General features: G+C 36.5%; 2 protein-coding genes and 1 long non-coding RNA gene across 4 annotated transcripts; 2 read left to right on the top strand and 1 right to left on the bottom strand.

The window, feature by feature from the left end:
* The first annotated feature begins 11,816 nt into the window (after positions 1-11,816).
* LOC306872972 (DENN domain-containing protein 1B-like) lies at positions 11,817-26,865 on the top strand. Of its 2 annotated transcripts, XM_079421946.1 has the most exons (23): positions 11,835-11,979; positions 12,949-13,013; positions 13,395-13,438; positions 14,460-14,509; positions 14,601-14,720; positions 14,941-15,010; positions 15,096-15,176; positions 15,259-15,333; positions 15,626-15,679; positions 16,451-16,561; positions 17,342-17,442; positions 18,297-18,342; positions 18,427-18,528; positions 18,603-18,728; positions 18,811-18,912; positions 20,069-20,162; positions 20,247-20,287; positions 20,842-20,892; positions 21,240-21,287; positions 21,398-21,517; positions 22,175-22,266; positions 22,353-22,560; positions 23,492-26,865. In XM_079421946.1, exons 1-23 carry the CDS (start codon positions 11,963-11,965, stop codon positions 24,227-24,229), a joined length of 2,556 nt encoding a protein of 851 aa, XP_079278072.1. In that variant the 5' UTR covers positions 11,835-11,962; the 3' UTR covers positions 24,230-26,865. The 2 variants fall into 2 exon arrangements, with proteins under 2 accessions (XP_079278073.1, XP_079278072.1); XM_079421947.1 differs by lacking the exon at positions 15,259-15,333 and having other exon boundaries at positions 11,817-11,979; positions 23,492-26,109.
* Positions 26,836-28,898, bottom strand: LOC306873005. Its single transcript, XR_013784445.1, has 4 exons — positions 28,437-28,898; positions 27,874-27,964; positions 27,341-27,398; positions 26,836-27,214 (listed from the first exon to the last, which is right to left on the bottom strand). It is a non-coding gene; the product is annotated as an uncharacterized lncRNA (long non-coding RNA).
* A 1,933-nt stretch (positions 28,899-30,831) lies between these two features.
* Positions 30,832-49,232, top strand: LOC306872964 (complement C3-like). Its single transcript, XM_079421936.1, has 41 exons — positions 30,832-30,986; positions 31,064-31,259; positions 31,402-31,570; positions 32,173-32,246; positions 32,375-32,463; positions 32,660-32,742; positions 32,837-32,924; positions 33,103-33,205; positions 33,342-33,462; positions 33,555-33,670; positions 33,779-33,931; positions 34,014-34,217; positions 34,360-34,551; positions 34,634-34,786; positions 34,873-35,002; positions 35,390-35,461; positions 36,158-36,355; positions 36,637-36,739; positions 37,185-37,273; positions 37,378-37,517; positions 37,773-37,985; positions 38,113-38,173; positions 38,402-38,485; positions 39,854-40,057; positions 40,149-40,224; positions 40,373-40,532; positions 41,618-41,713; positions 41,821-41,977; positions 42,165-42,328; positions 42,416-42,574; positions 42,761-42,820; positions 42,892-42,982; positions 43,109-43,157; positions 43,805-43,895; positions 44,595-44,684; positions 46,063-46,168; positions 46,979-47,068; positions 47,368-47,448; positions 47,803-47,886; positions 48,039-48,174; positions 48,891-49,232. Exons 1-41 carry the CDS (start codon positions 30,883-30,885, stop codon positions 49,030-49,032), a joined length of 4,971 nt encoding a protein of 1,656 aa, XP_079278062.1. The 5' UTR covers positions 30,832-30,882; the 3' UTR covers positions 49,033-49,232.
* Positions 49,233-56,583: the final 7,351 nt, after the last annotated feature.

Consider the following 56,583-nt stretch of genomic DNA (forward strand, 5'->3'; position numbering starts at 1 on the left):
ACTGACAAGCATCGATTCAGCATTGTGTTTTAGAGAGATGGTTGAAGTCATCATGCTAACAGTTGCCAGAGACTTGCGAAGGCTAGCTGACACTGTTGAAATTAGTAGTACGCTATCTGCTGATTATATTCTCTTCAGAGTAGATTCATCTATACACTCTTTAGGTCAGTTAGCAAGCTGGAACAGGTTACTCTCATTTTAAGACATACAGCTGTCAACAGAAATGTAATTGGACGTCCTTTACTCCCTATTGCAGCAAGTGCAATTGAGTCTTATTTATTATCAGGCTTAAGAGCACGTGAAATTGCAGAGCTATTTGGAGTTTGCAAGAGGACAATTCGTTATAGAATGGCACAAAATGGTTTAAGGTAGGTTGAGGCTCTTTACGGTACTTGATATTACAAATTTAGTTTCTGTGTTTACATATAAGTTTATCAATGAGTCAAAAGGGATTTATCTCATTTTGCAAGTACATTTTGTGCAGTTGTTATTTTCTTGCCACAGCAAAGGTGCTTTCTGAACACACAGTTACAGCAAACAGAAAATATATCATGATAAGAGTCAAGGTTCAAGGACACAACTGAAGCAAACACTGGCCTCCATAACGGCAACTACAAAATTTATTATTTCCATTAAAAATCTATCTATCTATCTATCTATCTATCTATCTATCTATCTATCTATCTATCTATCTATCTATCTATCTATCTATCTATCTATCTATCTATCTATCTATCTATCTATCTATCTATCTATCTCACAAGTATATCACTCCAGTTTGGCATATTTGAACTGAAGATGTGGTTTCCTAATGCCTAGGAATTATGATAATGAGAGAGAGACACGAGGATAAACAATTAAATGGAGTTGATTACGTAATGATATAGTGTTTATCAGGCTGGAGATGTGTTACTGAGCTACTGTTTTTCGACTTCCATGATTCCACAAAACGAGCTTTGTCGATCCGAATATCAGCTCTTGAATGACCACACACTTGGAAGACATAGGCCTACCATGACCTCAACAGGCTACATTAATATTAAGTGTGTTTTCCAGGGATTTGAAGTGGACACATCAAACAGATCACTGACTAATATAAATTGTCTGCAAGTATCACAATTTACATCTTCAACACAGGAAGTCAACGGCAAAGACATGTTGAGATATTAGTTTGTATGAACGAGCTTCAAGGTTGGTGCTGATTTCCGATGAAAGAGCTGTAGAGGACTGAGCATGAGAAAAGTCTTCTAGTGACGAAAAGATCCTTCACGTTGTGATTGTTCGAGTACAAAGCGAAGCCTTCTATGTAAGTGTGTTCAATTGTTTAGTTTCCGTCATGCTGGTTTAGTTTGATTGAAAGATTGTATGTCATTAATGCTGCTGCTTGAACTTTTAAAAGGGAGGGCAAAACACTTCCTATATATTCTGTTGTTGATCCCAAGTCTGTGCAAATTCACCTGTCACTTTCTTCAAGAAATTCAAATTAGATCATGCATGTGACAGCCTGCTTAAAATGGACAAATGCATTTGTGTCAATCACAGGTTTTTTTGCCTTTATTTTTGGCAACAGATTACTGGCTGCTGAGATCATGAAAGCATTAAACTTTAAGAAATTGCTCTCAAATTTTAAGAATGGGTCTGTACTCTTTGCCTAAAGGATCTGCATGGCGCTACTGCCTCCTTTTGGCTTCATCGAGCTGCATTTAGACAGTATTAATTATTTAGCAGGTCAATAGCAGACAAATGACATTTGTTTATCCAGAAAATGTCTAAAAAAAATCTCAGAAGTCATAGGCTGTTTTGGAGAAGAGTCCTCAGTAGTTGATGACACAGGAGAGGCTTCTGAAAGTGTGTGTGGCGCAGTCATGTATTATTTGCATACACTTTGGGCGGACATATATTTTATGCAAATTTTCGCAAGTGAGAGCAGTGGATTGGCTGGACCGCGCTGCCTCGCATGCTAATGCTCCTTCATGCAAATCTGATTTTTAAAAAAAAAATTTTTACATTGGAGGACATTTCCACATAAACTCACTGGTTCCAACTGATTTAATTTTGCTGGACAAGTTATGGGTTGTGAGAACAGCAAAGAATCGTGTGAGAACTGCAAGGACAACTGCAACACTGAATGCACGTGTCACTGTCATCAGCGTCACCAAGGCAGAGTGCTGGATGTGGGCGAGATGTGTGAAATATGTACAGAGAGTTTTCCTGGATGTTGTGATATTGTGGAAGTGTGTATAGAGTGCTGTTCAAACAGGTGAGTGTTATTTCTTCTAATTACTGCTTTGTACAGTCTGGTCCAAAATTTATCTCTAAATAGATTGTGTAATGTATGTTTATTAGTAAAACAATAGCAAAATGTGTCCAAACATGCTTGTAAATTGTCAATAATTGATTCTGTTTTTGTCCCAAGTGTTTAATCTGTCTGAAGTAAAATGATTTCTGGAGATGATGCAGCAGTGGAGAACATCACCCAACATAAAGCCAACAACACAGCAATCTAACATTTAAAAATTATATATATATATTTTTTTTCTTTTTTATGTGTGTGTGTGTGTGTGTGTGTGTGTGTGTAAATTATGTAATGATTGTTAAAAACCACAAAGACTTTTTTTAATATATATATATATATATATATATGTATGTATATATATATATTGTGCTATATGCGTCTGGTTGAATGTATTATTTGTTATTCGCAACTTCTTGTGTTCACTGAACTGATTGGAATCTGGAGATAATGAATTTTTATGAGTTGTTCAGCCAGCACTGTATCAGGTTAAAGTATTTACATGCACTTTAAAAGCCTGATTTCAGAGGGTGCTAGGAACTAGAAGTGCTGAGGATGCAGCAACACTCCACTGCTGACGACAGTTTAACTGCACTGCAACTTAAGCTGACACAATTTGAAATTAAGTTGTTATTGTTGTTTTTTTTATCTGTAATTATTATTCAAATAATAAAAACACTATTCGAATTTTACATGTTGCTTTGCTGGCCATAAATGCATGGAATCCATGATAAATCCTAAGCACGCAAACTAAAAGTCAGTTATAACTAAATGCACTGGATGGCACCGTAGAGCATGCTAACAAGTCGATAGCAGGGGCGGACAATCCAGGGGTCAGAAAGTAAAAGTCCTGCCATATTTTTGTTCGAACACACCTATTCCTTTCAAGTCACAAGCAAGTCTCAAGTCCAATCCCAAGTCCTCAAAGAGTTAAAGTTAATGAGATAATTAAGCGACTAATTAAATGATGATTGTGTGTTAGTGATGAACACCTGCTGTTATTGAGAATCACAGAGGATCAGATGTTGATGTTTTATTGATTAAAATGATGTCATCATAATGGAGATCAGTGTTTGCTTTAGTTGGGCTCTTGACTCTTTTACAAAATTAAAGTAATTTGCTTCTAAGTACCACAAGAGCAATTAGAAAGCATAAGGATCCGTCTCGCTCTGGTCATTATATCTAATGTGGTCAGACCCACTCGCCGATCGCATTTATTTACCTCAGAAAACACGCTGAGAAGAAAAAGCATGTATTTATATCAGAAGAAGCTTAGAGCTTGAGCCAGTGGATGAGATATTTTATACAGAGTAAGCAATGTTTCTTATTGGCACTAGATCATTTGTTGTTGTGACATAAACTTGAATGCATTTACTTGCTGGACTTTACCCAAACTATAATTCCAGACTAAAATGTATGAAATCGAGTGCAACATTTTGAAATATTATAGGCAACCTTTCATTGCATCTAAATGTTCCACGGCGTAAGGATGGTTTTATGTTCTATAAACAATACCATATAAAAGTAATGTCTAAGAATGTTTAGACCAGTCTTTACTGTGAAATACTGTTTGCAAATACCTGCTCAAACATGTTTATAATGCGCTTAACAATAATAATTTAGTTTCTCGGATATGAAATGTTTTGTATTGTGATAATACATACAAAGCATGTGTGCATCTATGATATAAAATCACATGGGCAATATTAGTGATTGCTAATGTAATAATATAGTTAGGCCTGATAAGACTGTCAACATGCTCACTGATTTATAGATTTAGTCATTTTAGTGGGAGGTGGGGTGCTTTGTTTAGCAAGGATGCTTTAAATTGATCAAAAGTGATGATAAAGACATTTAATGTTATATTTCAGATAAATGCTGTTCTTCTGAATGTTCTATTCAAAGAAACCTGCAAAAAATCTACTCGGCTGTTTTCAACATAATAATAATAATAATAAAATGTTTTTGAGCAATAAATCAGAATATAATTATTTCTGAAGGATCATGTGACACTGAAGACTGGAGTAATGATGCTAAAAATTCAGCTTTGATCACAGAAATAAATTACATTTAATATTATATTCAAACAGAAAACCTTTGTTTTGAATAGTTAAAATATTTCAAAATGTTACTGTTTTTGCTTTGGATCAAATAAATGCATGCTTGGTGAGCTGAAGACACTGCTGTCTCCCGTTTTCCTCTGTTCAAGTTTCCTGCCACTGTTTTGTAAATTTTGGATATTGCACCCATGACGTCTTGACTCTTGTGTTGTTTGTTTGCTTGTTCCTAATAAACAGTTTAACTGCACTCGCAGGTGAATCTCAAGTTATTTTGCGTGATAGTTAAATATAATTCTAAATAAACTACAAAAAAATTAAAAATAATTGGGATTATTATGTAAAGTCCTCAGAGAAGAAGGCATCTAAGAAGAAAGTCCCAGAGAAGAAAAATGTGAAAATGGAGGATTTTATATATAAATCTGCTAAGGGAATTTCCAGACTTCATGAAGTTTCAAGACATTGGCATCCACCTGCTGTCTATAAAGGACTGAAGTATGAAGAATACAATCAGTTGCTGGTTCTGTGTGACAGCTTTTCCGGCGACGGCGGCCTTGCCAGTGATGCCTCTAGACAACCGAGCCTGCAAATGTATGCAAATTGTAATGTATTTAACCTATAAACAATAAAGCTATATTTAATTATAACTAAGAAGCTCGCCTGCCTGAAGACTCTGATTTGTAGACTTGAGCAGAACAGACCACTTCTGAGACCTGTTTTGTGAGTATGAAAATGTACATGCTTATAGGATAGGACAGACTTGACTTTCTTTACCTAACCTGAGAATAAATAAAATAAGGTAGAAGGTGTAGGGAATTTAGCACCGCAAAACAATTTATAAGTCTATTAAAACTCAAAATTCCAGGCATTAACTTTAATATAGTGAACTTAATCTATATCACACAAAGAGTATGTTTTTCTGCAGATATCAGCATGACAACACATTTAATAATCATTTTATACAAGTTCACTAAAGCAATAAGTGACTTACATTTTAGACATAATATTGCTTGTTTTTGCTAAATTTTGCCAACAAAAATGAATTGATTGATAAAAATGATTCACTCATTAAAGGATTAGTTCACTTTCAAATGACAATTTCCTGATAATTTACTCACACCCATGTTATCCAAGATGTTTATGTATTTCTTTCTTCAGTCGAAAAGAAATTAAGGTTTTTGATGAAAACATTCCAGGACTCTTCTCCATATAGTGAAGTTCAATGGACTCCAAACGGTTGAAGGTCAAAATTACTGTTTCAGTGCAGCTTCAATGGGCTATAAACTATAACTATACCAGACTAGCAAATATACTTTTTGGCCAATTTTTATACATTTTTTAAAATATATTTTAAATGTAGAAATATATTTTCAAAAATATACAAAAACACATCAGTAGAAAATATATTTATGTAAATATATTTCGAAACATATTTTAGCAAATGTATTGCTTGGCAAATTTTTGGTATACATGTTATTTTTACAATATATTTTGAAAGTATAAATGTAGTTTTAAAAAAATATGTATTTTAAATATATTAATATATTTTCAAAATAAAAATATTTTCAAAAATTCTCACTATTTAAAAAAAAACTGTAAAATGTAAGTAAAATATCCTAACTTAAAGTGCAAAAACTTTATTTAAACTTTAACAATAAATAAATAAACAAACTCAAATGACTTGCGGCAGCAAGCATCTCATTTATTACAAACCAGTCTGACTTTATTTCATACAAAAGTTCATGTTAAGAATTAACAGAGTTTCAGATGTTGATGTTTTATTGAAAATAGTCAAGTTTGATGTCACCATGATAGAGATCAGTGTTTGCTTCAGTTGTGCTCTTGCTCTTGAAAAAAAAATGAAGTAGAACATTTAAACTGTTTAACTGAAGATTATTTGGCTCGTATGACAAATTGCGAATGGCTTTGGATGAAAATGTCAGGTGAATGAGTATAATTGCAATACCTTCTGCACACTGGCACAAATCTCCTTTACACAGTTTGTACAGAGCACCATCTCCCCTTTCAGGGCAGAAGAACTTTGTACAACGTGCATCTAAAGAAACACTTGCAATTAATTAAAGATGACTACAGCACTCTTCTTGCACTGTGAAACCTTTCCAGAAAATCCAGAAAGCAGCAGCATGTCATACACACTTTCAGCCTTAAACCAGAGCATTTGACTGACTAATATTTTGCACTTTTAAAACAATGTGCTCTTGATGAATTTATTCCTTCTCCTCTTTACTTCAGTGTGTTATTTTCATTTGTTAATCACTTTGTTTTTTTATATTTTAAGTGTACAGAAGAAGATGGCCAGGTGTATGTGCTGCTCACCTGGTGAGTAATATTCATATATTGTGACTGCAGCAGGTTGTAGCAGACCCACCTTATACAGATTGTGCATTCTGAAAGAAATTATTTGTGGATATTTAAGAGAAACCTAATAATGCACAAACCTATGTAAAATTATGATTACATATCATATTTTACAATGGAAATAGCACAAGCCACTACTATATGCTGTCTGTAATATATCTGCTTGTTTTACACTCTTTGGCCATCAGGTGGTATTGTGAGCAAATAAAGCCTCCAGAAATTAACCCTTTTGTGAACCACTTGAAATCTTCAAAGCTTCATCTCGCCATCACTACTTTCTGCTTGTAAACATCTCCTAATTAATGTCATTATCATATAAAATATCACCAATCATCATAATTTAGAACAGTATGCAATACCTACATTTCACTGCTGGTTATACCCTGTATAATTGTGTATGTGACAAATAAAAATCTTGATTCTTGAATACTCCGACAATAAAAAGTGTGTACATCTGCTCAGACCGTGACGTGATGCTAAGCACTTTTCCACATCAAAGACAGTATTTTAGGATTTAGGCGTACGCACACTCAAAGATCAAATCAGAGCGTGCGCACACTTTATAAATGAGGCCCCGGATGTTGGTTTTATTGGGTAAAATGATGCCACCATCATGGAGATGAGCGTGTTCTTTAGTTGGGCTCTTGAGCCTTGGCTTCCTGTGCTAGATCTCTCTCTGTAACAATGCATGTGGTGTTATAAAGCAGAGAGATCACTTCTGTAAATTAAGCGCATATTAGCTATTACCATATGATAAGACAGTCATCATGACAACTCATGTTTTATTTACATTTTAAGGTTTTGTATAACCAACCCTGTGAAACTTCAGTGCGCAAATAAATTGCTAATCTAATAGTTAGAGTGAATAATTTTTAAATCTATGTAATGCATATACAATTTTAAACGCCTGCACTATTTAGACACACACAGACATCAAGAACCAGCATATGCATTTCAACAATGGTGACAATCAACAAAATGTCACATGCTGCAAAGCATGCTGAGCAACACCACAGTAAACACTCCCATCATGCACTGCAGTAGTGATGGCAAGATGACCGGTGCGTTCCAAAAAGGATATATTGCCCTCCAAAGGGCACTTCGTGGTGAAAACATATTGAAGTGTCTTTCCAAACCAAAGTACTCAAAATTAGCCACTTCAAAGGGTATAACTGATGGACACTTCGGGCTCCCATAAACCTTTGCGCTGATTCTTTGCATGATGACGGCGCCTCTGTGTGATGACGCAGAAGGGCACTTCAAGAAATATTTTTTTGGACCCCTACACCCTTCAACCCTTCGAAGTTCTCACTCCGGAGGGTAAACCCTTTGAAGGGAGTAGGGCATAGGGATGAGCTCTTCCAAACGGAACGCAGGGTTATTTGGCGCACATCATTCTCTTTCTATGAAACCTGTAAACTGCATTCACCAGTTCAAACTCTATAGCGGTTTACCTGAGCATTGCAGTTATTTCATTTTAAGTGTCTCTCTTTAATTTATTGCCTGGAGTTCAGTTATTACAGATCTGTGAAAATTGTCTAATTAAACAAATGCCACTGTAATGCTTAAAACTTGGGGGGAAAAAAGAAGAACTGTATCAATCAGGCTTTTAGACACTGATCTCCATTATGGTGACATAATTTTAATAAATAAAACATCAACATCTGATCCGCTGTAATTCTCAACAGCAGGTGTTTATCACTAACGCACAATCATCATTTAAGTAGTCACTTAATTATCTCATTAACTTTAACTCTTTGAGGACTTGAGATTTGAATTGAGACTTCCTTGTGACTTGAAAGGAATGTCTTGGTTGCTCCTCTGGTGAAATCAGCTGCTGAGTTCATGGGTGGAATAAACATATGGCAGGACTTTGGCAAATATATCAAACATGAGTGCGGTAAGAGAGTCATTCTATATTTAGGGGTACATTTCAGGTCAGCCAAGAAGTCAGAAAATGAGTATTCCTTTTGGATAAATAAACTAGGTGGTTGAATAATATATCCCCTTAATGTGCTAAATTAATTATTTGGTAAGCTTATGCTCTAATGATTTTAATGAAAATTAACGTTTAATTCATTATTTTGTAAACTGTGTTACGGACAAATGCTGTCAAATGAAACATGAGTGAAGTACCACATGTTTGATAGCATATTTGTTTGAAGGTTTTTGAGTCTATTCACCAGAGTTTTTGATGTTATCTGTCTAACTGATTTGAAAATATGAATTTGGGGCATCATCATGGGCGTTCTGTGAGATGCTATCATGAAGGATGAAACTTTCTTCAACATAAATCCACAGTATGCTGAATTTAGCATTATTCGCCATCCTTACCAAAGACATCCATCTCCAGAGATATCCCCATCTTTTTGTCTGATGGTTTAGTTCACATTTAAAAGATTTATAACATAAAAACCACACATAACACAGTTGACAAAGTAACACAGTTGACAGGTATGAACTTAGTATCCATAAAGCATTTTAAACACACAAACATTATAATAATATACATTATAAAGTTAATGACTATATTGTATTATTATAAAGTTAAATTAAGTTTTATAATGCATCATGACACTTCAAGTTGTAAGGACTTGTTCAATAACATCATAACACTTTATCAGTCATGGCTAACTGGAAATTAGGGTGACCATACATGCCATTCTTCCCGGACATGTCCTGGCCAGGATTTCTATATTGCTTTGATTCAAAGTACCTCGAGAGCGTTTCGAAAACATAAGGAACGGAAGTCATACACGTCACGCAAACAAAGCCAAAACCTAGATATTTTAGGCAATGCAGAAATCCTGGCCAGGACGCGTCCGGGAAAACCGGCACGTATGGTCACCCTACAGAAACAGATATGTGCCAAATCTATAATATTATTTAGGTTTAAGTCAATCATGAGGAATTCTGAATGCTTTATAACCCTTGACAAATGTGAATATAATGTGTATAGAATATTATGGATAGGCCTACTCCTACTCTTTCTATAGTTCATAGAAAGTGTGGCCGTGATTAGATCAGTTAAGTTTATCCATTGTAATGCAAATCATGGTATTTAGGCAATTCCTATGTAATTTCTGTGCAATGACAATAGTTTGTGATTTTAATTTTTTTTTTAAATCAACAGCACTCGGAGCATAAATTGACTCACAAAAGTTGTTTGCACCGTGCTCTATCTTCGCTTGATCTTTCATTTAGGTGCGTTAATCCATTAAATCACTATACAAAACCATGATCCGCACTCACACGAAATAGTCTTTTCTTTTCATTTTATTCTACATTTTATCACCAATAGGACAAGGACACATACGTTTCAGCTCAAAGGCTTTCCTTAGTGTGTATAAATTGCATAAATTGACCCTGAATTGCCAACAATGTCAGCCGTGTTAATCCTTGTCAGCTGTGTTACAGCTGATGGGTAACACAGTTGACACATAACACAGTTGACATTTTGGCCATTTTAGGGCCTTGTGCAAACTGCTGACTACTTGGACTAGTTAGTACATGACCTTGATTAACTTATGTTTTTATATTCTTTCTCTACATATTTATAAATATAACATGTGACCCAAGTTCACCAGAACATATTGATAACACAGTTGACGGTCAATTAATCTACTCTACATGCACACAATAATATAGATAAAATATTGAAGAGGAGAAGTTATGACTTTCCACACTGTCTTCAAATTTCTCTCCAAAAAAGGAAAATGCATCAAGTGATGTTGGACATGTGACTTTGTAACAAACCATTGCTGATTTATAGGGGGTTTCATAGTGAGTAACACAGTTGACATTGATTTCTCAGACGTACACAAAATTAATGATTTAATGTATATGCATGAGCAAATTATTTTTTAAAACACCTTTCTCATAATTTAATGATTATTTTGGACAAATAATTATAAGAAATATACACAGAAACATGTATTTTAGAGCTAATCTGAAGAGAAAAACCTTACATTTACCAAATCGGACAGCACAAAAACAGCAAATTCCAGTATAGAATAAGATAAAAGATGGATACGTGTTGGAATTTTGTATTAAATTAATTAGAAATGTCCCCTGATATAAAAGTGATCATAGTTTGAAGTGGAAAGTTAATGAAAAATAGATGAAAAAAGAGTCCATGGACATGACATGTACCCCTAATTATAGAATGACTCAAGAGCGTCTACAGTAATCCACGTTGACCAAAACCCACAAGGAAACACCGGCAATCACAGACATCGCATTTGGACGGGATTAGTTTTCTCAGAGGATCACTGAGTTTACTGAAAAACAGTAGGTCATTTGCTCTGGAATTATTACAGAGGTTGTGTGAGAAAAACACAGACGTGGCAGATTCGGACGGGATTAAAATCAACAAGTACGTCTGATAAACACAAATTTCTCTAACGACCCCCTGTAAAACTAGTCCCATCCGAATAGGGCTTAAGAGAGAGAGCGCAAATACATTTTACATTTATTAATTTAGCTGACGCTTTTATCCAAAGCGACTTACAATTGCTATATATGTCAGAGGTTGCACGCCTCTGGAGCAACTAGGGGTTAAGTGTCTTGCTCAGGGACACATTGGTGTCTCACAGTGGATTCGAACCCGGGTCTCTCACACCAAAGGCATCTTATCCACTGCGCCACCCCACCACACCACAAATACATGAGCAATGATGATGAGAGCATACAAGCAGAGTGATAAGAAAACCTCTAACATGTGTTTATGTGTTTTCAACCATCACTAGGTGAAAGTGTGAGTTTAGTCTATACAGTATGAATGAACATACATTAGTGACAGGCCAGTTAAAAAATAATATAAAAGTGTAAGAACAACATAGAATAAATCTATATGAAACATAATAAAAGTCTATGTTACATATAAAAATAAGTGAGCATAATTCAAATGAAAACATTTCTGAAACGATTCAACCAAAAATTAGACTTGATCTACCAAAGGGCAAAATATTGTACTTCTTATTGAGAAAATGAGATTAAAAAGTAAATATTATAGTGTCAATAGGCCGGCAAACGTCATGTAGGTCACACACCACACAAAAAGATCAGGAAGTGCTGTCTTAAGTTCTGTGCTAGTTGGCGGAACTGCCTGTTTGATGTGAGGATGTGTGTGTGCAGAAGTGTGTGTGTCGATGCACGTTAATAAAGGATCTAATGACTTTGGTCTGCTAACGTCTTGAACACCCCCGAATGGGCCCCAACATTCAAGTGCATCATGGGCTCCAGGATAAAGTAAGAATCTCTCAGTTTGTCTGCCGATTTCTCTCTATTTGCTCACTTTGCGGTCTGCTGCTTACTTCCTCTTCCTCGCTCTGTCGTTCTCAGATGCAAGTCTTTCTATCATGTCACAATTCAATGAATAAACTCAAAAACCAACATTTGGAGAGTTTTAAGTTGACATCTGCAGGAGAACAGATGGAGAGTTTGCACACAGAAGCACCATCTCTCCATGCTTCATTTCAGCTGGCTTGCGAAAATGCATAGCATCCTCAAAATTTCTTTAAGTCTGAATGTCACTGAATTAGAAAAACATTAGATCAAGTACCTCAATGCACTTTTCTTCATCAGTACTTAAGTCTTGATGTGTTTGAATCAGCTGCTGTTCTGGTCATTTTAGTAGATGTTTTAGAAGTGACTTCTCAAGTTCACGCAGGTGTGGACAATCACATTAACTATCGACATGTAGCCATCTTCAACACTACGTCTATTGGTTTCTCATAAAGAATGCGATTTATTACAACTCAATTGCAAATGGAGTCCGATTTTCTCCTGAGAAACAACAGATCTGCCAAAACCGGCAATTAAAGATCTCAATTTGAACATTTCTAAACACATTCTTGATATTTTGTCATTTAAAAATCTCCTTTGATTGGTTTTAGCAGACAAACATTCTGTTGGGATCATTATATTTGCATAATTCTATTTTAGACAGACATCTAAACTCATAACTGGAAATATTTTCTGTTGATACGCTTCTTCTAATTTAGTAGTCAACCACATCCTGCTCCACCAATGAAGCGCCTTATTAAGATCTTGTGAGAAGACCAGCAGAAAATGATTCAGAGCCGATCATGTTCAGTCGCTGGTCATTCTTAAAGGGTTAATGCTTCACACATCAGATGAGCGTAATGCTTTTCTGGTGGAATTTTAGTGGCAGTTCTGTTATGATGACTGTTTTGATCATGGTTTTGTTGTTCTCAGAGAAAACCCTGAAAAAACGTTCTACTGGTTCTTTCAAGCCTCGTGTCCAATTGCCAGAGATAAAGGTGAGTACCACACCCACACACGCACTGACTAACTGATGTAATAAACACAGTCTCTTCTGAGAATGGCTCTTCCTGTCACATGACTGAACTAGAAAAACCACACAGCAGGGCAGATACACGCTCATCAGAATGAGAAATGTGAGAGGAACTAGTTAGAAGGCTGTGATCTGCTAATGGGTGAACACACTGAGAGTCTGAGGAGAGATGGGGCTGACTGGGTTGAGCTGGTTCTAGATGAGGTCTGGCTGTATAGAACCAGGCTGAGCCGGACTGGTTACCCTGCGTGGCTAACTTTGACCTGACTTTTAACCACATCCTCTACTTGAAAAATGAACTGATGTGATGGACTTGCGTGTATGTGTGTGTTTTCTATTTGAGTAGATCCTGATGTGCTGTTTCAGTTCCCTGAAGACTTTAATGATGAGGTTAGTACTCAAGGACCACTGTGGCTCTTTCCTTCTGTTTTCATTTATCGATTTGCATTATTTGTATTTAAATTTATTTAAAACTTCTTTAAAAAAGAGAAACACTGCATAAATAAATAGTTGCATGAACAAATAGATGCACAAATAAATGCAGCCTCTGCTTAACACGATGTAATAGCTACATTTTAATAATATATATATATAAAATCACAAATAAATAATTGCATAATTAAATGCATGATTAAAACAAACAAATGCATCACTAAATAAATTAAATAGCCTACATATACATACACATATACCAGTCTCTAGTGTGTACTATATACACAGGTATACAGTAGTCAACATTTGAAGTGGATCAAAAAAGTTGACCAATGTTGTCCTAAGATGAGAATGCATCTTTCATCAAAATATAATAACCATTTACACTTCTGCAGCAAATTTGCTTTTCTAACAATGGCATTGCAGGGCACCTGGCATGAATGTCAATCAAGTGTCAAATAATATTATTACAGGGAACAGTATACAGACATTGTCTTAGCCTTTCTAAATTGCTGTCAACAGTGATAACAGTAATTTAACACATATTAATATAAATATAATTGAGTTTAGGACAATAAATAAGGACAGATTTGAAATAGAGAAACACTGGAGGGTGAATCTGACCTTCAGTCTCCACATTCGTCTGTAGTGTCCACAATCAAAAACTCACATTCTGGTTTCTTTCTGTTTACTTCAGAAATAGCTCACATTATGCAAGTAAAATGGCTTGGGAATATAAAGCAATATTGGCACAGATATTGATTTTGAGGTGGCTTATCAGCAGGTGCACTCTGCAAACGGTTCTTTATAGTGAAAAAAAAAAGGTTCTTTAGATTTTTTTTTTTAATGTCCTTGTAAATGTAAAAACAGTTCCTTTAGGAACTGTTCACTGAAAGGTTCTTTGGTTCTTCAATAGCACTGCCGTGAAAGCCTTGTTTTGGAACCTGTATTTGATGGTGTTTCTTCTATTCTCACACAGGAGTCTCTGCAGTCCTTGCCTTGCTTCTGCTTCCCTTATGACATAGAGAGGTGAAAATCATTCATTCGTTATTAAAGATGGATGCTCAAGCATTTTTACCTGTTATGACTGATTAACTGTGGCTGATCGGTTGGTGGACAGGGTGAAGGACACTGTTGCCGTGCAGCACTTCACATTCGTCCTGACCGATCTGGAAGGATGTCAGCGCTTCGGTTTCTGCAGACTCACGTCCAGCTCTCAGACCTGCTTGTGCATCCTCAGGTCTCAAACATGCAAAATACACCCAAAAACAAATGACTGATGATTGATAAAGGCCCTTTTATTCGTTCACAGTCTGCTTCATGAGCACAATCACTTTCACTTTCTCATTATAAGGAGTATGTTATGCTTATAACCTGTTTTTAAGTTTGAATAGTTAGCTGTAACTACACAAAACACAGCTATTTGACCTGACTAAAGTGTGATTTCTCTCTCAACACAGTTATTTGCCCTGGTTTGAGGTCTTCTACAAACTTCTGAATAATCTAGCCGACTACTCAACGAAAGGACAGGTATGATTTTAACAGTCTCCTGATGATCTACATTTAAAAAAGGCATTTATCTAACACCATTGCATTCATTCGAATGCCCTGCCAGACCAATGAGATGAAAGAGCTGCTCTCGGTCCTCTACAAGCACCCCGTGCCTCCGGCCAATGGCTCCATCACGCTGCAGATGGTAAGTGCTTATTGGCTGGTGGAAGTTCCGTTTATGACATCACGTGTGACATCACAATCAGGTTGGTGTGTTCTTCACTGAGGGAGGGAAGCTAATGATTGGACGCACGATGCCTGGCATCTGTGGACACGCCCCTAAAGGGGAGGAGTCAGACAGGGTGAGTCCCTGATCCGCATTAAAACCAGCCGACCGGACTAAACCTTCACTCCAGCATCTAATAAATCCTAATACAGTCCATAATGTGAGACTGAACTAATCCAGCATCCAGAACTAACCCTGGATCTCTAACAACGCTTAACTAAAACACTAATGGATCCTTTTGAAAACATGAATAACAAAGCATTCATCCTAAGAAGAACCTTGAGATCAGACTAACTCCCAGGCATTACTTTCCCATTTTCATGGTATTGACTGTTTATTTTTGTGGAATAATGTTTCTTTTCCATTAGATCCCATACTTCATCGCGCCAGATCCCAAAGCCCTGCCCTCTATTCCAGAGAGTGTGAGTTTTTCCATTGTTTCCATTCAGGTTTTCTTTGTAGGTTTGTGTAGGTTTTATTTGTTTCTTTTTTATTCCTCGGTTCTTACTCACTACTGGTCCAAAAAAAAAAAAAAAAAAGACTTTTAAACGTGCTGCATTTATCTGATCAGAAAATACAGTAATATTATGAAACATTATTACAGTATAAAATTACTTTTTTATTTAAATATTTATTTTAAGGCATCATTTACACATGAATTTTCTGCATCTTTACTCCAGACTTTAGTGTCACGTGATCCTTTAGAATAAAAAAAAAAAACTTGCCCCTTTTAAACTTGCACACTATTCATTTACTAACTGAAAAAAATTGCTTCCATTGTCCTCATCTGTAAGTCACTTTGGATAAAAGCGCCTGCTAAATGACTGAATGTAAATGTAAATTAGTCTCTCACGATTTTCACAAAAATATTAAGCAGCACAACATTTTTTTTTTTTTTTACATTGATAATAGTCAGGAATGTTTCTTGAGCAGCAAATCAGGATATTAGAATGATTTCTGAAGGCTCACGTGACACTAAAGACTGGAGTAATGATGCTGAAAATTCAGCTTTGATCACAGGAATAAATTATATTTATTAAATACAATCATGTTTCACAATGTAACTCTTTATACTGTATTTTTGATGAAATAAATGCAGCCATGGTGAGCAGAAGAGGCTTCTTTTAAAAAAACATGAAAAATCCAAATTTTTCCAAATGTTTGACCGGTATGTATGTCTGTTTGTGTATCAGAGGAACCTGACGGAGCTGGTGGTGGCGGTGGATGTGGGAAACCTGCTGCAGCTCTACGCCAGCATGTTGTTTGAGAGACGGATCCTCATTTACTGCAGCAAACTCAGCACTGTGAGTTCAAGCTTGCCTTTGTGAATCAGAACTGATAACGCTTGGTTCACAAGCGGAAAACTTAAACTCTTGCAACAGTAGGGCATGGCGTTAGCAACACCAAGGTCATGGGTTCGATTCCCAAGGGAATACATGCACTGAAATGCATAACCTTGAATACATTGTAATTCACTTTGGATAAAAACACAATTCCAGTCACTGAAAAGTGTCTATTTAAAAACAACTATTTAATGTGCTTAAAGTGCGCGAGAAAAAAAACTTTGGACCAAGACGCTGCCGACGTCGGCCGACCCCGCAGTCTACTTTCGTCGCCACTAGTTCGTCGGCGTCGGCTTGGTGTGTACCGAACTTTACGCTACAACAAGCACATTGCCTGAATGACCATTTGGTACTGTGAGCAAACACACTGCGGTGTGGTTTTTCACACCAACAAAACAAACTGAAAAATATGGTCAAATGGATTTGTTATCTCGTCTCAACCCCCAGTGTGAAAATGCCTTAACACCTAACCAGGAGTGACACAATGAAACTACACGTGACAAATCACAGTTTTTGTCCCAACCAGCTGCACCACATTGTTTGGTTTATATTCCAAAAACCAATGAAATGTCCACTGATTGGCTGAGAATTTGTCATTTGATGTAGCATGCTCCTCTTTTACTGAGGGCAGATAATTCACTTGACACTAAAAATGTCTTGAGTTGGATCTAGTCAGGAGAGAGCTTCATTAAACATGCAGCAAACGGCAATTAATTGTTTTGTGTGTGTGTGTGTGTTCAGCTGACGGCCTGCATACATGCGTGTAACGGGATGCTGTACCCCATGTACTGGCAGCACATATTCATCCCAGTGCTGCCTCCTCATCTGCTAGACTACTGCTGGTGAGACATGTTATTACATTAAAATAATCTAACAATAAAAGTGCTAGAAACACATAAAATCAAGAAGGCAACTGTACTTATGTTTCTTTTTATCCTTTCTTTATTTATTCTTTTTTTAACAAATTATCATTTATAGTGCTTAACAATGGGGGCCTTTGAATTAAAGGGGTTAAAAACCACCAAGGCTAGAACAATGTCTTCAATAAATAAGAAAAGCTTACAAAAATGACAATTTACTAACAGAAATAAGAATGAAAACTATTAAAGAAAAGACAAGCAGCAGTCTGTGCGAATCAGAATTGATAACATTTAGTTTGATTTGGCTACTAAAACTTTTTGGTTTATCTACAATTAATATTAATTGCATTATTAATGCATTAAAACAATCTACATTAAAGTGCTTAAAAATAAAATAGTTTTTTTAAATTATTTTTATATAATAATTATTTATTGTGCTGAAATGTGTGTGTCACAACACTGAGCTAAAACAATGTTTTAGATCAATAAAAACACCATTAAATATTTAATAACAATCCATATATATATATATATATATATATATACACATAATAAAAACAATACTGAATATCATTTAAAAAAAAATCTTTTTTTGGTTTGGCTACTAATAACAAATTAAAATTAAAGAGTTCAAATAAAAAGAGAGAATGTAAAGAGTTCTCTCATTGTAGGATGAAGTTATGAATAAAACAATTAAAAGAGTGTTTACTAGTGTCAGCCTCAACGAGTGAAATGCTATAAAATATTAGGTCATCAGGTCAATGACTAAAACAGTGCAGATACAACCTGTCCTGTGTGAACGCAGCTTAATTTCATCTCACATTTACCGTTTTTAGCGCACCGATGCCGTACCTCATTGGAATTCACTCCAGCCTGGCAGAGGTACGACACTTCCCTCATCCCATGGTTTTCTTTCACACCGGCACTTAGTCACAAAAACTGTCTCTGTGTGTTTGTGTGTGGCAGAGAGTGAGGAGTGGAGGTCTGGAGGACGTGGTCATACTGAATGTGGACACCAACACCTTGGAGTCGCCCCACGAGGACCTGAAGAAGATCCCGGCCGACGTGGTGAGACTCTTTGACTCCTCGCAGATCTCGGACTCAAGAAGGATGAAGGTTTACGGTGAACTCTGTTGTTGCAGGTGGCGGGACTGAAGGTCAGGCTGAAGAGACAGGCAGCCTCTGCTGGGTCAGGGGTCGCGCACGCTTTCCTCCGAGCGCAGGCTCTGCTGTTCGGAGGATACAGGGACGCCTTACAGTCGTCTGCCGTGAGTGATGCACATTCATGTGAAAACTTCTCCTTGAGTTTTATAAACGCTTACTTCAATGCTCCTCTCTCGTATGTTGAAGGAAGGACCAGTGGTGTTCTGCAACGAGCTGTTTCTCAGTCATAAGTCTCAAAGCATGCGGGAGTTTCTGGAGAGCGCGGTTCACCTGCAGTGTTTCAAAGAGGTAACTGCAAACACATAAACACAACATCAGCAGTTATCATGAGGCATGACACTATAGGCAACAGCTTTTTTATTTCATGCAATGTCAATTCAATTGCATGCAACTAACCCTAACTTTATAGTAAGTACCAGTAGCTGATTAATATTATATTGTATTGTAACAAGAACACTAATATAAGCTGAGTGTAAGCTGAACAAATTAGAACTTCATATATGTTTGCGTGTATAAATTAATAAAAATTACAGAAACACAAAATTTCTAAAACTAAGTAAAATTAACATGAAAATTTTGAATTTTTTTTTTTAAATAAAACCTAGTTTAATAATTGTATTTAAAATGAATTCCAAATTATTAAGACTATGCTTCATAAAAAAATAGTATTTCATAATAATAAAATAAAATACAAATCTCCACTTGAGTAGCCCTTATACACAAACTGTCCAGTTTTATTTCTATCTATATTCAGAAGGTTTTTACAGAGGAATGTGTTCATATATCATTCACCTGATTTATATAACTTTTTTTTTATAGTATTTAAAAAGTGGTTAAAAAAGATATTGAAAATCCCTTTATTGAATGCTCATATTTCTGTTCTAGAGATGTATGTAAATTAGCACATTAAATTAGACAATGCATCATTTGCATATTTAAACATTTCAGAAATCTTGTAATACTAAACAATCGTCTTAATGTATGAAGATTAATTAACTGGAGAGGTGTGGTGAAATATATTAGTTAATTCCACCTGTTTTGGAACAGTACAACCAAAAATCACCTACTCAGCCTCATGTCATTCCAAACCCATATGACTTACTATTTCCTGTAGAGGTTTTATTTTTTCATGGAGATGCTCTGAAGAATGTTCATGCTGCTCTTTTTGCACTGAATGAGGTCTGAGGATGTTAAGCTGCAAAAATAGCACCAAAAAAGGTACCCAAATGTGCTTCAAGTCTTCTGAAGTCAAATGATTGCTTGTGTGAAGAAATCATTGACAACTTGAGCATGCACATATTCCAACTTCACATGACTGGTTATAAATATGCAGTGAACCAATGGCATTTAGTGCCTTCCCAGTCTTAAATATGCAGAAAAGCAAATGGCATTTAAGTTGCACGGCTGTACTGTTTCTCCAATTATAATGTCATTTTCTTCTCAGTTTATTGACGGCCGGCTGAAAATGCTGGACCAGGAGGACAAAGAGCCGGATGACGTGTTTGAGGAAGAGGTGCTTCAGTGTGGTGCTTCATCTGGTGCGTGTTTACGTTTGTCACAGAATTAGAGTTGCTTGTTTGGTTGCTCATTTTAACACCCCTTCTGTTGGTGATTCCTCTCAGGTAGCTCTAAACTGCGACGGCAATGGGTGGGAAATTTAAAGGTAGGATATAGTCGCACAGGAACTTTAAACAAGACGCAACTCTGGAAGATAACCATACTACTCTTATGATATCTGCAGTATGCATACAGCCCACACTATTTTCAGTATACACTCATAAAAAATAAAGGTTCTTCACAGCGATGCCATAGAAGAACCATTTTGGTTCCACAAAGAACCATTCATTAAATAACCATTTCTTTCTTACCTTTTTATAATCTGAAGAACCTTCTTTCGCCACAAAGAACCTTTCGTGAAACAGAAAGGTTCTTCAGATGTTAAAGGTTCTTTATGGAACCATTTAGACAAAAAAGGTTGTTCTATGGCATCGTGAAGCACCTTTATTTTTAAACGGATTATGTACAAGTTCTAGTAAAGTAATAGTCAGTTTACAGCAGAGCATGCTTGACCCTCCATTTCCAGTCAGACAAATAAACTAGAATGGACATCGAACATGTTTTTTTTCTTCACATCTCATAATTAAATTAGACTTACAAAAGTTGTTTTTACACAAAATTGGATTAAAAAAAAACAACAACTACTTTGTCTCTCGACAGAAAGGGGGTGGAGCTCTGATTGTGACATGGAAGACTACAGCGAACAAAGCAGTGAGTATTTATACAGTACTGTTCAAAAGTTTGGGGTTCCTAAGATTTTCAAAATACTTTTGAAAGAAGATTCCTCTGCTCACCAAGGCTGCATTTACAGTATTTGATCAAAAATACAGTAAAAAGTACAGTACTATTGTAAAATATAATTACAGTTTCAAATACTGTATGCTGTTATATACAGTAAAATAATGTGAAATATTAGTTTAAAATTTACGTTTTCATACATAACATAAATCGTATGTGTAATATAATTTGTAATGTGCTGTTGTGCATTATTAAATATTACATGAATACGGTTTCAATTTGGATTGTTCTTGCATGACATAATTCTCTTTATATCTCAGACAAAGTATCACAGCAAATTTGGGCTGAAAAACCTCCTGTCATCAAAGGTCAGTTTATATCCCTTATATTGCATATGTTTCCTCTGTGTGTACTAAATATGTGATTTAATGCACATCTGTGTCTGTTTATGTTTAATTGTTGGCATTTTCCCTTTCAGGACCAAAGTGAGCCTCATATGCTACAGAGGGGTGGGTCTGTGTGTGGCACGCACACATATCGCCTCATCCAATCAGACTGCCTTCAGAATCGTCTACCAATCACACAGCACTTTGGCAGGGTGAGTGACACCTGAAGGCATTTAAACTAAACTGTGCAAAAATGATGACGTAAATCTAAACATACTGTATGTTACCGGTTAGAAGTTTGGGGTTGATTTTATGTTTTTGAAAGAAGTATCTTCCGTTTACCAAGGGTGTCTTTATTTGCTTTGAAAAATCAGCAATATTGTATAATATTATTACAATTTCAGAACTGAAGAGAACATAATTTGTGAGCTGTTTTCTGTGTGAATATATTGTAAAAATGTAATTTATTGCTATAAACAAAGCTGAATTTTCAGTGTCTTCAGTGTCACATGATCCTTCAGAAAGCATTATAATATGCTGATTTGCTGCTCAAAAAAAATCTGATTATTATCAATGTTGAAAACAGTTCATATAACAGTTACATAAGTAATTCATATTTTTGTTTGATATATTTTATTTTTTAGGATTCTAGGATGAATAAAACATGTTCAGAAGAACAGCATTTTTGTAAAATAGAAATCTTTTGTAATATTATAAATGCCTTCGCTTTTGATAAAGTATACTGTATACTGGGCTAATTTATATAATTCATGCAGTTTGGCTCCACCTTGTGTTTAACTACAATACAACACTTTACTTTCTAAATATGGTTTGTTTTTCTACACTTTTCATGCTGCTTTGTTTCTCAGTCTCGACCACGCCGACCGACACGCAAGCATCACAGCCACCAGGGCTATGAACAACAGACAGAGGACGACAACAACACCACCTATGAGGACAGGTGAGATGAGAGGACACAGATGCATGGACACCTTGCCTTTTATGTATTTTTTATTTTTTTTTTAAACAATGAATTTCCCTTTCCAGTATAACAGAAAGTCCTGACCAGTGCTCAGGCACCAGCGACTTACAGGAAGATGATGATCTCTCTCTCTTGGCCGACCCGGAGGAGATGGACCTGCTCGGTGAGATCTTCGACACGCTGAGCGCACAGAGCTCCAGAGAGCCAGGTTTACTGTACAGCACACGCAGCCTTGACCTCTTCAGCTCCGACAGCAGTGAATTCATCTCACATGTAAGGCCTGGATCCTCTCACACATTACATCTAAATGGTGCTGGACAGGGTTTCTGACATAACCTGCAACAAACAAGCTGCATTCAAACTTGATTTAATATTAATAGTTTAGCAATTTATGCATTTTTACACTTTGAAATCCTAATTGAGGAAACCATTACCATCTTAAACACTTTCAAAAATTGTATCAGTACCTATAAAATACTCCAAATTTAGCTAAACTTGCCAAAACAGGAAGTACTAAAAGTAAATTACAAATTAATAAAAACTAGTAATCATCTCTAATATATATATATATAAACATGACATATGTGTATACATTTGACAATTATATGTGATTTGCATGGTAATGTACATGACAATGTTAATGTATTTGCGCTTGGTGGAATAGATCTGCTATCGCCAATACATGGACAACATGCTGCTGTGAACATGTAAGGAATATTGGTGCTGCACATATAACATATGAATAACCCCCATAGCATACACGATCACCTCGTAGCAGATCTATTGAGGTGGAGCGTTTCTGAAGTGTGCTGCTACCACTATCAGCTCTGCCCTGTGATAATGATGTCATGTCACATTGAGTTAGATCTTGATTGGACTGCACCATCTAGAATTTCATCCCAGAACTGTGTGTGTGTGTGGAAATCATTGCATTGCTATTCAGCTACAACATACCAAAGGGTTAAATACTTAATGACTAAAATGCAAAGTAATCATTTCACACATATTTAAGGTGAACTGAGAAAATAAAATGGCTTTGCTGCATGAAAACAACATGAACAAGAAAGGCTTCACTAATTAATTGATTTAATGTTGTGTCAGTCTTACCTCACTGCTGTTTTTTGGAAACTTGACAAATAGTCTAACACCGGGAACCTATCGGTGGAAAAAGCCACACACTCTCACCATTTAATTTCTCTTTCAGAAGAGTCTGACCAACCCAAGTCAGGAGAGCCTAAGTCCCTCTTTTGGAAACAGCGGAAGTCTCATGAGCTGGGAGGAGGAGCTAGAGGAGGGGCCTGGTGGTGAGGGGGAGGAGCCTGATGTCCTGATTGACAGGCCAGAAAATGAGCTTAACGAATTAGAGAAGGACTTGACCGAGTTAGGGGAAAATTTGTGCTCAGATCTACAAATTCTAGAAGATGCTTCTCAGGATCCCGAAGTGGGTTCTCAGGAGGAGCAAAAGGACAGCTTGTCGAAAAATGATGGACAAATGAACGGAACAATGGAGGAAAGCTTGGAAACCGAGACAGTAGTTACAGAGAGGACAGAGATGCAACATGACAAAGAAGAAGAACTTCAGAAAGAGCATAAGATGACAAATGACTTGAGCCCAAACGGACCAACAAATGAAGGAATCACCTCTGCCATTTCTCTCAATGTAAAGATAGACAAAAGAGAAGAGCTAGATAAGAAGAGCACTGAACCTCTATCACCAAACATTTTGTCTGCTGTAGCTCTGTTCCAGTCCAAGTCCTCGACTGACTCTTCTGGTTCCCCAGTGTGGGATAAATCTCTAAAAACTCCCATCAGGACCCACAAAATCAATGTGGGACCAATGTCGGGCCTGCAGACTGAAGTACAAAGTGTTTCATCAACACCAGAAGAACAAACCCAGGCTCCCATTAAGGTCTCGGAGCTGAAGAAGAGATTTGAACATTAGATCATCACAAATCAAGCATACTGATACTGAAGAACTTCTTTATATGGTCAATTACAAATCTACATGAAACAACACTTGCACCCCACTTTTTTTTTTTTTTTTGAGGCAACGTTGCTGAGTCAAATACAATTATCCATTGGGTTTTATTTTAATTGGATTGTGAAAGTGTGGCATTCCATACTGAACTTTGAGATTGTGGAAGGTTATTTGGCTCATGTAATTGTTAGTTAGAACTTAAAACTGACATCAGTCAATAAAGTCAATTCAAAGGCAATGCAAGTCATTCCAATTTGGTGGAGGATTATTTTTCCCTTTGGAATAATGTACACTGAATGTGCATTGAAGTAAATCAGGTCGATTTTATCTTTCATTGTAACTAAATGCAGCATGTTATCAAAATAATATGATAAATGCACCAATTCTGACCAATAAAGAAAGTCCAACGCTTTATCCAAATATGTAGGTGCATCTCAATAAATTGGAATGTTGTGAAAAGTAAATTTTTTCTTGGAAGTTATTTCAAAAAGTGAAACGTTCATATATTTTAGATTCATTGCATGTAAATTAAAAAATTTCAGAAGCTTTTTTGTTTTAATTTTGATGATTAGTCAAAAATCAGTATCTCAAAATATTAGAATATTTACATTTGAGTTTCAATTAATGACCATCCCTACAGTATAAATTTCGGGTATCGCTTGTTCTTTGAAACCACAATAATGAGGAAGACTGCTAACTTGGCAATGATCCAGAAGATGAACATTGACACCCTCCACAAAGAGGGTAAGTCACAGAGGGTCATTACTGAAAGGTGTGGCTGTTCACAGAGTGCTGTATCAAAGCATATTAAATACAAAGTTGACTGGAAGGAAGAATTTGGGTAGGAAAAGGTGCACAAGCAACAGGGATGACCGCAAGCTTGAGAATACTGTCAAGCAAAGCTGATTCAAACACTTGTGAGAGCTTCACAAGGAGTGGACTGAAGCTGGAGTCAGTGTATCAAGAGTCACCACGCTCAGACTTCTTCAGGAAAAGGGCTACCAAGCCACTTCTGAACCAGAGACAACGTCAGAAGCGTCTTACCTGGGCTGTGGAGAAAAAGAACTGGACTGTTGCTCAGTGGTCCAAAGTCTTCTTTTCAGATGAAAGTAAATTTTGCATTTCGTTTGGAAATCAAGGTCCCAGAGTCTGGAGGAAGAGTGGAGAGGCACAGAATCCATGTTGCTTGAAGTCCAGTGTGAAGTTTCCACAGTCAGTGATGATTTGGGCTGCCATGTCATCTGCTGGTGTTGGTCCACTGTGTTTTCTGAAGTCCACAGTCAACGCAGCCATCTACCAGGAAATTTTAGAGCACTTTATGCTTCCGTCTGCTGACAAGCTTTATGGAGATGCAGATTTCATTTTCCAGCAGGACTTGGCACCTGGCCACACTGCCAAAGGTACCAAAAGCTGGTTCAATGACCATGGTGTTACTGTGCTTGATTGGCCAGCAAACTCGCCTGACCTGAACCCTATAGAGAATCTATGGGGTATTGTCGAGGAAGATGAGAGACACCAGACCCAACAATGCAGATGACCTGAAGGCTGCTATCAAAGCAACCTGGGCTTCCATTACACCTGAGCAGTGCCACAGGCTGATTGCCTCCATGCCACGCCGCATTGATGCAGTAATTCATGTAAAAGGAGGCCCAACCAAGTATTCAGTACATATACAGTAAATGAGCATACTTATGAACATACTTTCCAGGAGGCCAACAATTTACTAAAAAAAAAAAATGTATTGGTCCTATGAAGTATTCTAATTTGTTGAGATAGTGAATTGGTGGGTTTTTGTTAAATGTGAGCCTAAATCATCACAATTAAAAGAACCAAAGACTTAAACTACTTCAGTCTGTGTGCATTGAATTTATTTAATACACGAGTTTCACAATTTGAGTTGAATTACTGAAATAAATGAACTTTTCCACGACAGTTTAATTTATTGAGATTCACTTGTATTTAATCATTTATAAAAACCTTACCAGAGTGCAAAGCACCAGCTGCTAACTCAGAGCAAATATTGACACAGCCAAAACCAAAAACTCTCGAATGACACGCTCTGACCGGAGCACGAAACTGAGGACAAGGTTGTTTACTCACAGATGCATTTTAATTAATCATCCACTTCATCATGTTATGATCAACATCACTGTTAACATGGATCTGTTACAGACATTATAGAAATGCAAACCTAATACAAAACAACATTTGGCAAAATGCTATATATTTTTCTCTCCACCTCTGAAAAAAACTGCAACATAACATTTGCTTTTGGCCATTTAAAGTATTCAGTATGACAATGGTAAACTATTTTGGAGGTAAAGCTGCCATGTGACTCCTTCACTTTCAAAGTGAGTAAACTTAACATACAGATGACGTAAACAAAGTCAGACTGGTTTGGCTGTCCATGAAAACCATCTGGCTTTTTTTTTTTTACTTTTGATAAATGCACTTCCCAGTGTCTTCAGATATCCCAAGTGTGCTAGCAAAACCTCTTCAGTTGTACCTGAATTGATTTGTCAGCATTAACAGTGCATTGCGATGTGAAAGCATTCTCACATCTCTCTCAAAAATGCCAAATAAATACCCACCACCACTTCAACGGTTCTCCATCCATGACCCTTCACTTGTTTGTCAGGACTGCACATGTGTGTGGTCTCCACATAAATATTGATATTAAGTTATAATGAAAGTTCTGTTTAGGTCTACCCGATGCTGTGGTTTCAGCATCGTTCAGATCAGTCTCTCCTCTTTGGGCAGCGGGAGAGCGAGCCCGGGCCTCTCGGCTCCGTGGTTCTTGGCTTGTTTGCGCTCCTCCGCCCCGGGGTGGTACGACCCCTCCATCTGCTGTCTCTTACGGAAGACGCACGAGAACAGAACCAAGGCCAGAGCCAGCAGGAAAAACACCGACAGGAACAGGCCCGACGCACTCACCGAACTCATGATGCTCTACACATGCGCATGTGAAAACAAACACAGACTGAGAATTAGTGTGTAACAGTGGTCCAAGGGTGTGTCCGTTCAAGAAGACGCAAGATGTGAGTATCAGTGTGTGTGTGTGAGAGAGCAATATACCTGGTTAATTGTGACTACACAGTGGTCATCCTTTTACATTTTGGAAGGGAACTTTAACCTAGTGGAGGAGGAAGATAAAAGCGAGACATGAATTCCTACAGTTCACAAACACATTCACAGATGAGAAGATAATTTCAAAAGAGTCTACTGTTCGGCTGTGGACTGATGGGGTTAATTATTAGTCTGGGAGAACCACACTAACCTACAACTACAAGGACATCCACAAAAACACTTGGGTAAAGATGGGTTTAAATTGGCACATTCAGACTAGTGCATTCAATTACTTTGTTAACCACACTACATTGGGCATTCAGTGGACATTTGCAAGTAAATATGACATTAAAACAATACTTGGCCATTTTGATCGATTGTGGAAAAATCTAGTAGGTTGACAATGATGTAGCTGATTAGAATATTGCACATAAAATTAGAAAGCTATTGAACGCGGAAATGTGTGAATGTGCGAATATAAAACCAACTTTACCCAAGTCCCAAAAACACTTAACACGCAGTTGAACATGAACTGAACTCACCCTCAAGTCGTTCCAAAGCTGTATGGCTTTCAGTAAATTAACTAAACTGGTGTCTTTTCCTCAATCTGAACTATTTTTGACTCTGAAAGATCTGGAAATACAGCACATGATGTTATTTACTAATGTTGTTTCTGTGTCCTTTTGAAGCATGAAACATTCAGTGCTCATTCATTTTCAAAAGTCACAGACATAAATTTTGAGTAAACACCCAAAATGTAAAAAACAAAACAGCATAAAATATTTGTGTCGCTAGCAGAACGGTAGTGACATTTAGATATATATTTTTTAATAATCTATATAAATAATGCTATGTATTATTGTATATTTCTAATGAGTGAAAAAGTCAAAAAGATAACGAAACTATTAAATAACAACTGAAGTATGATGACCACAAGTGGTGTTTTGGAGGTTAATCAACCAACTTGAATCAAAAGTGAATCCTGGCAAATTCATACACAAACACGATTTAGTCTACAAAACTTCTATCAAACATTTCACCTGAGATTTGCAATGAACTATTTCAGATAATAAGAAACAAAGGTTAGGTTTAGACATAAACTTACCTCAGTCATATTACATCCACTGTCTTATATTAAAGTACCATACTGTCATCTGATACCTGCTTCAGCTGTATGGGACTTTCATTACTGATGATCAGTTCTTCACAAATGACTTGTCTTCCGAGTTTGCTATTTTCTGGAGAGCAGCGGCTGGTTGGAGTGAGGTGATCTTTATCAGTCACGGAATGCCGGTGGTGAAGCCGGTTTGACGAGCTGCTTTCAAAACACACAGACGAACAACCATCCGACTGAAAGAGAAACTGAGCTCACCTGAGAAACTGCTGTGATACCCGCGGAGGAACTGCTGGTGTTATTCTTTTTAATCCCAAACAATCAAGACCTCAGCGTCCAAACGAAGAGCGCGAGGCAGACGCATTTGATCCGCGCGTTCATGACGGCAACTCTCGCACCTGCGTCCGGAAGCGCGTCAACTCGCTGTACCTGTTCCTCTCACAAAACTCAGGTGAAACGCGCGCGCAAGAATCTCAACGCCCCCTTTCTTTTCCCAAAGCGCGCGTTCACACTAACGTATCCCTAAATTTCCTACATGATATATACAATAATAATGATATAAAAAAAATTAAACTTGTAACCACAATAAATTTAATTTTAATTTAAAAATGGCTAACACAAAGGAAACATTATATTATGTTGAGAATTACAGTGGCTCGAATAGCACATGTCTGCAAGACGTCTGTTAAAGATCGCTTGATCTGGATCTGCTGTGTACAAAAATCTGACAGATGTCTGATGTTAGTTTTACTTACATTCTAAAACATAAACATCTTAAAGACATCTAATGAACACCTATTGGACATCTGATAGGGAACGTCCTATAGATGTATTGATGACCACACAAACACACACACACACACACACACACACACAAACAAACAAACAAACAAACAAAGTTTGCAGTTTCATCTTTTTCTTTAATGGTTTTAATTGACTATTTTGTATTAGGAGAACCATTGAGCTGTTCTAAATGATAACTTATTTATATTCAATGTCATTAAATGAAAAATATATTAAATTAAAAGTCAAAGTCATTATCATTATAGCAAAACAATTGTTTAATTAGAATTTTTAAATCCTGATAACTTTAGGTGTTTATTTTATGATAATGGCCAGCTGACTGTATATTATATTTTACATATCTGTATGGCTACCCCATTACCCAAAAATACTTGAGGCTGTAAAGGTGCTACAACTGAGTACTGAGTTAAGGGTTTTAATGTTTTTTTATAATTTACTGTGCAAAGTCCTGACCATTTTATTTTTGTTTTGCTTTTTTAAACTTTGATATATATATATATATATATATATATATATATATATATATATATATATATATATATATATATATATATATATAGTTTAAGGTGCATAAAAACATAAAATAGAAATGCTACAGACATTTGTTGAAGATTTTAAACAAAATGTGTCACAATACTCCCCTCTCCCCTACTTACAGTGATGTACTCACTGCAGCAATCTGAGATTAGAATGACACACTTTCTTAATTATCACTAGCATTTATTTTCATGAAATAGTATTAATAATATGTGTGTATGAATTCTAGGGGAAAACTGATGTTGCTAGTCAAGTTAAAATTTATTCAGCAAATCTAATTTCAGTGCAGCTCACATCTTTGGCATATTTTTCATGAAAATGTACTGTTCAATAGTTCTCTGGACCTCTAAAAGATCAATAGAGCAGCTGCCAATTTACCAAAGGTTGAATTTACACAACAAGCACAATCATTTACGGGAAATCAGAATTGCATTGCTGTTAACTCTTCGAGGTCATTTTAAGTCTCTTGTCTGTTCTACAACATTTTGACAACAGTTCTGGTTCTACAGCTTTCTATATACAGAAAGGGAGAGCACACTGAAAGTGTTATTTTATATACAGTAGTTCATTATGGAAAGTTACATGAGTACAGTGCATTTTGTTGACATTTTGTTCAATAAAAAAAATTATAATATGGGAATTTTATTATTTGGAACTTTTGGAATGCAAACAACCAAAACATCTTCATTTAAAACAGACAGTTATGCCTGTAGTTCTGTACATTTGTGAGCTGCAACTATAATAGTCTGGATATGTAATTTCTTGGGTGTGTGTGTGTGTGTGTGCATATGGGATGCAAAATAACATACATACAAAATAATAGTAGGAGACACATATACATGATATTGAGATCCACAGCTTCATCATTTAGGGTTTTTTTTCACACAAAAATATCAATAAACACAAAATTTTATACAACTATTGGAGCTTCTTGTCCTCATTTTGGAAATTCCTCAAAAAAATGTCCAAGATCCACCCCTTTCCAAACGTGTTGCCTAATCGCCATGATGGGAAGAGGAGTGTCAAAGAGAGAGAGCAGGTTGGACTCTGAGGGTCGTGGAGAGGGGTATAAATCTGAGCTGCTGCAGGTCCACTGATGCTCACAGGAAGAGACACACAGACAGACAGGATGGACATGAAGCTGCTGTTACTGACTGTTGTTCTTCTCTCCTCACCGCTCCTCACACTATGTGACCCGCTGTGAGTATCAAACACACTGTTTGTTCATGGAGTCACAAATAGATCTGTTCTCAAACGCTCTGATTTGATCTCCTCAGATATGTTCTCTCAGCTCCTAATTTGCTGAGGGTGGGTTCCTCAGAGAATGTGTTTTTGGAGGCTCAGGATTACTCTGGAGCAGCTATTGACGTGAAGATCATAATAAGGAACCACCCCAAAAAAGACATAGAGATATTGTCTAAATCAGTGAGACTGAGTGGAGACAGCAACTTCCAAATCCTTTCAGATATAAAGGTGACACAACTTTGAAACAATGTTATGCTTGTGTAGGCATATATGTGATGCATCATGTACAATTAAACAATTTAATTTGTAAAATGCCTTTTAATTTATTCTAATTTGGCTATTTATTCTAATTTAATTTTCTGTCATTTAGATCCCTGATGATCAGAATTTCTTCTCTGTTGATCCTCTGGAGAAGCAGTATGTGTATCTACAAGCTCAGTTTCCATCTGTCACTCTGGAGAAAGTGGTCATGCTCTCATTCCAGTCTGGATATATATTTGTACAAACAGACAAGCCCATCTACACCCCTGCTAGCACAGGTACAGTTAAGTGATAAATAAATAAATATATATACACACACAAATATAGAGTGCATTAATGTTGCATCAGCATGGCATCAAAAATCTTGTGTGTATTTTCAGTACAAAAGAACTTTGTATTGTTTCTGTTTTAATGTACTTTTAAAGTTTGAATCACATTAAATGCAAAATTTGTATGTTAGTGAATTATTTTCACGAAAGATCCAGCCCCGTCACCGTCACACAGCCACTTGCACATATTTTGCGCGTGAGCTGTTAAACCACTTAATGACATTGCTCATTGACATCCATGGTACATGTGCGCAATATACTAGCAATTAAAATTTGGCACATCTGGAGTGTCAGTGGCCTCTGGGTGGTTCCACGAAATGGAATTGTCCAATGTTTTGGACAAAGAAGGTCTTTGTGACTATGAATTACACTGTGTGTCAAATAATCTGAAGCTATAAGTTTTCAAAAAGTGCATCATATGTTGAAATACAAGATATGCACAATTAGACTGTTCTAGCTACTAGCCTAGTTATTGTGAACTAAAATGGTAATAATAATACATTAAACTTTCAAACAAAGTATTCCAGTGTCTGCTTTAACCTCTTTTGCAGTTCAGTACAGGATTTTCTCTTTGACGCCCAACTTGAAGCCACTCAGTCAGTCTGGAATCACAGTGGAAATCAAGGTAAACCATATCAAGTCATACACACACACACACACACACACATTAATGACATTTTATCTGTATGAGCACAATTGCACTGCCGATATTAGCGGTCAAGGTGTTAAAGCTTGATTTCTGTGTTTCTGAAGAATCCTCAAGGCATCACAGTTTCATCAGAGAAGATATTTCCAATCAAAGGAATGAAGTCTGGAAAATATGTCATTCCTGAGGTTGCCAGGTGTGTAAAACAATGTCAGAACTGAAGCTATTCAACCTGAGATTTTTTTTTAATTTGTTTTTGTATATGGTGTCTGCTTCGGGACAATATCTAATCATTTATCAATAAACAGCAGCAAAACCCTGTTTATGGTATTTATCACCTCTTTAAATGTAATGCAATCTTCATGATTCTGTATGTGTTCTCTTTGTTTCAGTCCTGGGATCTGGAAGGTGGTCACACTGTTCTCAAACACTCCTCAGAAGACGTTTACTGCAGACTTTGAGGTCAAAGAATATGGTAAGATATGTGTCAACAAACTCTTGTTGTGACAGGATTTGATAAGTCAAAGAATGTGTTTGTTTATTTATTTGTGTGTCTGGTTTGGTTTCAGTGCTTCCAACGTTTGAAGTGAAATTAAAGCCCAGTAAGTCATTCTTCTATGTGGGTGATGAGAGTCTGACAGTCGACATTGAAGCCAAGTAAGACAAAATATGTTAAGCTTTATTGTATTGAAAATTAATATACGGTGGCAATGCTCTGATTTAAAATAAATGTATGGTTCTCAAGAATCAACCAGACATCATTAGTTTACACTAACTGAAGTAAATGTTTACTAGCATTAAGTTTTTACAACTGAAATTGAATGTGCTTTCATAGCTACCTGTTTGGACAGAAGGTGGATGGAAATGCGTTTGTGGTGTTTGGTGTGATGGACGGTGAGAAGAAAATAAGTATTCCTTCATCTCTGCAAAAAGTTCAGGTGAGAGACATTAAACATCTTGCCAAATGGGATCAATATCATTTCTCCTCACCTAGAGGACATTTTAACCAGAAGTTAAACAGCTTTTTACTGTGTCTTGTAGACTGATGTTGCTGTCTTTATCATATATGAATAGATCATGACAGGAGAGGGTACTGCAAAACTGACCAATCAGATGATCACTAAAACCTTTCCCGACATTAACCAGCTGGTTGGTCGATCAATCTATGTTTCTGTCAGTGTTTTAACAGAAAGTGGTAAGACTCAACAGATACTGTACATCTGTATGCACATGTTTACATGCATGTGTGTGATTGTATGTGAGAAGCTCATTGTTTGTGTGTTTCAGGCAGTGAAATGGTGGAAGCAGAAAGGAGAGGCATTCAGATTGTGACGTCACCGTACACCATCCACTTCAAAAAAACAGCACACTTCTTCAAACCTGGAATGCCCTTCGACGTCTCGGTATAAAACATTGATAGTTGAGAACCTGAAGGTTTATAGGAACTGAGGAACAATTTCATCAATTTATTAACAGACATCACTCTTGTTTTGGTCTGGGTTCTATAAAAGGTCTATGTAACAAATCCTGACCAGACGCCTGCTGTAAATGTGGAAGTGGAAGTGGTGGCCAGTCAGGGGGCTGTCAAAGGTCAGACAAGAGACAATGGCATTGCGAAGGTCACAGTCAACACTCCGGGAGGATCTTCTACACTAGAGATCACTGTAAGACCTGCCTAGGTGTGCAACAAGCGGTTTATTTACGTTTATTTGTTGTCTGTGTGGATCAGCATGCTTTTTTTTCCAGGCAAAGACCAAAGATCCACAATTAAGAGATGAACAGCAGGCAGTGAAGCAGATGACGGCTCAGGCCTATATTCCCAAAGACGGCTCCAAAAACTACCTGCACATCGGCATTGATGCGGCTGAGCTTCAGATAGATGATTCAATAAAGGTCAATCTGAACACTGGACAAAGTCCAGGAGTCAAAGATCAAGACTACACATACATGGTAAAGATAATGGTTATTTCTTATTCATCTGCACAACAAATGCATCAAATAATTACATCTTTATTTGATTACTACCACAGCTTGTGTTTGAAACCAAACAAAGTTGCTAAATATATATTCTACTCATCTGCTTCCTTTTCAGATCTTGAGTAAAGGCCAGATTGTAAAAGTAGACAGGTTTAAGCGAAGAGGACAATCTCTAGTGACTCTACCTGTGCCTGTAACCAAAGACATGGTGCCATCCTTCCGCTTTGTGGCTTATTATCATGTGGGCTCGTCTGAGGTGGTGTCTGATTCAGTCTGGGTTGACGTGAAAGACACATGCATGGGAAAGGTTCGTCAACCATCAGTAGCTAAGTAGCTGATGTGCCAACTAGGCCTGTTTTTTGACACACCCTCTCTTGTTTTAACTACAGCTCCAGATTAAGGTGAAGGGCAAGATGAATACCTATGGCACAGGAGATGAGGTCAAGCTGCAGATAACTGGAGATCCTGGCGCTAAAGTTGGTCTGGTGGTGGTTGACAAGGCTGTGCATGTCCTTAACAAGAACAGACTTACCCAGACTCAGGTGAAGGAGATTCTTCAAACTTCACAGTGCAACATGATGTTTTTGGCCTAAAACATACATAACTGGTGTCTTTTTTGCACCTCTAGATCTGGGATGCCATAGAGCAGCATGACACCGGCTGTACAGCAGGAGGAGGAAGGGACAGTATGGGGGTTTTCACTGATGCAGGTCTGATGTTTCAGTCCAACACTGCAGGAGGAACCAACACCAGAACAAGTATTATTACTATTATTGTCTTATTCTAAAGTTTTATTCACTCAACAAAGAGATTTCCAAGGGTTACTAAGCTGTCCTTCAACTAAGGCATTTAAAATCCTACTAACTGTATAATTTTGGTTCTAAATCTGAGGCATTATATGTGTAGCAAGTGTTTTTTTTTTTTCTCACATGTACTTTGTCCGATTGTTCCTTTTGTCTTTGGTCAGATTTTTAATGTTGCACTGTTACTTTTCTGTTATTTGTCTCCCCATGTCTTAGTTCCGTGGTTTTGGAATATACTTGGATTAAGTTTACTAAATAGATCTTGTTGCTTTCAAATTCTTTAACATCACCAAAGTATTTTTTTTACAATAACATAATTGATTCAAATGAATTGTCCTCTAGTTCTTGAGTGTCCCAAACCTGCAAAGAGAAAACGAAGAGCTGAGAGTCTCCTGAAGATCACTAGTACACTGGGTGAGAAGCTACATTTTACTCAGATTTTGCTCTTACAATTCAAATCAGAAATTATATTCTGGGCATTTTCTTAAATCCCTTATATACTTTTTTTTGTCCTTTGCTTAGGAGTAATAAAAATGTAAATGTACATATATGCTGTATGCTTTCCTCCCAAAAACAGAATAGCACAATTAATGACAGTGGTCAGAAAACAGCAGTTAATAAAGCATGTGATTATAGTGATGTGCATGTTTGACCAGCTCAGCACTCTAGACAAGACATGTCATGGTTGTTCATGTTGCACTTTACACAATACACTGCTTTAATGCAAACAGCTTTACAGTATTAAAGCCGTGTAACATTCAATTAGTATTTTTTTTTCTCATGTCTGACCTCGATAGACTAAAGAGACAAAATGATCCAGAGAAGATTTTCATGCCTAAAAAGGCAGAGCCACAGATACCTACAATTGTCACAGACCAATGGTAGTTTGAAGGCGTTTACCAGCCAGAAAGATTAAATAAATTTTGTTTTGGCAAGCTGTTTCGATTGAACAAACACCAGTTTGTTTCTTTGATTTTGCCTCAAGTATATCTGGAACCCAAAGCCCTTTTCATTTAGGTCACTTCAGTTCTCAAACACGTTTCCATGTTTTGGGGATCTCTGTAGTTCTTATACTCCCCTCATTGTTCTACACTAACATTGTCTTCTCAGCTGGAAAATACTCCAGTGAACTGAAACCGTGCTGTGTTGATGGGATGAGGGAAAATAAACTCGGCTACACGTGTGAACGAAGAGCCAGGTACATCGCTGACGGAAAAGACTGTGTCGATGCCTTCCTGCACTGCTGCAACCAGATGAAAACCCACAAAGACACGAAGGATGAAGATGAGGAGATGGCTCTGGCTCGCAGTAAGTATATGAACTGATGGCACCGATAGCTTGTGCAGTGCTTTTGGGAAGCAATCAATGCATGGAATAAATAGAAAATGGACCATCCGATTCTCACTTGAACACGGATCTGGGGGCAGTGATTGACAATGGTATTTTGAGTCTTGGGTAGTTTGGAAAGTAGTAATTATGGATAATAGTGAAAGTGGATAGTCACCAGAGAGAATAATGATAACACTTATTTGATTAGGTTATCTGATGTGTTTTTCCCTTTTTTTTCCCCTCTTGATCTGATAAAACAGGTGATGACGATGATGACTATTATACAGACTCTGAAGAGATCGTGTCACGTACGCAGTTCCCTGAGAGTTGGCTTTGGGAGGAGATTGATCTATGTGACAATTGGTGAGTAGGAGACCTTTAGATAAATCTTAAAACATCTCATGATCTCAGCTGACAAGTTCATGACTTCCTCCGAAAAAGAGTAGGCTATGCACTGTCTTCCTATTTCTTTTCTTTTATTTATATTTTGCTTTATGCATTTTATGTACTGGCTCACTCTAGAATGTGTTTTTAGCTCAACAACATGAAATAACATCCACTAATGTAATTCATAAATGTTAATAGGAAAGCATTAGTGATATGCAACAGTATTTAATGTGCTTATTTAAAAAAAACAAAACAAAAAAACAACAACATCGGCATCTTATCCTGGTAACACATAAATGCTCCTGGCCGCCCAGCTTATGGTGCTTCATTAGGCTCATAAACAAGAACTCTTTAATTTACTCTGTAATTTCTCATATTCCATATGTGTAATTTCTCATATACTGTATATCTCATATTCCAGTCCAACACCAGCCATAGAAAAGGTGATCTACCTGAAAGACTCTATCACTACCTGGCAGATCTTGGCTGTCAGTCTGTCACCAACACTTGGTAAAGTGAAGCTGCAAACCCAGAATACATGCTCTGAAAAACGACATTAGCATCCAGGAGCTGCTACTTTAAGACCTTCTGTGTGTCTGTGTTCCTCCTCAAAGGCATCTGTGTAGCAGAACCTGAGGAGATGGTTGTTTTTAAACACCTTTTCATTGACCTCAAGATGCCTTACTCAGCTGTGCGCGGTGAACAACTGGAAATCAAGGCCATTATTCACAACTACACCCCAAAGAAGCAGAAGGTAGATTAGATTTAATATTAAAAATTAATTCAGTTTATATGTACACTATAGCTATATGTGTTGTAGTAAACATTTCTGCTTTAGTCAAATTAGTCCTTGGGCTGCTCATGACTCAATCTGAAGGAAAGTGTAGTGTTTGTGCTAAAGGAGGAATATTTCCTATCATCACACATTTCATATTAATTTAATTTGGAGGAAGTTTTGTCTAGATAATGTATTTAAGTGATTTGAGTCTCATTCTCCTGTTTTCACCAGGTACGTGTGGAGTTCATGGAGACAGAAGATGTTTGCAGCGCTGCCAGTAAGAAAGGCAAATACAGAGCGATAGTAACCGTTGACAAAGACTCCAGCACAGCCGTTCCATATGTGATTATTCCCATGACGCTGGGAAATCACATGATTGAGGTGAAAGTTTCAGCATATGATTCTGTCCACACTGATGGAGTGAGAAAGCCGCTGAAGGTGGTGGTACGTCTGATGGGAAATTCTGTCACTTTTCATTTTATTTGGTCATTCCTATTATCAGTAGATCTTTGTCATTTTGACTAGATAACCTAGATCATCAGAGGTAGTTAACACTCTCTTTCTCTTTCAGTCTGAGGGTGTGCTGGTTCCATTACAAAGAGAAAAAATGGAGCTCAATCCTGCTAAGAATGGTGAGATTTACTGTGGACCAGAAACTTGCATTCAGTCACAAAAAACAGTGAATTAATGTGACTTTACCTTAGGCCAGTTAACACAAAAACATTTATGAATAATATTACAACTCCTGGCCTTTTCTTGCTCAGTACTCACCAAATGTGTACAAATTGTAATGAGCACATGATTTATGACTCTTTCTCCATCTTTCTGTTCTTCTCTATTTCTCATCCCAAATGGAACAGGAGAAAAAACTATACTTCTTAAAACTGACATACTAGCTGATCGGGTTCCAGACACACCTGCTAATACGTACATATCGATTACTGGTAAGAAAAAGGATGTTTTCAGTGAAAGATTGATTTTTTTTTAGGGGTTTAGCCTATCTACAATCATACTGTCTATTTTTCCATGTTCACAACAAAATTGTTGCATCCTTACCTCTGTATGTGTAAACCCACTGGCGGTTGAGCCACAAGCATTTTTTTTATATGTTCTATGTTTCATACATATTCTCGATGACTGCTTTAAAAAGAGTGAAAAAAAGACATTGCTAATGCAGAAAAGCTGCCTCTTTTTCCGAATTATGTAGATAACAATATCTTTCTTTCACTATCTCTTCTGAGAAATTTTCTGTCAAATCGTTCTCTATGTGCAGTAGAGAAATATTTGAGAATCTGTCCTGTGCCACTGAAGATCAGAGCAGTGTCTTATTTTCCTCATAACTGAGAAACTTATTTCTGATGTAGCCAGACCAATGGGCAGTGTGAGTGCAAGTTACAGTAGTCTGAAAAAGTTTGGATATTTGTCCTTCTGTACTTTATATTTAAGTTTCTCAAGAGTGATCGGAAGAAAAAAGAGTCCTCCCATATATCGCAACCAGTTGTGAATCATGAGTCGTGACTCGCGAGGCCATGGGGCTTAAATATAATTGAAATTAATTTAGCCCAAAACATACTTCTTCTGTCCACTAATATAATAAGATAATACAAATAAAATGAGAAAATATTAATTCTTCAATTTCCATATTTTATTGTCGGCAGCCATAGCACTCTGCAGCCTAAGACTGGTTGCCCACTGAAGCTAAGCAGGATTGAGCCTGGTCAGTATCTGTATGGGAGACCTCCTGGGAAACTAGGGCAGATCCCCCCACCTAAACTCCTCCTATGCTCTCTCACAAGCGCTGCATTTAACGACCTTCACAGGAATCCCATGTCACTCATTGTGTATCGGTGTAGCAGCTGATAAGGAAAAAACTCTGAATAAAATAGAAAATATACCTTTCATCGCATGTCGTTTTTAGAATATGGCGTCTGATATTTCTTCAGGGCAACCTGACTATTCTGATTCCCGCACTCTGGTGTCGAGTCAAACCAGCTCAAACAACAGCGTGGGTGTGTCCACTACTGAAATCAAATCTGGAAATATGACAGAATTTCGAAATTTAGATTTTCCGACCATGCGAATAAGGTTATGAAAATAAATTAAAAGTTATGGATTTTATTACAGATCACACTAGAAATGCATTACACCTACAGAATATCCAGATCCACTAGGCTATTTACAGTCTGAATTGAGCCGTCAGTTTAAAACCTACCAATCACATTATAAAAGTGTTGCAGAAATGGAAGCTCGTTTTAACAAAGATAATTTAAAAACAGAATACTCAGCCTTCATTCTCTCTTTTATCTCTCCAGGTGAGGAGATCAGTCAGACAATCGAGCAGGCCATCAGTGGAGACTTCATGGGTCGCCTTATTGTCCAACCCGTAGGATGCGGAGAGCAGAACATGATCTACATGACTCTACCTCTCATTGCTACTCATTATCTGGACAGCACCAATCAGTGGGACACTGTTGGCATTGAGCGCCGCAATGAAGCCATTAACCATATCAGCACAGGTGATTTAGATGCCCTCTTGAAATCTTTAGATCAAAAACAGATAATAAGCAACTGAAAAATATTTATTTTATTTTTTATTTTTGTATAAAGGTTATCAACGGCAGCTGGGCTACCGTAAATCAGATGGATCCTATGCTGCATGGATAGACAGGCCAAGCAGCACATGGTATTTTAATTTCAATCATTTTAATTTAGTTTATTTTCATTCCCAGTGTCCTCTGTAATCATTTATTATTATTGTTTTTGAGATTATTGGTAGAAAATTATTCATTCATTCATTCATTCATTCATTCATTTTATTCTATCTGTTAAAGGTTGACAGCATATGTGGCCAAAGTCTTCGCCATGGCCAATAACTTTGTTATTATAGAAGATCATGTGCTCTGTAGTGCTCTCAAGTGGCTGGTTCTCCACAAACAACTGCCAGATGGCTCCTTTAAAGAGGATACAGCTGTAGTTCATGCAGAGATGGTGGTAAGGTTGAATGTCATTATGACAGACTGAATTTTAACTCGCCTGTAGAAGAGAACGGGAATGGAAGCTAGCAGTATAGAACAACATTAAAAGTAAATACTGTGACCTACAATTAATGTTTAAAATGCAATTAATTATCATTTTCTTAGTGCTTTGTGTTAAGCCACTCTCCCTCGTGGAAACTTAAAGAAGCATATGTCTCGACTCTCGAGATCATTTCACTATCAGATAAGTTCTCAGATCTCTCTTTCAAACTTACCTGCAGTCGTGAATGCAGTGATGCTCTTTTACCTCAGTCGGCTGCTGGATTTCATGTGATTTCTCAGTGATAATATAACTCATTTGATCAAAAGTAATTCCAAACTTCGTGAGGCACACAATGACATTCTGTGATCAAATACAATCAACTTTTTAACACTCTCCACAGCGCCAGCTAGTGCATTTAGTTATAACTGTCTTTTATTTTTAAAAATCAGGATTAGGATTTATCTGTGTCTGCGTCCCAATGTACATACTATCCATCCCAAATTCTATGTGATATTAGTAATTTTCAATACTATTTAGGGCAGTATGCACATTGGGACGCAGGGATTGATTACCTGCATTTATGGCCAGCGAAGCAACACATTAAAAATCTGAATAGTGTTTTTATTTTTCAAATAATAATTACAGATTGAATATTTGAATGTTCAACTATTTGTGCACATCCCTATTACATTCCCCTGAAAAAATAAAAATAAAACCAAAAAATCTCGGGGGGATGCAAAGGTTTTGCGAGTGACCATAATGTTTCTCAGGGGAACACAAATGCTTGGCGAACAAACACGTTTCTTGGGGGAACACAAACATTCTATGAGCAAACACAAAGTTTCTTAGTGGAACTTGAAAGTTTTTGAGAGAACACCAAGGGATTTTTTTTTTATCTTATGAATTATGAACAAAAGCAAGATTTGCAATAGGCTACCTATATGGTCTGTCACTGTCTCACAATATTTTATAGTCCTGCAGTCCTAGACAAAATATATATTTTTGCAAGCAAGCTTTACTGATTTAATAATAAAGGGTTTATTTGTCCCTTATTCCAGGGTGACGTACGGGGCAAAGATGCCGAAGCCTCTCTAACAGCCTTTGTCGTGGTTGCCATGCAAGAGGGCAGAGAGATCTGTGCTGGATCAGTTGGTGTAAGTACACCTCTTCCACCACTCTGTTTGCCAGAACTATTAAGAATGAACAGTTGCATTTTTACACTCTTCATCTTGGTTTTAACCTTTAACACACACTTTTATAGAGTTTGCAAGAAAGTATCAAGAAGGCTGTTTCTTTCTTGGAGGGTCGACTTCCAAAACTGACCAATCCTTATGCTGTTGCGATGACATCCTATGCTTTGGCCAATGAGAACAAACTCAATAAAGACATCTTGATGAAACACTCCACCCAAGGAGAAGGTCAGTAAAGCCATCAGGTCATCAACAAGAGATGCACTTTGCAACAGTCCTCACTCTGAGTGTAAATCATGGAAAAATAAAAGTTTTGTGACAATGATGTTGCTTGTTAATGTCTAAAATGGTAATAGAACAGGTACGGCGGGAACAGCAAGACAATGTTTCTATTCCTGTTTTGTGTTTTAAACAGCCGGTCGGTTTTGGACTGTCTCTGGACAGCATCATCACTCACTAGAGGCGACAGCTTATGCTATTCTGGCGCTTGTGAAGGCAAAAGACTTTGATACAGCAGGAGAGGCAGTGCACTGGCTCGCCAGACAACAGTCTCACTATGGAGGATCTGGCACCACACAGGTACACTAACACCTCATCATTCGACTGTGATTAAAACTTTGACTGACACTGCAGGACAAAATAACAATGCTTTTCTGTCTTTTCTAGTCGACCATCATGGTGTTCCAGGCCGTGGCAGAGTATCGCACACAGGTGAAGGACCAACAAAACTTCAATCTGGATGTGGAGCTGTCCATGCAAGGAAGAAGCAATCCTGTCAGATGGACTATCAAAAAAGATAACGCACATCTTACACGGTCAGACAGGGTGAGGAGCAGCACATCCACTAGATTCAAATTCTTTGCTGCTCATGTCAGTTATGTTTTTGTTGGGTTATGAGAGTTTAGTTGTTCATCGTCCATCATTTTTACTGTCTATGTCATTTCTTTGGACAATATCTTTATGTATCTCTATTATACTATGGACTGATACTCAACAGTGTTAACTCGACAGGTGGACATAAACAAGGACTTCAATGTGACTGCAAGAGGAACTGGAACAGCCATTCTCTCAGTGAGTGTTCATGAGCGTTTATACAGTCAACAGCAAGATTAAAGTGTGTAAACATCTAATGTTTTTTTCAGGTTCTGACGCTGTACTACGCCAGACCTGCTGAGAAGAAATCTGACTGTACATTCTTTGATCTGACTGTTAAAATGGAGAAAGACAATGAACGTAAGACTGAGTTTCTTCCCTTTCTGTGGCACTTTCCATATATACTGAGAACAAATAAAACCTCCCAAACCCTTCATTTTGTGTTGGTTGTTGATTTTAATTATTACCATGTTTTTTGTTCTTTAGCAAATCAAGAAGGAGCCATTGAAACTTACAAGCTCACTATGGATTTCTAGTATGTGCACATATATTCTAATACGTTTATTCTTATGGCAAGTGCAATTTGATTTAAAATTGATAAGCATGTGTTTATTTTGGCTGTTTTCTCACTTGGTTTGATTAATTGGTCGGAGCCCAAGTTACCTGCTTACCAGCATAAACAGAAATATATACGTAGATGCCTCATTAGCGACTGTTTCTATGGCGCAATATTTGTAGCGGTCAACTTGACGTCATTCACCATACTAATCACTGAATATTCGAAAGATGCCACAATCCTGCACAGCTGATGGTCTGCGAACCCAACGGCTCTGTGCGAGCCTACAGTATGGTGAATGACATCAAGTGGACCTTTCCAAGATGGCGGCCGCATCTACTTGCCTGGAGAAGTCGAATAGGGCGTCTATATGAGTATAACTACATAATGACTCCGACAGAGACTCCAGTTTCACTGTTCTGACATGAATGCAACTCGCATTACAAAGATAGTTTATTCAGAGACGAACAGCACTGTGTTAATACAATATAATAATTCTGAGGTCAAACAGACTCAGGTTCACACCAAAAGCTTTACTTTGAAAACAGCCTTAACAGAGACAGAGAAGATGGAGCAAAATTACAAAACTTGTTAATAAAATCTGCTCTTGATCTCCATCTTCACAGCTACAAAAGTGATAAAACTGATGCCACCATGACTATTCTGGATATTGGCATACCGACTGGATTTACTGTGGATAGCAGAGATTTGGAACAGGTATTGTGATAATAAACTAATGAAGTGATGCCTCACATCTGTATAATTTTTAAATTATTAAGTTAAATTACACCATTCTAGAACATCCTTACTCTGGCATCGCTAGAGGTTTTAATCTGAACAGCTATCACTAGCATAGCTCTTTAGAATTACATCAGCCTGTTACGATCAGATAAGTTCTGTTGAGTCCATCGAACAAACTTTATAAGAAAATAACTATTCTGTAATATTACTGTACCTGCACTGACATGATCAGACGAAAACAGAATTTGTCCTGAATTGGGCTGGGAAATGACACTAACTGCAACACTGACACTATTATTGAACTGAACTGAATCAACATCGAACTGACCTGAGACAAATAACAACACTGTTGTATTCTGTAGAGGTACTTACAGCTGAATTTAACTCGTTTTTATGAATTTTGCAATTTTGACATAGTTGAACTGCATTAACACAGCTGACTCATGACCCTATCTGAGCTGAAATTTTGCCTTGTGATTAATGAATTTTACAACATTTTGACACTGTTGTCTGGTTTAATGCGACGCTGCTTTGGAACAATTTCTGTTGAATAAATGCTATATAATTCAATGTGACTTGATTGTGCATGCACATATACATACATACATACAAGCAGGACATAAAGCATTTTTATCATATCATGCATTCATTTATTTCTTGTTTCCTTGCCCTCAGTTATCCACAGGGAGGGAGAGATACATTCAGAAATTTGAGATGGACAAAGTGCTGTCAGAGCGAGGATCCCTCATCCTCTACTTAGAAAAGGTATGTCAGCAAACTATTGTTCTGTGCCAATGGCCAGCCTGAAAAGTACGTGCTTTTGCTTTATTTCTATAAAATATTGTTGAATTCTTGATTCTGATTGGCTGACAAAGTGCTCATTAATTTTCAGTTACTGCACAGTCATAAGGTTGCATGTCACTGTGTGTTCACCTTTGTGTACAGTGTGGCCTGCATATTATCCACCTTTTTCCTAACGAGCCTATGCGTTTTAAATTATGGGAAGCACTTCCGGTTTGGGGAAGTTCCACTCTAAAGGACTGCAAGAAATAATTTCAAATCAGAGGATTGCGTTACAAATAATTCCTATCCATTATTTTGATTGAATGGGCTGAAGTTAGGAGAATAATGTTACGTTCATGTGCCATGATATAACATCGATATCTATAGAATAGCTTTAGAATAGCTCCTCCCGATTTGCATTTGTGGTCTGCTCTCCCGATTTAGTTTATGATATAAACCATGAATAATTCCCTGGAATGCACTAAGATTCGTTCATTTTTCTCCCCAAATCCTCATGTCTCTTTCCAGGTTTGATTTCACATGGATGTTCTAAAATTTAATAGTTACGGAATAATGACATAAGTTACTATAATGATATTGAATACATCCTTAATATTTCTGCGGATAGAAGGAGGATCTTTAGGAGTTATTCAATGTGTGTTGAAAGTAATTTGTTAATGTTTTTACACTTTTACATTTCCTTTTAATGATCAGTGGTTGAAGGGTGAGTAAAATACCTCATTGTATCCAGTTTTTGAAAATGCTTATTGCATTCATAGAGCGAACCTTTTGCTGATTGTTTACAGTGTAAACGGAAGTTACTCCCATAATGTGCATTATGGGTCATAGGAAAAAGTTGGATAATCATATTTCACATACAGTAGTATGGCAACACTTTATTTCGATAGTCCACTTTAGACATTCTACTAACAGTAAGTAACTTTGCAACTACATGCCAACTAGCAGTCATTAGAGTATTAGTAGATTGTCTGCTTAATATCTTCTAACACTTTATTTTGATGGGTCCACAACATACAACATACTGAGTATGAGAAACTTTGTAAGTATATGTCAACTTATTCTACTAACCCTAAACCTAACCTACTGAGAGTTAGTAGACATGTAGTTGCAAATTAATGAGAATTAGTTGACATGTAGTTACAAAGTTACTTATAGTTAGTAGAATGTCTAAAGTGTTATAATAGTGTATAATATTATAAGACAAAGTACAGATGTGACATATGGCCGTATGCCCCACCCCCACCAATTACTTGTTGTTTGTGCACATGTTAACATGTTGAGTTTCCAGTGTGCAATATGATATGTAATTATAAATTTGCTTTGGTTTCTGTTTTATCAGGTTTTGCGTACAGAGAAAGAAAGAATTGCCTTCAGAATGCACAAGATGCATAAAGTGGGTCTGCTACAACCTGCTGCAGTCACAATATATGAATATTACTCACCAGGTGAGCTATTGGTGCATGTGCGCGCACACGCAGGCACGCACACACACACACACACACACACACACAGAGAGAGAGATTTATGTTTGATTAAACTGTAAATCATGTATTAGGTACATACATACATATATTAGGTAACACAAGTTTTTTGTAAAAACACTAAACAAACATTGATGACATTGAGTTTCCAATCCTGCTCAAAGTCCACTCAATAAATAATCTTAATTTGGACACACATTTTTCTCAGCATATATTGTAATATTGCTGTATTTTGAGAAAATATAAGTACCACATGACTGTACGTCAAAAAAAAAAGAAAGAAAAAAGAAAGAAAAGATGTCACATTTTATTACAGTCAGAAATAATGTAAAATGAAACATTTACAAACTATATAAACATGCATTTTAGCTCCCTTCACATCACAATAACACCACATCCTTTAATGTATATTGAACAGAAATGACAAATACAAGTATTAAACCAACATAAAATATAGTGCCATTTATTATAAACAACATGAATTTTAAACAGCTTTCCTAAATTTGTTAATTTAAAGTGAAACTGAAAGTAGTGGTGTGTGTGAAATACACTATACAAATAACCTTGGGGCCACATAACTTTATCCAAATGTGTGCGCTTTGTGCACATTTGTGTGCTTACCATTAATTGCATTATGTAAGTCACTTCAGAAGAGATAATAAAGTAATTTATATATTCCAGAAAATGTGGAAATTAAGATTAATTTAATGAATTAATTTGCATTTGATGAATCATGTCTGGTTGATTCATATCTATTTTGTGTGTGATTTTCAGATAGACGCTGTACAAAGTTCTTCCACCCTGAGAGGGAGGATGGCGCTATATACAGACTGTGTAAGGGAGACCTGTGCCAGTGCGCAGAAGGTATTATCAGCCACAAATAATAGTTTACAAAATACATACTTTTATTTGGTTCCTTGCAGTCCACTTATAATGTTAGCCGCAAGATTTGTCCTAAATTTAGTAGTTAAACAATCCAGCTTGTAATGTGCTCAACAGACTGCAGAAGTTGGACTAAAATTATCTATATTGCCAGATTTAAGCCTTGGAGAAGTTATGATTTAGTTTATTCTGAAATGTGAATGAGGAGATATAAACACATTTGTCTGTGATCACAAGTGTTTATTTGCATGTATGAAAATTATCATTTTTTCTGAACACAGAAAACTGCAGTTACCAGAAGAAAAACGATGTCAAAGAGGATGAGCGTTTCGTTAAAGCCTGTGAAGCTGGCATGGATTATGGTAAATGCATTCAGTTCTGTGTGTTAATTCATGTTCATGACTCATACTTCCAGAAATTAAGATTCACTATTTACTCATTTTGTTCTATCTTAATGCTCCACTTGTTTGTTCCTGTTGGGATGCAATATAAAAGTGTTATACACTGCTTTTTCATAGAGGCTATGTCTGTTAAGCAACAATAATTGCAAGCACACAAAGGTTGTTGTTTTGCTCTGAAAAAAAGTGTAGTACATCATGAGGAAATAAATGATGACAATTTTGGGTAACCTTTAACCCTTGTACAAATGCAATATTAAAAATGATTGGCTTGAGCCTTAAAGTTACATGTAGCTAATGATATAATATGCTTGACAGTTTATAAAGTCACAGTGGTGGGGATGGATTTGAAAAAAGACTCTGACATCTATGATATGAGGGTGGATCAGGTACTAAAAGAAGGTATGGTTCATTATTCCCTCCGCTGATCATGAAATTCACTTGAAATATTTCTGATTCCTGTTAAAAGCAGTTGTCCTTCTCCATTAATGCTCTACAGAGGGCTAAATTGCACTGCAGTGGAATTGTTTCCTAAATGCTATTCCGTCCTGTAGGCACTGATGAGGAAGTTGAGGGGAAAGTGAGACAATTTTTGGCTCGTCCCAATTGCAGAGAACCTCTGGGATTAGCGAAAGGCAAGTCGTACCTCATCATGGGCAAATCCGTTGACCTGCCAAAGCTCGGGGGAAGGTAAGTGTCCACTGTGTGTCTTCAAGATAGCAGGATTTGCCTAAAGTTTATGCATTTGAAGTCTGTAGAGTGTTGTACATGGCTGAATTACTTGACAATATTTGTGGTAGAAACATTTGCAAAGTTCTATTTTATGTTATTTAAATGATGCGATTTTAAAAGACGTACAGTTCATATAATACAGACGAATACACAAATTTTATGATTAATTAGTGTTGTCAAAAGTACCGACCACGATACCATTCGGTAATGAAAATTTTAAAAACGTCCATTTCCAGCACCGTTGAGCAGCGCTGACTGGCTATAGCGTTCATGCACTCAACAGATATGACTGTGATTGACTATTAGTGGGAAATGGGCGTTTTTTTGTTTGTTTTTTTTTCAGTTCTGAATGGTATCTCGGTCTGTACTTTTGACAACACTACGATGAATACTTTTTTTTTAATTATAGTAGAGTTTGGCAGATTTATCTCTTTTTTTTAATTATCGGCTTTGACCAATACTTATTTTTTTTCCTGTTTTACAAATATGTTGGACATTTATTTTGAAGGCCAATACCTGGTTATTCATTGCAAGAAAACAAAAACATTTGTTGAAAAGTGGTGTAAATATTTTTCAAAAATATGTAAAACCAAAATGAATATTTCATATGATTTTAAAAACAGTTTGTCTATGTATTTGTTTATGTTTTGTCTTCACTTTTCTGTTGTTTTTAGTTTGCAATACATCTTGGGAGAGCAGACCTGGATTGAATACTGGCCTACAAGACAGGAAAGCCTAATTAAAGAACACAGGGAGCGATACATCGGCATCTCTGATCTTGAGAATAGCCTTCTCAAAGAAGGATGTGCTACATAATCATCTAACCAAAATGTGTTGATTACAGAAAGTTAAATGTCATCTCTTGCTAAGTTTTCATGAATCTTCTTTATTGTTTCATGCAAAACACTTGTAATTATATATATACATTATATATATATAAAAGTGTAAAATTGATAAGTTTAAACATTTGTAATGTTCTCTATGTTCTATTGTGAATAAAATATTGGCTCATGTGATTTTAAAGTCTTTTAGTTTAGATTTTATTCAAATTTTAAAAAATGTCCCAACATTTCCAAAATTCAGGTTATATATTCACGGTAGGAAAATTACTAAATATTTTCATGGAACATGATCTTTACTTAATATCCTAATGATTTTTGGCATAATAGAGAAATCGATCATTTTGACTCACTCAAGGTATTTTTGCAATGTAATTGATGTTCCTGAAACATTCTTTCAATAATTCAAACACCTGATGTGAACAAGCACTGAAAGAAAGACAAATAAGAACACAAACTACAACTTCCTTCAGCCACAGCCTTAGATGAACTGAAGATATAAGACATTAAATCTCTCAAGATCTGATTAACACTAGAACCGCCAGAGGTTGCTGTATACCTAAAAGTGCCAGCGGGTAAATTTTACCCATATGCATGGCAACTGTTTTTATATGGCTTAAGAACATATTATTTCATTGTATTATGCCACTGTCTTCACAAAGAAGTGTCTAGAGTCATGAACATTACATTACATCATAGATCTGATTTTTTTTTTCTTGAGGAAACGGCCAGACTAGAATAAATTGCAACACAGTAGCGAACAATAAATGATATGGCAAGACAAAAATTAAATAATAAAACCAAAGTTTGACCAATTATGAGCAACGTTAGGCTAAAACATCTAAATATGATGTCTGGATCACTGTCAGATGAGCCGTCAGATGCTAAGCCGACCAAGACGCATAACTTAACCATCAGACTCTCCATCACTCATGACATTTAGTATTTCTAATACCTACCTTCCATAAATCGCCACCTTTTAGTCATTTTTACTTTATTCTGATGGAACTGATAACCGCTAAATCAGTGAGTGAAAGGCATTGGCTAGGAATGTACAATGGTAAAACATAAGCGGCAAGAAAATGACAGCGCGAAAATACATGCATTATATAGTGGGTAAATTTGAACCGCGCTGCGCTTATAGGTAAAAAAAATGCTCAATTTATTTTATCTGGATTTATCTCATTAATTTTTAACAACATTGGATTGTAAATTACATAATTTTAGTAAAAGTAAATGACTGGGAGACTTGAATGTTTTGTTGAAAATCTGTTATGTACATTTGAAAAACAGTTCTAGTGTTAAACAGTTCCACAAACAGCATTACCAGCTTCAATTATTACTAAACAGATTGAGTTTATTTCTGTCAGAAGTCTACTTAAGTTCTTATTTAGAATTAACTGAGGTTTAGATGTCGATGTCTTATTGAAAATGTTTCGTTTGAGGTTACCATCATGGAGATCAATGTTGGCTCTTGACCCTTGACTTTTGTTGAGTTGCTTCTTTTTCATCTATTGCAGGTGTTTTCAGAAAAAAATTCCAGGTTGATAAATATCAACATGTCTGTTTTACTGACTGCTTTAAGTTCAAAATTTACCAATGCAGTATTAATTAAAATGTAAAGCTCTATCTGTTAGCATTAGTTAATGTGCTGTGAACTAACATGAACATTTTTAAGACCTAACATTAACAAAGATTAATAAATGTCACACAAACACATTGTTTATTGTTAGTTTATGGTAGTTAGCAAATGTTAACAAATGAGACCTTATTGTAAAGTGTTACCAAAACATTTATATATATATATATATATATTTTTTTTTTTTTTTTTCACACATCTTAAATAATCTCAATGATCTATAAGCATTTTGGAAATAATCCTATGAAACAATATTACCAGCACAGTACATACTACTTTATATACCCCCGGTTTCACAGACAAGGCTAAAGCCTAATCCTAGACTAAAATTTAAGTCTGAGCTGTTTCAACTGAAAGAAACTTGCACTGACTGATCTTAAAATATATCCGTGCCTTTGTTCTGTCTAAAGATTTTTTTTTTAATCATTAATAAAAATTACTTAAATGTCCTAATTTAACTATGGCCTAATCCTGGCTCATTCCAAGCCCTGTCTGTGAAACCGGGCCTATATGTACTAATTTATCATTCAAATTTAAGTACAAGGTAAGCAAATATGAATAAAAAAGGAAAATAAAAAGTAGGATTAGGCTTAAAGGAACACTCCACTTTTTTGGAAATAGGCTCATTTTACAACTCCCCTAGAGATAAACACTTGAGTTTTACGGTTTTTGAATCCATTCAGCTGATCTCCGTGTCTGGCGGTAGCACTTTTAGCTTAGTTTAGCATAGATCATTGAATCGGATTATACCATTAGCATTTGCTCATCAAAAATGACTAAAGAGTTTTGATTATTTTCATATTTAAAACTTGACTCTTCTGTAGTTACATCATGCACTGAATGGCTGAATGGATTCAAAAATGGTATAACTCAGCTGTTTATCTCTTGGGGAGTTGCCTATTTCCAAAAAAAGTGGAGTGTTCCTTTAAAAGATGTATTATCCTATGTTATATTATACATCTAGTCGGCAACCTTAGTATTGCAGCCTGAAATGTTTAATAGTCTTTAAATTTTCTATTAGCCTTTAGAACATTATGAATTCATGAAACTAGGCATGCTTCCTCAGGATGACTTGTTCTTCATATATTAAAAGTTTTGATGAGTTTGAATAATGCACTTTAAAGATATAAAAAAATTACTCTTTCCTTTTTTACTGTTAATTTAATATATTGCCATGGAAACATCGTTCAAGATATCCAAAATCCCTTTTCAATTTAAACTCCTCAATATTTTGGCATCATAGTGACAAAGTTTGGTGTGAATTACAAAATTTTCCTACGAGTAGTATGCATGCATTCACAGCCTGTTTTTTTTCTAAAAATCCACATTCAAACCAAAATAGCTGACTTCCTGTTGGTCATAGCTAATGACTGTAAAAGAGAAAGTTGTCCGTCTTGATGAGAGCAGTACATGTACTGAATTTGGTGACTGTAGCAATAACTAACCCCCTTGCTTTTGTTAAAAGATGGCGCTATAGAGCACCTCCTGCACGCCCGTTTCTGAGCTTTTGCCAGTGTTTAACTATCATTAATACTGATGTGTACATGAAGTGTCATGAAATTCAGAGCATGTTAAAGGCCTCAAAAACACCTGAAAATAATAGTAAAGTTTGACTTGTTGCCAGGCCAACAGCATTTACAAGCTCTCAAATCCTTTCATAGTTTTACATCGTCTGTGTTTTGACATGATTCTGATGAAGTTTAAAGCAAATTGGGTAAAATTAAAAGGCTGAATTCAAAGCATTTTGAAAATAACACACTTCCTGCTGCCAGTTGGTGGCGCTATAACTTTGACTTCTAATAGTCACATCTATGTACTTGGTATCATACAATGAATAAACTGCTGAAGTTCAAAATCAAACAATGTGTGCAAAGGTTATTAGACACTTCCTGTTTCTCATTTCTCACCATAAATTTGTCGCCTGGCCAAGGCCAAACCGTTTGGTGGCAATCGGTTGGAAGTCCTAGGACAAGTTTCACAAATTCCAGAGCATGCTTTTCACAAAACCTTTAATAGCCGACTTCTTGTTGGCCCGAGCACTGAATGTCAGCACGAAAGTTGTACTGCCTGATGAGATCTATATGTGTATGAATTTTGATGCCCATAGGTACAACGGTGTGTGCCACATAGCCCCTCAAAATTTGCCTTTTTAAAGGCTGTGCCTTGCATGTTTAAATTACAACAAATAATTTCCTGTTGCCAGCAGGTGGCGCTATGAGTATAACTGAATACTGGCCTTAAGATGTGTTCAGGCCAGGACTCTTATCAAATGTGTGAAGTTTGGGGGGGATCACGTGACGCTTTCCTGAGCCAAGATATACATTAGCTGAGCTCCGCATATGTAGCCTGTCTTTTAGACAGAGAGCAGAAAAAAAGTGATCAACAAACACACTAGGCATCTGGATGCCATCGAGCAACAAGTGATTTATCTACAAGACCGCAGCAGATGCAGTAATCTCCGGCTGCTTGGACTATCTGAAGGGGCCGAGAAGGATGACCCAATTGGCTTTCTGAAAGGGTCACTGACGATCTGGATCCCATTACTTGTGGGCAAAGATATCGAGATCGAACGTGTGCATCGAGTTTACTCCAGAGCTTCAATGGATCACTCCAAACCGCGAGTGTTTCTCTTCAAACTGTTATGCTACAATGACAGGAACTTGATTCTAAATGAAGCAAGACACCACGGTCCTGTGAAAGCAAATGATGGTGCAATGTTGAGTTTCTTCCCCGACTTCTCTCAGGAGCGGGGCTCCTTCAGTACAATACGGAAGGAATTGAAAGAGGCCGGTCTGCAGACCTTTCTTCAGTATCCAGCTATGATGAAGATCGTCATGAAACATGGCGAGACTAAATTAATGCACTCACTGGACGAAGCGTGTCAATTCCTAAGCTCGATTCCCGCTCCTCATTCTCCTGTGATGGACATGGCATAAGGGTTTGATAATACCGAGTGACTTGACTTCTGATTTACTGATCTAGAAATTCATGTGACAATCGTCTACTGGCAGTTTCTTCATGTAGTGTGCAGTTTTCAATGTACATTATGCAATTATTTATGATTGCTTCCTCGTCATAGAGAGTATACATACCCCTATTTTTTAAACCCCATTTTATTACTTGTGTGAAGTCGAAGTTATTCTGTTCTCTTATAATAGGGCTAATGGCCCTATTCTCTGTTCTAGAGAATTGCACATGCTGTCATGTTACTGTCACTGACTAAGACAGGGGAGGGCGGCAGGCTGGGGTTTGTTTTCACCCCAGTATGTAAAAGTTCTATGGGGTGGGTATTCCTTATGCTAATGGGTTTTTCAGTGAGGGAAAAATGGGTTAAAGGCAGACTTGAGATAATTAATTTGCAGTGGTATTACTTTCTCTCATTTGTTCAGCTCACTCATTTGTTTGATAGCAATGACTGAAATGAATATACTAAGTTGTAATATCAGTGGTTTAAATGGCCCCCAGAAACGTACAAGTTTTTTAGAACCATTGCGGAAAAAAAAATGACCAGACTCCGATCAATTGCTTATAAATCTTTCATTATGCTATATCATCACCAAATATTGGATTCATTCTTTTTGTCAACTTGTTTTCTTTGACTTAGGACTGGTTTTGTGTTTCTGTTTGCATCTGATTAATCGTAAGCCTCATTTATCTGAAAGTAGGCACCTCATTTTTTGAGTGAAAAAAGCATTTTTTTTATGAATAATTATATGAAATAAAAAATAAATCACAATATGAAAAAATATATATATATTTGCTCTGTTTCTCACACTAGTGTACTTCGATGTTTAATCAGAGAGTTTGCTTTTAAATACTTTTATTTTGTACAAAATTGCACAAAGTCACACTTATCAAAAATGGCCGGCCATTAAAAGTGAATGGGGAAGAATTAAAGTAAGAGAAACAACTAGTGTTGTTATGTTTGCAAGCATGTTGTGCTTGCAAACATAAAGGCCTTGGACCAGTGCATGTGTGGATGCATGTATACTCACACTATCACACACACACACACCTATGCATACAAACTATTGTGAGTATTAAACCTATTTCATCCTACCCTGAACTACATGCAATACAATTTTATGAATCTGATATTATAACACTCTCTCTCTCTCTCTCTCTCTCTCTCTCACACCAGCAGCAGCACCAGCACAAGGTCGAATCAAATAAAAAAATAATGTACATAGGACATTTAAAACAAACAGAAGTGCTGCACATTTTAGAAAAACAAAATCATAATAAAAAAAATAAAAAAACTCGATGAGTAAATTTTGTGAACAAACTTTGAGGTTGGCTTAAGAAAGTCTAGCTTAAATGTTTGAAATTTGTATGTTTGTAAATTTAGAGTGGCTGTGTTCGAAATGCCATACTATCATGCTACTCTTACTATTTCTGTATCTATCTCATAGTATGCACATTTGCTGTATGCATGAAATGCCCGGATGACCTACTATATTTGCCAGAATCTGCTAAATATAACTCAAGTATACTGAAATCAGTACAGAAGCTGTGTTCTGAATGGCATACTATCATACAACTCCTACTATACTGCAGTATGCTGTGTGAATACTGTGAATAGTATGTGAATTTTCTGTATGCATGGAATGCCCGGATTACCTTCTACATTTGCTGAAATTTGATGTATGCATCTGAAGACGCTGCGTGGGGTACTGTTTCCCAGAATGCAATGCACTCCATGTGACCTTTCATCTTCAAACACGTGAGTGAACTGGAGGCGGGGAATAATAATTATAAATGTTACACTTGTATATGCACGTTTATACATATACATGTAATCTACAAACTATCGCTGTGCATTTAAAAACAATATCATTTATAGGACATAAATTGTACTTTAATCTCTATGGCACTTTTCCGATCAAGACAAATGACGTCACCTTTATCTCTATAGCGCTTTATACATTGTTTCAAAGATATTACATAATAATATTAATATTGCAGTAATATAATATATAAATAAATATATAACTAGAATTAATATTTCAATTAAGCAAACAGAATTAAATTCCGATGCAAACAGCTCTAAAAAGAAATGGAATGTATTTACTCTAAGGACAAATAGACCAATTTGTTGTCAGAGGCTATTTACATGAACTCTGGCCACCAATGCCTGCCTGTGATAAACAGCTCTGCAGAAGACACGTGTATTTCTGTAGAATCAGTGGCGGAGAGAGTAAAAGATACCAGCTGCTGTTGATACGAGCGATCCGAGTTCGATTTCGGCTTTTGTCAAACTCGTGCAACTCCTTTTCCCATCACATACCAGATCAGAAAGGCATTTATTTTCAATAAAAAATTAAGTAAATATTTGAAAAGTGGATATTAAACACCTCATTAATAATACAATGTGCTTAGCTGTTAGTAGATTTTTGTCCCAATAAAGTGGCGTTCATCAAATAAAATGTATGATACTTTACACTAAAATGTTGTTGTCTAATATGTTATTGCATACTGTTTTATAATGTACTACAGTATAAATATCTGCCACCTAACTACTATTTACACACCTGTTGCTAAAGAAAATGCTGGTATTTTATTGTAAACATAATTTATCATTATTTGCACTTAGTGTAATTAGATTATATCACTTTTTCCACTTAGTGTAACTGCCAAAACTATTGTTCAGTTAAAGACAGCTCATTCAGTTCAGTATATAGCCTATGTAAAGTTATTCAATCATGAAATGAGTTCAATTGGCCAATATTGTTTACTAGTATGAAGCCTTAATAACAAGCCTTTGTAAAAAGAATAGTTAGCACATTTGTTTGTAAGGTAACAACCTTCACAGCTGTGCTGAATTAATGTTTGTGTTTGTCATGTGACAATTAAGCATACTACTCTGAAATATTTGTTGCTTATTGTATA

The sequence above is a fragment of the Barbus barbus genome (genome assembly GCF_936440315.1).
Source record: "Barbus barbus genome assembly, chromosome: 7".
Taxonomy (NCBI): domain Eukaryota; kingdom Metazoa; phylum Chordata; class Actinopteri; order Cypriniformes; family Cyprinidae; genus Barbus; species Barbus barbus.

Coding starts and splice junctions, on each gene's coding strand:
- LOC306872972 (XM_079421946.1), top strand. Junction 18,913..20,068: donor ACCTGCAGTGTTTCAAAGAG/GTAACTGCAAAC, acceptor TTTTCTTCTCAG/TTTATTGACGGCCGGCTGAA. Junction 20,163..20,246: donor TCAGTGTGGTGCTTCATCTG/GTGCGTGTTTAC, acceptor GATTCCTCTCAG/GTAGCTCTAAACTGCGACGG.
- LOC306872964 (XM_079421936.1), top strand. CDS start 30,883: ATGCTCACAGGAAGAGACACACAGACAGACAGGATGGACATGAAGCTG. Junction 33,671..33,778: donor GAATGCCCTTCGACGTCTCG/GTATAAAACATT, acceptor GTTCTATAAAAG/GTCTATGTAACAAATCCTGA. Junction 47,887..48,038: donor GGATCAGGTACTAAAAGAAG/GTATGGTTCATT, acceptor TCCGTCCTGTAG/GCACTGATGAGGAAGTTGAG.